The sequence below is a fragment of the Enoplosus armatus genome, chromosome 12 (assembly GCF_043641665.1).
Source record: "Enoplosus armatus isolate fEnoArm2 chromosome 12, fEnoArm2.hap1, whole genome shotgun sequence".
NCBI lineage: Eukaryota > Metazoa > Chordata > Actinopteri > Centrarchiformes > Enoplosidae > Enoplosus > Enoplosus armatus.
In genome coordinates, this window is record NC_092191.1 from 11,809,442 (window position 1) to 11,873,580 (window position 64,139).

Sequence of the window (64,139 nt, forward strand, 5' to 3'; positions counted from 1 at the left end):
ATTTGACTTCCTATCCTCAGCTCCATTATTTTCCAGTGATCCTGTCGAGGCAAATGTCATGCCAGGTATTTATTTAAAGCCTCTAGATGAGAAGCATGGTGAAACACTGAAGGAGGGAGACTGAGAGAGAGAGAGAAAGACAGAAACACAGGAAGACCGAGAGACAGCGAGAGATTAGAAGTCGGCCTGGCCTCGGTTCAGTTTGCTGAATGAGTGTTTTCCACGCCAGTCTGTCCCCCCTCCATCTTTCTCGAGTTTACAGCGGCACGGACAATATGTCTGAATGCGTCTGCACATGTGCTTCTTTGCCATGTCAGATATTTTCTCAGATGAGTGGAAGTGAATTATACATCGAGGCTGGCACAGTTAAACTGAGGCGTTGCTGCTTATGTAATAGCTGCTGTGGAACTCATTTGCTTTGCTGTATTTAGTAGCTCTGTGTGTGTGTGTGTGTGTGTGTGTGTGTGTGTGTGTGTGTGTGTGTGTGTGTGTGTGTGTGGGTGGCATTGTGTGCGTTTATATTCTGCTTTAGCTATGATCAGTGATTTCACACTAAAGCTGTGACACCTTTGTCCAGCCATTTCAGATGTTGTGGCCTACTATTTCTCACTGACGCCTGGTTGTAAGTAAACTGCTCTACAATCAAGAGGGCTGTCACTGCCCCCCCCCCCCCCAGTTCTCCCTCACATTGTGGGTCACATTGTCAGTCAAAGTGTTGTTGCTTTCAGTGTGAGATAACAGGCCCCTTCTTTCTGCTCTCTGCCCTCTGTTAAACTGAGACAATGGCCTCACACTGTTCCTAGAGCCAAAGCAGCAGGGGGGGAAGGAAGGAAAGTTTAGGAGGGAAAACTTGACTCTTCTCTCCACATTTGGGACAATGAGAAGTCAGTAAAGCCTGAGCACCTGGATTTTCCAAAATATACTCCAGTAAACATCATGTTAAAGACAAAATGTCCCACTCCTGCACTGATAAGAAATCAAAGCTGCCCCCAATTATTGTATTAAATCAAAGTCAAAGAGTTGAGGCTTAACTGGTCATTGATCCTAACAAACGGTAGTTCACTGACCAGACTAATCCCTGTTTCTCTACCACTGGTATTCTTGGTATTTCCAGTGTCTGCGGGTCTGACCACTGACCGCCGCTGGATAACTGTCAGTGGCTGGAAAACCTCCTGGAAAATCCAACATTTGTAGCGGACCAGGAATGTCAGCCATTTTCCCCTTTTTCACATACTGTTACCTCAATTTCCTCCCATGCCAGCTGACTGTAAACAGGCACTCTTTAGCTGTAGTGCTGTTTAGGGCTCAGCATGGAAACTCAGAAATGTGTCCATAGCATCCAGTATCAAAAACCAGCAGAGACTCCAGGAAGTCACTGTTCCAGGTCAAGAAATAGTCCAGGTACACAACCCCCCATAAAATCACAACTTGTCATGTTTACACTTGGGTTTTTGTACAGATGAAACAAATAATTTGTGACCTTTAGAGGTGCTGGTTGATTTTGTTACCTTTTGGCAGAGCCAGGCTAGCTGTTTCCCCCTGTTTCCAGTCTTTATGCTAAGCTAAGCTAACCTGGCTGCTGGCTGTAGCTTCCTATTTAGCATACAGACATAAGAGTGGTATCGATGACAAGAAAGTGAATAAGAGTATTTCCCACTGTATTGTATCTCACAAAATAAGGTATCATAAAAGTTTGATACCTTACTTTTTTGATCAGTGAATGATATTTCTCATGCTGGCTAACCTTTGATTTATCCATCAATGATTTATGACCACCTACCAATTCTGGACTTCTCAACTAGACTGTTGGCTGATTGGCTTGAACGTCCTGTTATACATCACTGGTTGCTGTAGCTATTTTCATATCACATCATTTTGAGACCCTGCCCTAGTGTTGATAAGACAAAAGAGTGACTTTCAGATGACATCTTTACTTGTAATGTATACAGTAATTACATGCAGCATGAAGCTTGACGTGGGCACGGCCATATGCTTGTTCATGTGGTAAAGATTTTACCTTCACATTTCTTTTTCCATCAGCCGATGATCTCTGTGGAGGAACTAAGAGGACAGCTCATAAATATAACTACACATTGTAAAAGTAACACACTGGACCCTTAAATAAACATGGGATTGACAGTTTGTGTCCCCAAATGACCATAGTGTTTTCACAAGGCTGTGTCGCTACTTTCATGTCATCCAATTTCAATAGATTGCTGGCTGCTCTCTCTGTCAACTCCCACGGGGAATTTCTCTGCAGTTGTATGTGTGTGTGATAGAGGAAAAGAAAAAAAAAGAAGTCTAGGCTTCGGTCAACTCGCTCTCCAGCAGCCTCTCACGTCTGAATTGAGGCCAGATGCTTTGAGATGCTAAAGAGACAACCTGTCCACTGTCAGTCCGTCACACACACAAACCTTACGCACTCATTCACCCATTCACTCGCTGTCTTTCTCTTTCTTCCTTCCTTCCTTCATTTCCACACCTCCTGTCTCTCTATCTCATTTCATGAAAAATGTGGGCCTCCGCTCGCATTGCAACGCCTCCAAACAGAGGGGGAAGCAAAAGTCTGCAACAGCAACAAGTTGGTTGTAAAAGAAGAGAAGGGGGGAAACTGGACTGTGGGAGGCCCTGTTGGCCATTACTCCTGCACAGACTCACTTTTTAGAAACCTTATTTCTCCATTTGTGTTTAATGAAGTCCAAAGCACCGCAGCAGCCTGGACGTAAGAACTCAAGCTACAATGTCAACCATGTTACTTTGCCAAAGAGGACAATATCTCCCTGGTTTGAGTGAAAAGGGACTTGGCACTGAGGCAATGGGTTAATGAGGACTGAGTAGGTTTGCCTGCATTCAGCAATCTCAAACACACACACACACACACACTGCGAGACTCTAAAGCAAGCCATGTGGGGGTAGGTGACAGTGAGCGACCACTCAGACAGACAGTCATTGTGTTGGAATGGAGGCATATTATAACCTCAGGTCTTCTGGCAAAACATTAAAAGACTTCTCTCATTTTACAGTGGAGTCGGCTGACTTCATCCCAATACCATTTTCTTGCGCGTTTGAAGTTTTATTGTGGAGTTTCATTGAGTAGATGCATGACAAATAAATGGTGGCGTAGATTAGGTGTGGACTGATTGCCTTGCTGAGGTATTGTGTGTGTCAGTGTGCTGCTGCCTTGCCTGTACTTGTGGATTTTCTTTTGTTAGCAGCCGTCGAGGATTATTGTGACTCACCTAGCCTGTTGATTTTCTCTCTGCCTCAGTCTCTCTGCCTGCCTGCCTGTCTGTCTCACTCTCTCCATCCACTGGGATCACTGGTCTCAGGATTAATCAAGGCCACCCAGGCTCTCTATACCAAAGTGGAATATTTCTGCTGGTCTGAACAAGCTCTCAACTTCACACCAGTCTGTCAATGTCCTACTTTATTTTGGAAACTCAAAGTGTTTGGGTACCACTGACTACTGTTTTTATGATTCAGTGAAACTCTACTAGGCAGTGACCACCCATCAAAGGAGGAGAAACATTATACAAAAGCATTTTTAATGAATGGTTCTTATTATCGCCTGCATTCTGATACTTTTGCCCTTGTGCGCACAGTGCCTGCTCTGATCTGACAATTTTATACTTTCCACCTGTTGCTCTCGTCTTCACACTGGCTTTGCCTTCGGTTAGTCACACTGTGGTGTGGCTGTTAAAGAAGGGGCATATGAAAATGTAGCTGCATAGACCAGTGAGCAGGGAGTCGTAGGAAAGGGGGGGGATGGAAAAGGAAGGAGTGACAGGAGAGCAGTGGAGCAATAATCCAGAACTGGAAGCAAGGAAGAGAGGAAAAGGATGTGGGTGAAAATAGTCAGCAACAGGAAAGAGGTATGAAAGTGAAGGAAGGAGGTGGAAGACCCTAAAAACATTTGCCAGGAAGATGTCACCTTTACCAATGGTCAAAGCTGCTCTAATCAATATTTTTATATTAACAATGGATCAAATCGCTTGTAGTGACAAACCCACAGAGAGTCATCACCGGACTCACCCGCAGTTCCCCTCAACTCTACTGAGCGTTTTAGCATCTTACAGGACATTGTTTTGGTTTTAACGCCCGCAACTTTAATGTTTTGATTCACTCTCACTGCTCTAATACTTTTCACCCGCAGCAGGCAGCTGTTTTCAGCCGAAAAAACTGTGAAAACCAACTGTACGCTGCCTGCTCAGCACCAAACAGGAGACGGACACTAGCTGGCGAACATAGTGAAGCATTTGGCAGCTAAGGAGCCAGACATTTCCCTCAGGAGTTGGTGGAGAGTTTTAGCTTCTCCAATTTTAGGATTTGCTGTTTTTCTCTTGTAAATTAAGTACCTATAAAGAAATTATCTATAGAATTAACAATTCATTGATAAATACTAAAATAATTTATAGAATAATTGATGAGATTAATCATCAAACACAGCTCTGCTTTTATTCATAACAGATATATGGGTATACATAGAGGTTTATATTTGCTACGATTAGGGAGTACACTGCTATAGAGAAATGCAAATCAGTTTGTCGGTATTTGTCGGGTTGCTCCTGTCCTGGTTGACAATGCAGGTCAAAAGTAAAGTTAAACACTGCAAACATTGTACTTGTTTGTATCTTCATGGTTCGAAGCCAAGCATAAGCACAACTATCCCCAACAAATCTTCTGCCTTTGCTCTACTTCAGATCTCTTGCTGCTGCAAAGGGTGACAACATGCACAGATAACCTCTCTGGTTTTACAGGACTGAGGATGCTTCAACTTGGTTTGTTTTCACAGCGATACTGTAACTCACATCAACTGAAACTCCTGCAAATGTGGCCTCATCCAAAAGGCCACAGTGTAGATTTCAGCTGTCATTTTTTTGCTCTTTGTCTCTTATCGTTACAGCATCTGAAAGAGGCACACATGTGGCAGGAAGATGATAAAAGAGAGAAAAGAAATCTGACACAAGTAATGTGTTCGCTGCTCAACAGTAGAGGAGATGGTTTGGATAGGAAATGATGTCTGCCTTCACATTTGATTTTCCTGTTAGGAGACCTTAAGGTGCTCAGACTTCAGTGTCTGTCTGCTGGCCACATAATGACCAAACAGGATTATAGATGCCCGGTGTTCCCAAGAGCTCAGGCCTCTTTGGAGCCTCTCTTTGGACTACCTGGTATTGGAATTCCTCTAAACCCCCAACCACCACCCCCACCCAGCCCGCCTTTGTGTTCTTGCCCCTAAACCCACTTCTTTTTCTTCTGCCTTATTCCTGCTTTTCCAACTCTGTCCTGAGCCCAGCAGAGTCTCCGGAACAGCTCGGAGGTTGCGTGTGATTGTGAGAGGCGATCTGCTGCTGCGGAATAATGGGCTTCCTCTCCTGGGTAATACTGGCGTTATTAACAGACTTATCATAACGGGATTATTTCCCCGTCACAGACCCCACTTCTGGATCTTGTTAGAGAGCTACCTGGGAACCTCTTTCTTCTGTCAGTCCTGCTCTTACTCATCCAGGGCCAGTTGGTGGCATGTGGAGGGTAAACTCTCGCAACGACTTGGTGTATTTAGAGTTCCTGTCAGAAGCAGTGAGGCTGCCTTTAAGCCATTCAGCATCATTTAATAGTTTTAGACTGTCAGGATGCGGTGTAAAGTGGCCCCAGGTTGACCCCATGATAGCTGGCTGCAACACTATTGGAGTTTATTTTTGAATGCCGAATCAAATGCCTCTCTGAAAGAAACGCCTCATGAAAGACTATCAGAATGATTTCAGGCACTTGAGATGTTTTCTATTTTTAGTGACGATGACTTGTTTTTCTCTGCCTGTTTTGTGCTGCTGACAGCAGAGGAGGATGCATGTAATGAGGAAGGTGGAGGAGGCGGCGAGGGCATTTGGAAGGATGGTAAAAGTTTTGGCTTTGTTGGAGGATTGCAGCCAAGAAGGGGAGGAGAGGAGGGCTTCAATAACTTTAAGAAACAACCAGTGGACAACATCAGAGGGGGGAATTAGCTTTTGGGATTTGTTGCCTGAGTAGCCAGAACAAAACCAGACCCTTGGAGGTCACAGGGGTGGGAGGACAGAATCAGACCAGCTCCCCTCCTCTCATCAGGGGGTCACAGGGTTAGGGGTTTGGGGGGGGTCACAGTTGACGGTCTCAGAGGGTTGTTAATTCTATTATCCCAGCCTGAGAGGTCCTCGTCAGGGCTGGGAGTGAAGAGGAGGTGGGGACGGCTGCATAAAAGATGAAAAGGAGGTTGTGAGGCGTGATTATTCTGGCATGGGAGGTGATCACATACCACACATATCTTTATCTCCTTGACTCATGTGTCTGTCTCCTCTCTTTAACTCCCCCTCATTCCCTGGCATGTACTCACAGACATGCACAGTTTTGTCAATATGGAGTCAACTGGCAGAAATTGAACCACCCTGCTGACTGATCATTACCAAGTAATTAGACCAAATCTAACTTAACAAAACCTACAATCCAAAAAGCGTCATTTGAAGCATGTTGACGCGTTAAGTCCAACTTTCCCAAACAGAGAATCCGAGAATCACAGCCACTATAGGTAGTTTTTCTTTCACTTTTCGTGTGAACAACTGAGTTCAACACCATGAACCCTTTGAGGAGAGACTGTCTGAAAGTTACCAATTGTCCCCATTTGTTCATTTGTCCTTGTGTAGCCATTTGGAACAGGTGTAAACACTTTTGCCTTTTAGATGTGGTCGGATGACACTTTGTACACTCATTTGATTCAAGCATACCCCAACCTATAACCTCCATCCTATTTTAACGTTTGAAAGGTGGTGGTGGTGGTGGGATACTGATGCCCATAGGCTGCCAGAAAAGAAGATATTGTTTTGCAGGATTGTGCTGTACTCCAATGTTGTTTGTTTGTGAACGTGAAAGACTTTGCAGCATTTCAGAGGAATCTAGCAATAAACTGCAATCTGATCTAATCGTTTGATTACATTGTGCCCCGATAAACAAAACAAAAACTCTTCTTGTTCGTCTACTTCTCGCTCCATCACTCCACTGTCTTTATTGGCATTATTTCCAAAACTTTATATCATCAGACTATTTTTTTTATTCAAGACTGACTTGAATGATGTGCTCCCTGTTGCTGTTCATGTACGTGCACGTCCCTTTGTGTGTGTGTGTGTGTGTGTGTGTGTGTGTGTGTGTGTGTGAGAGAGTGTCAGTCTGTATGATTGTGTTAGTCCTGGCAGACTGTGTGCAGCCATAGCTGGCGTGGATTATTCCACTTGGCCAGACAGATTTGGGTTTGGCACGGCAGGCTGAGGATATGTGTCCCCTCTCCGTCGCCCCGGGCAACTAACACTGATAATACTGTCTGCAAATGGAAGACTTAATCTGCTGCCACTTATTGTGTTAATAATATGTATCCATGTTTCTCGTCCTAAAAATAGTGCAGTGACCATGTGAGGCTATTATTCGTTTCTTCAAAGATTCTTTTGATAGGCGTGTGAGCATTGTGATTATGAACTTGTGAAGTGACAAGTTTTCAAACCCCTTTAGAAGTAATACACAGATGACTGCTCACCAGGTTCAGATGGGGACATTCAGGAAAATCACAGAGCAGCTGCAGATGGTGATGACCGTGACTCATTCCCTCTCCCTCTGTCTATTTCATCCTCAGTCTCAACTAAATCCATCCTCTTTTTTCTCTTCCTGCCTCGTTAATGACATTGACAATTAGCAGTGGCGTCACCAGAGATATAGAGTGTATTTAATGAGGGATGAGCCTTTACTGTTAGGTGGGGGGGACGTGCTCCCCTAGGAGAAATGTTTCAAATAAACAGCTCTAAAGAGGCTATAGCTAATGAGTTTTGCGAGTGGCTACAAGCCAAAAATCAATAAATAATTCGGCTATAAATAAGAAATTTGTTTTTAATTGTAATAAGTTTGTATGTATAGTAAGTCTGTCTCATTTCAGTATTGCAAATATTAAAGATGATGTATTCAGTCGTTTTAATATGGATAATGATGAGATGATTAGCCCTATAATTCAAAGCTGACACTGAAGCTATTTACCACAAAATGAGTCTCATTCACATGTTTTTAACACATGGATAAGATGCTAGGCACAAATCACATTAGCGACTGTCAGCACCCTGCAAGAACCGTGTTAATTATGTTTCTTGTTTAGTTAAAACGCATTACATCTACAGTAGGAGAAGCACAGGTGTAAATAATAACAGTATAAATGGCTTATTTCCATTTAGCTGCTTCCGTTTCAGGGTTCATGTATTCTGCATGCTGGCTCACAGTCTGTAAAAACGGTATCACTTATTATTATTTATTGCATTATTTATGTGCATTACTGTAGCAATTTAGAGGCAGCAGACATTTTGAGGAAAAGCACAGGTGTAACTGATAACGTTAACGATTGCCTGCTCCATTGGAATGTAACATCATTAACATTATTAGTTACACCTTGTTTGAGTCAGACTGTCCACTGTTATTGAGGTGTCAATTGTTTTTCTCACTGTCCGAGGTAGCTGTAGCCCTCTCTGGAAATATATGGAAAAAAATCAGGGAAAATACGACTTGGTAAACTCAATTCATAAACTTAACTGAGTAAAACCAGCTGCCGGTCAGTAATAGCTCAGAATTTAAACACTTGTGTCTTAAATTAAACTGCCTGCGCATTTCTTTTACTGCCTACTTAGAAAAAATCAATGAGAAAGCTCTGAGTTGATGACCTACAACACTGACGGTCGTTATTGGTGTCGCTGCACTCTGGTGAAATATTTGAAAGATATTTTGCTTGTAGGTGTCAGTTTTCATCACATCATCTGTTTATCTTTATGTGTGGCTGTGCAGCCCACAGATCCACACTGCTGTAGTGAAGTTTCCCCACAGTGTAGCTCTGTGCAGCAGTCTTTTCTGGGTCCTAGTGCCAGTGCTTTTTCTGTATTTTGTGACTCCTGAGTCAAACATTTGCATTATAAATCAGTCAGAAAAGTCAGAATAAATTATTTGGGAGAACTATATAAAATTTTAGCAGGCTAAAGGGCCTTAACTTGGCCGTGACGTCATTGGCAGTTTGAAGAAAGTATCATGTCCCATGAATATTGAATGGAAAACCTTGTATGCATGGATACAACTCTCCAACAGAGCATATGTAATAGTCACATCTGTTGCATCTACGGTATGAATTAAAAATATTGTCCTTGTTTTCTCTCTCTCATCAGGGTGTGTGGTGTGTCTGACGCCGTCGGGGTGCCATGGCTCTGGTTCAGGCACTACCTGTGACCGTGACTGACCACCCCAATCCAGGTCTCGACGTCCAGCAGTGCCGGCCGCTATCATCCCATTCCCCCTCAGGACCCTGCCCTCGCCCCTGTGGTCCCTGCAGCTCCGGGACAGCCATGGGTTCTGTCAGCAGTCTCATATCAGGCCGGACATACCAGGAGAGACACTGCCGGGCCGCCAGCGAATTCACCACCAAGTCACGCCGCTCCACGCCGGCTACCAGCTGCTTCCGGCTCCAGGATAACACCCTCCGCAGCGGGAGCTCCCTGGAGCAGCTGCTGGTTAACAGCAACCAAACTCATCCCCAGGCCCAGGTTCTGCCTCCACCGCTGCCCACCAAGAAGCAGCCCCGGCCTGGAAACACTGCTGGTGCAGGCGGTGGAGCGGTTTCTGGAGCTGTTACTGGAGCAGTGGGTGGTGGCACTAATGGGAACTTTGGGTGTGTGAGAAATGAGGTGGTGGTTGGCGACTGGAACGATAACCTGGTGCGAGCAGCTGCAAGTCCCTGCAGTGACTCGGAGGACCAAAGGGACAACAGGACTCTGAACGGCAACATTGGAGGCCCTCCTCCAAAACTCATCCCAGTGTCCGGACAGTTAGAGAAGGTAAGAGGAGATTGTAGAGCTAGACAGATATATTTAGCTTATTGAAGTGCTGTTGTGACCTGAAGATATTTATAGGAAAGTGTCTTCATTAATTACAACTCAATATCACATGCTGTGACGTTAAACATCATAGCAAGGACTTTTTTGTCCTTGGAATATACACTGTAATCCTGAAACACTTCAGCAGACGTGAGCATTTCTGTGCTGACATGTCTTACAGCAGATTACCTCAGCTGTCTAATTGGCTATTTATTTCCATCGATCCAGAGGGAAACTTAATCACTGGTCTGACAGGCTCAGATGGATCATTTGACAGCAACTCACCTTGCAGACACATCATGATCTATGTCAGAGCTCACTTACATTCAGTAACGTATTTAGTGAACCCTGAAGAAGATCGTTAAGAAACATGCTTACAGGACATGTGAGGAGCTTTTCACCTCCTCTGTCTTTGTCTCGTCTCTTCCTCCTCTCTTCTCCCTCCTCTTTGTTTCTCTGCCCTTTAATCAGGTTTTCCCTGTCCTCTCCTCTTTCACGTTCTCCCTCTCTTGCCTGTCTGATCTATCTTAGATGATAGGAAAATCATTAAGAAAATTGTTTAATGAAGCCCATGAATATCAATTAAACCAAATTAAACTAATCAGAGCCTGGAGGGGTGACCTGCCAGCACATCACTCACCCCTCTCTAATGAGTTTTATTCAACCGTTGCTAATTAGCTCAGCTTTTATCAATCACTAATGCTGTTTTTTAAAAATAATTTTGTACTTTCAGAACATGGAGAAAGTGTTGATCCGTCCTACAGCGTTCAAACCTGTCGTTCCCAAGAATCGTCACTCTGTGCAGTACTTGTCGCCACGGCCAGGGGGCAGCAATCTGTCGGAGAGCCAGGCCAGCCTCAACCTCCTGCTGCCCCTCGGAGGATCCAACAGCGCCAGCGGCACGAACGGCGTTGGAGGCAGTAGCAGTTCCAGCTCTGAGGGGAAACGCAACTCTTACTGCGGAGGCCGCAATGCTCGGAGCAGCCAGTCCTGCTCCATGTCAGATTCAGGGAGGAACTCCCTCTCCAGCCTCCCTACTCACAGCAGCACAGGCTACAGTCTGGCCCCCAGTGAGGGCTCCAGCTCCGGGTCTGGCTCCGGGGGCCAGCTGGAGCCCGTACCGGGCCTGGGCCGAAACACTTCAGGTGGAAGTGGGAGCCATGGCCACACTAACTCAGACAGTGGACGTTCTTCATCCAGCAAGAGCACAGGCTCGGGGTCTCTAAGCGGGCGCGGGCAGCCCCTGTCGGACAGCGGGTCCTGTGGCCACTCGCCACCACCCGTGGAGGGCTACGAGGTGGTGGTGAGGGAGCTGGAGGAAAAGCTGAGGGAACGAGACCTGGAGCTCCAGCAGCTGCGGGAAAATCTGGATGAGAATGAAGCTGCCATATGCCAGGTGAGACATAAAGACCTCACCACACTGACCAAACAAATAAATAAATAACTTGATATGATGTTAGCACAGATGAAATACTAACCTCTGACCTCTCATCCATGACTTTTGCTCTGAAAGGTGTATGAGGAGAAGCAGCGTCGCTGTGAAAGAGAGATGGAGGAGCTGAGACAAAGCTGTGCAACAAAGATGAAGCAGGCTTCGCAGAAGGCCCAGAGGGCACATCAGGTGCTACAGTTACAGGTATACTGAATATTTAAAAAGCTTTCACAACATTTACACAGACGGAGAGATTTGTTTGGGGAAAATGAAAATAAAACTATTGTTCTGGATAGCAGTTCAAGAGGGTTTTTCTGTTTGGAAGAAAAACATTTCCTGAAATTATTTTTAGTCAAGACGTACAGCAGCTTATTTTGACTTTTATTTTAGTTGTTTTAGCTTTAGTTGTAAGTCTTGAATCTAGATCGACATATCTGTTTTAGTATGCAACGCAGTTATAAAATATGGATCTCTGTGTGTCGTCAGGTATTTCAACTACAACAAGAGAAAAAGAAGCTGCAGGAGGACTTCTCCTCTCTGCTGCAGGACCGAGAGACGCTGGAGAGGAGGTGTGCCACTATCCAGAGGGAGCAGACCCAGCTGGGCCCACGCCTGGAGGAGACAAAATGGGAGGTGAGTCAGACACTGGAAAGGTGTTAGGGCATTGTGATTAAAGGTGCCAACTGTGAACTGCAGTGTCCCTGTTTGAGTCTGGCAGGGGCTCTTTGCTTCATGTTGTTCCCCATCTCTCTCTCTACTGTTGACTCACTAATAAAAGCATAAATTGACCCCAAAATATAGGTGTTAAGTCAGAAGTGACACCTAGTAGGCTTAAAGAACCTCATAAATGTATACGCTTGTTAAGTTTATCTTTAAGGAGCAAGCTAATCCAACTTGTTTCGTTTCCACCTCTCTCTCTAACTCGCTTGTCCCTTCAGGTGTGTCAGAAGTCAGGAGAGATCTCCCTCCTGAAGCAGCAGCTCAAGGAGATCCAGACGGAGCTCAGCCAGAAGGCCGGAGACATTGTGGTGCTGAAGGCCCAGCTGAGAGAAGCGCGTTCTGAACTGCAAGCCAGCCAGGCTCGATCCCAGGAGGCCCAGGCGGCCGTGCGGACGCGATCTCTGGAGCTCGAAGTCTGCGAGAACGAACTCCAGAGGCGCAAGAGTGAAGCTGAGCTGCTCCGGGAGAAAGTGGGCCGCTTGGAAGAGGAGTCGGCCCGCCTCCGTGACACTCTGTCCAATCACTGTGGACTCTCTCTACCTGGAAATGCAACCATGAAGGGGCAATGCATGAGCCTCTCCCTCCAACAGGGCAGAGGTGTGACAGGAAGGGGCGGTCCCAGTCCCTGCGTGTATCGCGATGGAGAGGAGACTCATCTGGTCTGGGGAGGGGAGAGTGATGAAGCCAAGGCTCAGAGGCAGAACGCAGAAACCGTGTTGGGACTCAGACAACAGGTACAAGTTTTCTTCTGCACTTTTTCCAGGCATAATGAAAATGAATCAGTACTGTACTTCAGTACAGTTTTGAGGTACTTGTACTTTACTCAAGTATTTTCATCTTATGCTACTTCAAACTCCACCACATTTCAGAGGAAAATATTGTACTTTTAACTATTTTATTTACTGCTTTGTAATTTAATCTATAACAATACATCATATCTGCCAAATAATAACTACAAGTGTGAAATAAATGTTGGGGAGTAAAAAGTGGCTCCACCTTGACTATTAATGACATAAGATGCTGCTTATATGTTAATGCATCAGTATTAACCTGAATAATATAATGCTTAACAATAACATTGACATTTTTTCTGCATATCTTTAAATTTGAAACTCAAAAGTACATTTTGCTGATAAAACTAAGATTTTGAATGTAGAACACTGTGGTATTACTTTTACTCAAGTAAAAAGGAGCTAAATACGTCTTCCAGCCGTGAAACACTGCAGTTTCTAACATTTCTTCTCTTTTTCTCAGGTGGACAGGCTGAAGGCTGAACTCATGTATGAGAGGAGGACTGGTGAGGAGCAACTTTCACGGTTTGACAATGAGAGGAGGGTGTGGCAGGAGGAGAAGGAAAAGGTAAAAAAGGAGGAAGGAGGGGATTTTTTTTGTCCAATTTCTCTGTGATTGACTTTCAATCTTTGTCAATCATTCAGTGTTGTACATGCCAGGATAGATAGGGCTTTTGAACACATTATTATAACACACACACACTATTGAAAGCCTTCCTACATATTTACTTACTTACTGTACTTCCCTCCACCCAGGTAATCCGCTACCAGAAACAGCTGCAGCAGAACTACATCCAGATGTACCGTCGAAACCGGGATCTTGAGCGAGTGATGAGGGAGCTGAGTCTGGAGCTGGAGAACAGGGACATGGAGGACTATGAGGTCCACAGTGGCAGCAACGACATACACTTTGAGGAAATCACCGCCACTGAGATCTAAAAACACACATACACAATTACAGTAATATGTGCACAGAAACATGGAAACACAACTCACAAAAGACTCTGAGGATGTGAACCAAACATTGAACTCCAGGCCAAATACTGCACTATCTTCCACACGGCTTTACCTGGACCACTGAGCGCGCACTCACCACTTGTCACTGTCAAAAGGGAGATCTCCCAAAGGTGCATTTTTACTTTCTGCTAACAGACATGTACTCCAATAAATCCTTATAAGGCGTCCCCTCCGGAGCTGTTAATAGGTTTTATTCCACTACAAAGCCAGCACAAAGACTTCTTTCCTTCTGCGGGAGCAAAAGCAGTGAAAAATGTGTTTCTTTCTCAGACCATGTTGAAATCAGGGTATCGAAAAAACAACGGGAACTTAAAGTCCCCCTCCACTTAAAAATATGTTTTTCTTCTTGTTCCTACAGTTGAATGTTTGAGCTTCACTGTGCAGGATGATGTGTGTGCAGAGTTTGACACTAGAAGGATGTTTTCACATTCATCTGCTGAAAGTGGAAAGTTTCTATGTGCTCATTGAAAATACCATTTTCAGGGGCGGGCCCACAAGCATTATTTGCAAATAGTTTGGAAGCCAATCCTGGTCCAATATTCAGCTTGTAAAAGTGTGATGTGGAAACAGCACGCAGACACTGTGAATGGACTTTATAGTGAAGTAGGAAACACCTGTTGTCCAGCAGTTCAACTTATATTTATAGATTCTGGATTTTTAACGAAGGAAAAGGAGTAGATGTCATTTCAAAGATTTTAACAAGATATATCAGATAGAACATATCAGATACAAATTATTATTCAAAGTAGAGCAATTTATATACATGGTAAAACATGTCGGGATCCTCAAAGCAAAAAATGTTATGACACTCACAGCAATCTGGTGAAGCGCAGTCACACCTTTATTGGAAGGTTAAACCGCTGGCCACCAGCATGCATGTAATGATGCATCATGACAAGCAGTCCCATCAACTACACCACCATTACTGGCTGTCAATGATGACCTCATCACCCGTCCAAACTGTGCTCATTGGCGACACAAACAACAAGCACCACGCTAGTCCGCCGAGTAACTGCTAAAGGGAAAATTAACACCAAATATTACAACATCTGCTTTTTGTATTTCATGGTGTTCATAGGATCAGCAGTTCTTTTCATTTTACAAATTATAAAAGGATAAGACGTATTTGAACAAGAACGTATTGTGACTGTTATCACACCAGAGAAATGCAGTATGCATTTGCATAAATGGATATTGCCGGCAATGAAAGAATCTGCTCACCAAGGAACACGGTATCATTTTGCACAACTTTCCAGCTCTCTTTTGTTTCGGGATACAACTGTCTTTCTTGTGAAGCAAATCATCAAACTCAAACAAACCAGTTTTGACATTTTGTTTCTTGGTTTGCTTACATGTGGACATCCTGTTCTGTCATTTCCCAAAACCACAGAGGACACAGAAACCAAACGTTCAAAGGAAATGCTTTATTTGAACGCTGCTCATGTTTTCTAGACCACCAACAGTCACGCTGTTGCGCTCGATCAATGTGTCAGCTCCTTTAGACAATGCAGCAAGCTCTGACATAAACACTTACATTTTATAATTATGTAGCACTAGGAAGCAGACCGTAGCATAGGAGATATCACCAGGATGCTGCTGATTCTCCTCTTTTTCTGCCTTTTGTCTCTATGTCTGCTCTCTCTTTCCATCTCTGTCTCTGCTTCTTACTCAACTATTTTTATAACAGCAAAAAGCACCTCAGCAGTCAGTATCAGGAAACTAAAAATGGAGCATATTCTTTCAGTTTGCTTGTGACGTCACTGAGAGATTTAAGCCGGTGTTTGAACTTTAGGCATGCTTATTCAGAGTTTGCGTTTATTCCCCTTCGTTCCCATTAGTGCTCTTTATTTAGCTTTTGGCAGCCCGAAGCCAAATAACACTTTTAAAGTCTTCCTAGCCTCCACTAGACTATAATCTTCACCGACTGCTATACAGGTAACGAGACTGGCATGTCTGCATGTCTTTGTTATATCAGATTTCAGAAGAGGCCTGTTCAGATTGCGGGCGACATGAGAATTTGCAGAAGCAGTAGCTCCAGCACTGAATGTCCTCAAGACAGGTCGGCTGTTAAAGCCCTAAATATAAACCAGTGAGGAGCATGTTAACATTTGAAGCTGCTCGGTTGCTCTGTTTTCTCACAGTATATGCAGGGCTGTGCATAACACTGTGCATGGCGGGTCTCTACGAAAAGAAAAGTAGCGGGCTGAGAACTTTTATTTTACAAAGAGTCTATATCAAGGAATAATAGCTAAAAGGAAATCTATATAATGGAGGAGATGTTGTATATTTTTTTATATATAGCACCTGAAGATATTTTGTTGTAGTACTGGTATAAGTGTGGGTTTAATATACAAAGTATAAAGACTTCTATATATATATATCAATCACATACCAATATTTCAAACGATGGATCAGTTATAAATGGAGGCGACAGTATAGAAAGAGTGCACCTAATACTGTAATGCATGACAAATATGTTTACATTATATAATCTGTGTGACACAAACATACACTCTAATGACCAAACTTTGATAAAACAGCTGGGAGCTTTTATTTTGGGCTCAGTTTTGACCTGTTGTCCCTCCATTTTGATTGATCTTTCATTTGATCGTCAGTATCAGAACATCACATGTCGTCATCGTTGGGTTTTGTGCACGTCATTAGCTTATAAATGCATGAGATAGGTCATTTTTGAGTGACTTCTTCGTAGAGTTGAGGTCGGAGCTGATGGAAACCAAGAAAGTGTTAAGTTTCCTATTGGAAATTCAATCGAACCCTTTCAGAAAATGTGATCAGTATATTTGATCGGTCTGTATTTTGCATGACATGACCACATTCACTGTGGTTTGAGAGGTTTTGTAGAATATTAAAAGTCTGCACTGAACATCAATTGTTAACATAAAGCCATGGGAAGCAACTTCGAATGGAACAAGTTGAGTTTGTCCAACCGTATTCAATTTGTTAACCAGACCTAGACTGTTACTCACTCACCACAGATGCAGCACAGGTACAGATTAACAACAAGCACAGGTGTTGCAAACCAAACTCACTGAAAAGTGTTCACCCCCCTCTTCCATTTTTTCCTCATATCTCAGCTCTCTTCATCTTTGCATAACCGTTTTCTGTGTAAATATGTAAAACACTAAATAGTATAACAGAGTGACATTGTCTTTTATTTAGACAAAATATCTATTTCAAATGTAGCCACTGTGACTAGACCAAAGCAACGTAACACATTTCTTTTTTGTGTGGCATTTTTCTCATCCTTTTGTGTGCATTTTTTTTTATGTTTACTTACGTTGTGTCTTCAGTAATTCATAAAATATGTAGTTGTCCATGTATATTTTTATGTGTACATTTCTTGTACAAATGACTGTGTTTTTAATTAAAGAACAAGTTGTCACACCTTAAAGTGAATGTTGATTCAACTGCTTTTTTTTTGTTTTTACCTGAAACACATCAAGGATGAGCAAAGTATTCTGAATGAGCATTTATTGCATTAAAGTCAGATATCTGAAGTACTTTGAAATAACTCAAAGGCATAGACACACTCAATTTCATCTTTAAATTTAATTGCATGTCTGAATTGAAACATTTCACCTTGAGCTTTTCTAGCCCTTATTAAAACCAAGTTTGTGTAACATTCATAAGTGTTTTCCCCACTTGCCGTCTGCAGAAGTAAGGCACTATGCACACTATATTCGAGTTACCTTGCTGCCCATATCTCTTCCACCCTACTTTGATTTAAACTGTGCCACTGGCCTTCATGTCCTGCATTTCTCATTGACATGTTTTTCCAACTCCTCCACATGTCTGCATAAGCTCAGTCCACAGCGTGGTGTAATTAAGCCTCTAAAGTGGCGGATTGCTCCAAAGCACAAGCACTTCTGCCAGAAAAACACAGCACAAAAATACTGAGCAGCAATTTGTAATAATCCTCCCAGACATCCACTAAACCCAAACTATCAGTTTTGACATAATACAGGGGTTTAATCTGGGTATAAATCTATAAATCTCATAACGCAGGCTGGGGTAATCTCCCTCTGGCAGGCCTGCGGGGCTGCTGGACTGAGATGCTCCAACTGAAAAGTGCAGACCACTGGCTCCACAATGAGACGGTGCTCAGAGGTCACGGCAAGGTTGCCACGTGTCGAACAGTGGCACAATTTCAACCAAGGAGGAGTTCATGAACCACACAATCTTATCATAAAACACATATTACTTGCCTACTTACTGTCCAGTTAATGTGCAATGTGTGCGTTCAGTAAAATGTTTGCTAAAAACACTGAGAATGTTATAAAAGTCGTATAGATGCAACATTTAGTATCTTACATTTCATCGTAGCAAAAGTGATTCATAACAATCTTTATCCTGATAAATAATCTACTTCATCAGTCTTAAAAACCTGCTTTAACATGTTCACCTTTCTCTTTGACATGCGTCCTGTGACTCACTATCATAACTCTGCCTTTCATAAGATGAATGCTTCTGTGCATCCATTCCTCTCCACTATGACCAGAGGTCTACCCGTCCCATATTTCCCCTTCTGGAGTGAATCCTGTAGTTTATTCACTCCCACAGGAGCTGCAGGTTTTGGTGTCCTTCACGCCCGAGCTGCGGTCTGGCTGTGAGGAACACAAAGGTTAGTCAGCAGGTCTCCTGGGGCTGGAGGGAGTGGTAGAGACCTTGGGGACCTTGACCACAAAAATCATCGGGTCTTTGGCCTTGTTGCTGAATGCACGACGAATTATGTCCACCGCATGCTGATGAGTCACTCCCTGCAGACTCTCGCCGTCCACAGACAACAGCTCATACCCCGCCTGCAAAAGCAAACACACATGAAAAAAAACACAGAATAAGATTTAACATTATTCATATTTCATGATTACATATATCTTTGTGGGTTTTCCTCCCTCTCTGTATCTCTTTTTTCTGTAGCTTCTGTCTCTTTCCAGATCAACATTATAGATGGTTTCCATAAATCTGCAGTGATTGTGTCCCTTAGCAGGAACCTGATTTATGCCAGAGAGAATTGGGGCTCTCCCGTTACTTTAATATATTCACACTGAAGGCCGTCACTAGTGCACATATAAAGTTTACCCTTCAGCATGAGGTTGTGGAAAAAACATACATATACTGAGACAACCACACACACACACACACACACACACACACACACACACACACACACACACAGTTTGGACAGTTTCCTGCAGGATGCGAGCAGCGAATGGTAAAACTTAAGAGCCCAGAGGAGAGGAACTTCCTCTGATGTCATCATTGTTTGCCGAGGATGCACCTGCCTCATGCGCTCAACCTCAGTGAAGGTTAGCAACACATAACACAGAAACACGCAAGGCCGATGGCCATTGTTGTATCTCCACCAATCACATCTTTTTCCCTTTCCCTTTTCCTTTCCAGTCATTAGACACACAAACAAATCCCTTCATTCTGTACCAGAGCCCAGTTTATCTATTATGTGCCAAACATATAGTATATAAGGTGGTTAGATCTGTGCTGCCCTGTGTTTGTCCTGACAGGTTTTCTTACAGCTCATCACTCAGTCTGGTGTTCACCAATAACCCCATAGCCTTCCGTGAGAACAGTATCAAAAGATTTAGATCCATTTAACCAAAGAGGAGATTAAAAGTGCTTTTTCATTTTTGAAAAGTAATTTATTTGAATTAAATAGATCACAACCTAATCTGCCCCATCCTCTTTACGGCCATTTATGGAGCGCATTTATGAGGTTTCCTCTTTTCCAGCCAATGGACGTTACGATCCAAAAATAACATGACCTGTAAAAATTACTACAGCTTGCATGGAAGGATCAGTGAATCGTTCATAATGTGGTTTACCAGGCCATTACAAAGACATTCAACTAGATTATTTAGCCAAAGAGAGGAGAAGTATTGGCTCAGTTTTTTATTCCTTATAAGTTAAATCTCTATAGATAAGTAGACATATACCATAGTATTAGTAAATCTACCAAAAAACATGTTCACCAAACTTTTGCTCAGGTTTTGCGATATCCCTGAAACATTTGCTGAAACCTCAATACAATCGAGGTGAATGGATGTGGATTGTCTGTGGTTTTTACATAATTAAAAACAGTGGTGCTTTGAAATAAAAACCTAAGATGCTCACAATGACAATAGACAGGAGACAGGAGAGTGACAAGTGTTGGGAACGACACGTTAACGCTGTAGGACAAATCAGCGCTTTCTCCATGTTCTACAGAGTCTACAGCAATGCTAACAGCAACAGCTAACATGCTGATGTTTAGTAGGTATAATGTTTACTATGTTCATCATCTTAGTTTTTAACATTTGGTACTAAACACAAAGTACGGCTGATGCTAATGGGAATGTCTTTGGCTTTGCAGGTATTTGGTCATAAAACAAAGTATTTTAGTTATTATAATTGTGACCTGATGATGGCGCTAAAGGAAAGTTAAAGGATCACCAAAGTTATTGCAATCCATCGAGCAGGACATGAATGTGTGTATTAAATTTCACGCCAATCCATCCAATATCCAATATTTCACTCAAAGCCACGAATTTCAATCTGCCGGTGGCGCTAGATTAAAAGTCAGGGGATCATCTAAGTCGTTAGAATTTATACTCTGGGGACCGTACATACTGTATCTGTTCAGTTGTCACATGTTGCACTATTTTCTACACCCTCTTACACAGCCAGATAAATGCAGGCACATGACTCACTCATGTCTAGATTTCTGCTGATAAAAGCAGGTGGCAGAGTCTGATGAACCGGAAAGACACACATTCTGCACTGATTACATGTTATCATGTGGGTCTAAGGAGACAGGATGCATGTTAACACGGAGCTGCCCTGGTCTCACTTCCCTCTGCAGAGTGGGGGAAGATAGCATTGAGCCAGGGAGCTGATATGGGCGAGCTGATATGCCTAGTCGTGAGGTGTAAGGTAGAGACAACAGATAGCAGTAGGGTGCTAGCAAGTAGCATTATATATAGCTGTGTCTGAGGCTACCAACCATGTTAGTATGTTGGTATGCCAGTCTGTTCTCAACTTTGGTCGAGACTGAAATATCTCTACCACTATTGGATGGATTACCATGAAATTTGGTAGAGACATTCATGGACCCCAGAAGATGAATCCTCCTGACTTCCTGGCTCCCCTGACTTTTCCTCTAGCACCACCAGTAGGTCAAACTTTTCACTTATCCTGTGTAATATCTCAACGTCTACTTGATAGACTGCCATGAAATTTGGTACAGACATTGATGGTTCCTTTCCTCTAGCGCCACCATGAGGTTGACATTTGTGGTTTTTACTTTTACTTTGGGTGCATCTGTGTGTGTGTGTGGTGCTTGTGTGAGTGTGTGTGCAGTGATGTGTGTGTCAGGGACTGTAAGAGGGAAGCTCTTTGAACTTGAAAGGCTGAGCAGATACTGGATCCCCCCTATGTTTGACACTGATCAGGCATTAGACGTGGGTAGCAGTTGTCAATTGATAGCTAGCTGTTAGGAAACACATGCAAATTAACCCACACATACATACATGCGTACATAGGTAGATGTGCATCATGTTTCAGACACTTTGAATCCCCTCTCAACACACACACTTGAAGTATCTTAATGCAAGTGTTGTTTGAGCGCTGTATCTTTGACTCTAGTCAAGACTTAGCCTGTGGTTAACTGTAGTGAATGAGTGTGTGTATCATGTGTGTTTAAGTGAACGAGGCCAAGATCACGTACGGCTGTTAAGTTACTGTGCAGTCAATATATTACCAATACATTAGCAGACCAGCACCTGTGTACCTCATCAATAATGGAGGTGATGGGCTACTTGAGATGGCTCTCCACTCCTCATTGCACAACTTCAAACTCTCCATCACAGGCACGCTTACTTATAGCAACAACAACTCATAACCACAGGACGGAGGTCTGACAGGTATGTAAGTACTCTCCAACCAGGATGTACATCTAAACAATGTTTACCACCTTTTCTCTCATTTTACTTCGGAATCATAATCATAATTTTTCATTCTTTTAGCCCTTTGCTATTCAATTGACACCCATTTTTGTAATATATTCAATGTGTGTCTTCCTGCTCACCCTCAAAGCCTCATTTGTAGATGCAGCTCCTCCTGGGAAGATTCTCTCAATCTTTATCATGGGCTGGACTCTAGACTCCATACCTCCAGAGATACTAATACCTGTAAACACACAAGGAAATAATGAAATAATAAACTGAGGGATTGCTTGACAGTAGCAGTTTCCTGTATTCTAACAAGTCTAATAGTGTATACACTCTCTTTGGTCTTTTTCAGCTATCATTAAAGCATTTAACTCTTCCAAATCCCTTTCAGTTTAGTAGTAAGTGATGGCCTGACCTCTACTGGTGATGTAATGGATATGGGAAAACATTAAAATAACCAGCTTTACAATAGTCATTTGGCAGTTTTTATTCTACTCACAAGCATAATAACTATTTTAGATTTTAAATTCCTGAAAATACATTTAGTTTAAACCTTAATCAAAGTGAAAAATACATGTGTTTCTGTTTTGGACCCACCCAGTGACTGCTTGGCCTTGGAAATGGTGAAAGTGGTGATTTCATACTCCTCAGGAGGCAGAGTTGCTCTTCTTTTCACACCATGACCATTTTGTGAATGTCCATTTAGCTGCTGACTGCTCCCTCTGCCTGTGGATGGACTCTTGTCTCTCTGGGGCTCGAACACATCAGCCAGAGGGGTTCTGCCTCGCCGCTGCGAAGGAACGCGTACGCTGACCTCTGTGTAGCCCTCCTGCCTGCTCAGTCTGCCATCTATGCTGTCAGGACTCACCTCCCTCCTCGCTCTCCCACGGCCGTTCCTCACAGGTGATCTCCCTCGTTCAGGAGCCACATCTCCTCGGTCAGACACCGACAACAAGGAGACCTCATCATGTTGCGACGCCTCGTCCTCTCTTATGTTTGGAGGGCGATGGGGTTGGCGCCCACGTTGGGTGCTGTGTGGGGATTCTGCGAGGAGGGAGCTGTGGGTGGGTGAGGGGCTCAGGGAGCGGGAGCGCACAGTGGAGGAGGTGTAGTTGTCCACAGGTACATCCAGCAGAGGGGTGAAGGCACGGGATGGAGGCAGATGGCCTGACTGATGGCCGAACAAACGTAATCTCTCCAACTCCTCAATCAACTGACGCTCCCGCATTGTGTCCTGGACAGGCTGCAGGTGGAAGCCACCCCTATAGTCTGGATAAACATAAAAACAGTAAGTTCAGCTTTAACCCTGCCAAAGTAGCAGTTTGCATATGAACACAAAGATCTGAAGAATATTCAGAGTCACAGATTTAAGAGTTAACAGAGTTAAAAGATTACGCCACAGATTCAGCGTTGCACTTCCGATGGACAGTTAACAGAAGAGGATCAAAATCAATGCTGCAGAGATGTTGTCTTTTTTATTCCTATTATTTATTACTCATTCTTCTTCCTTTTCAAAACCCACTTACCCACAGTTTGGGACAGATATTCGGGTGTGTTATGCTAGTAGCGGCTGATGTAGCCTTGAGTCGCTAGCCTCAAGCACAGATGAGGATAGGGCTACAGAGGTCTGGTAAGGTCACTGCTTTTTAACTCCACACCCCAAACTTTTTTTCATTTTCAAGCTTGTAGTCTTCAGACCCAACTGACGCTGACTCAAGTGACGTCACTTGAGGCAATTTGTCATACTTCACACAGCTCCCTGTGGAGCCACAAAAGGCTTTACACAACTTTTTCTACATGTGCAGTAATACTCCCCAACACCTGTAAACAGAAATCCTGAGGCTAAAATAAGGCCCATTGGAGCTACTGAGCTACCTTCTAGCATTGTCATCACAACTGCAATTTTCTACATATAAATGGTACATGTTCGGTATAGTTTTACTTCCTACTTTCCTTACTGTAGAAAGTAAACATTGATACCTATAAGGATTACATACTTGGAATACTGATGCCAAGAAAACTTCAGGACAAGCTTGTTCATTCAAGGATCTCAAGGATGTCCTTCGAATGGCAAACAGTGGGTGATGATTTTGCACTACACAGCCTGAATGTCAAAATATGTATTGGATTTCAATTTAATATTTGGACAAAGAAATGTTGGTATAAAAGAGCAAACAGTAATAAGCCTAAATTCTCAGGGACAACAGCAGCATAAAATAACAAAACTATACAACTTTATTGTAAAATAGGGATAAATTGTTGGGACAAATGGACAAAATAAGCACTCTCCTGACCACTAAAAGCTCTTGAGATAGTCAGGGGGTCAAGCATCTAACTCCTAAACAGGACAAAAAATTACAAATTCTGCATCTCTTGCTACACGATGTCGGTCATGTCAGCCTTCCAAAACTCTGACACCTCACTGAAGCCTGTCGGCTCCCTTCTGCTTTCATAATGTTGACCCCGTGACCCCTAACCTGTGACTTTAGAAAGTGAGAAGGCTGCAGTCAGTCTCAAGTGAGACTGTATTGATTGTGTCTCAATGACTCTTGAATGAAGAAAAGGCTAAAAGCATCTCTGTATTGTTGAAGTGTCACACTGGCCGACCAGGCACGTCTCAGTCCTTTCTGTTGGCCACAGAGATGTAACACAAGCCTCTGCTTCAGCGCAGGCACAGGAAACCCGAGACATTTTGTGCACGGCGATATGTGCGTGTGAGGCCGGGAGGTGAGTATGTGTGTATGACACTACAGATATGAGATGAGGCAGGAAAGAAGTGAGGTGAGGGAGGAAAAGTAAGAGCAGGAGGGAGGGGAAGGAGACAAAAGGTGAGAGGTCTAAGTCCCTTGTGTATCTCATATTCCTCTAGGATTAGTGAAAGGGCAGCAACCAGACAGGAGAGGAGAGGGAGTCAGAAGACAGAGCTGAGGTATAGAAAGAGAAGAGGTGAGAGGAAGAGGAAGGGAGAGATACAGCCCATGTACCTGGGATTGGGGTGATGAGGTGACGTCGAGGGGTTCCACTGCGAGGGGAGCGCAGAGCTGGAGAACGCACTAAGAAGAAATAAACAACTAAAGATATATCACTGATTTTACATTTCTTTGCTGTAATCATACCTGATTTTTCTACCTTCTAAATGTCTTACTATTTTGTTTCTTTCAGGCAAACAGGAAATTGTATATTCACATGAAGCTGTATGAATAAAAAAATGTTGAGTGATGAAAAGTGATGTGAATTACATTTGTCTGCTTACCAGAGCGACTCTTGAGAATATCGTACGCCTCCAGCTCAAAGGGCATGACCATGCTGTCAAACCGACCCAGCTCAGTCGTAGGTATCAGCATTCTGCAGAGGACATGATCAAAGTTGGTTAGATTTACTCACATACAGCATGTATCCTTATAAAAATCAGTATTATACTGTACACATACTCTGTGTTTCTCACCTTATTTCTCTGAGAAGTAGCAGTTTCTCTGGCCTGTCCAAGATTGCCAACAGGGGACGTACTAAATCCTCAATCACATTGTCGGACAAAAACTGAGGGAAAGATTAGATTTGTACACAAATTAGAGGAGAAGAATAAGAAGAACCAACTAGTGTAGTTGTGTCTATATAAACAGGTTGTTTTCTGACTTTTAAAGTTCCATTCCACCGACTTTACACATGAAGTTCAGTTTACTGCTCACAAGAAGTACTAAGAAGTACTGACTGTATAATGTCCTGTGTGGCTCTGGAGGGAATTATCACAGCTCAGACTTTTAACAGAAAGTCTGCATTACAAACTGAAGGTAGGGTGGCAGGGACTGTCTTATGAAAGACACTCTCCAGGTGCATTATAGGAAATGTAGGATCCACTGTTTTTTGAGCTTGACCCATACTTTAGACTTAGGACTCAGGATATCTCACCCTTTGCTGCATCAGTTTTTTTACCATTCTTTTTAAAATCTGTCTCTTGTGAGTCCCCCAACTTTACGGAAGTGTAATACTAAATCGATAGAGTGACACTTTAACTAAAGGTGTTAAAGCATAACTGCAGTGTTTCCTCAAAAGGCCTATGGACTAAATGTGCTTATTCATGGAAGGGTGCCTCCAGAAAACTGTACATTTTCATGATTGAGAGTTGTTGCATGTACATTAAATATTCACATTTTCGAGAATACCACTACACTTTGGTGTTTTCAGTGTTTGGTATTTAATTACTGCATTGACAGGTAAGTCATAAGGTACTCTAAGTAGACTCGATATCTTTTACAGTGGTGGCAAAGGGCCGGCCAAGGAGCTGATCCCCTGAAATTGGCCGATGAGTGTGAGATGGGGGGAGGGGATCAAATGATGGCTGATATTTGATCCTAATCATAAATGACAGGCCAAATCCGTCTTTTGTCACAGCCGCTGCCAGACACATCTATCACTAAAGGAGACCCAGGGAACAATGCTCCACACTTAAGCCTGTAAGTAGTCCTGCTGATTTTCATTCAGTGGGGAAAAAAACACACGCAGGAGAGTGCCACTGAGGTGTTAGAGATGGTAATTTCAGATCGGGAACTTACCCGCCGACAGTGTCTCATCACAGCTGCCACCTCATCCTGAATGAGCAGTTTCTTTGCCATGTTCTCCACATGCTGCAGGGTCTCTGGTCGGAGCAGCGGGCTGCTGTCTTTAACCCCAGCACGGGATTCCCTCGGGGAGGTCAAGAGCTGGAAGGGACGACCCCGCTCCTTATCTAATGCATTAAAGTGAAAACTGAAATAAACATGGTGCAAACGAGAATTTGCAGGTGGCATGAAATATTTTCATTTATTTCCAATGGAAATCAACCAGTTCAAGACTTTTCTTGGATTATTCATTACCTTATAATTACCTTAATACTAGTTTTTGAAAAGTGTGTAGTTAGTTTGCACATTTGCACATGCCAGCTCTGTGATGGACTGGAACCCTCAATCCAGAAATATAATCTGAAACAGGACACTATGCTTAGCCTGGTTCCAGACCTTTGAATCGCTGCACATATCTCCAATTTCTTCAATGATTCAAATATAATAAATGAAGTAAAACGAAAGGGCAATTCAGTCAAAACCTGAGGCTTTCATTTAGCTTTGTGGAATGCAGAATATGTGCCAGGGAAGAAAATAAATGTCCTGTGACCGCCCTCACCTTTGTCAGCATGGTGAGAGGGTGACTTGGAGCGGCTCTTCTCTTTACGCTCTTTCTTAAACAGCTGGTTGACGAAGGTTTTAGATCGCTGCAGGCTGGTTTTACCCTCTGCTGAGCTCTTCTGCTTCTGTTGCCTCTTTTTCTTTTGTCTGTCCTCTAAAGGTGGAAAAAGATAAGACAAGTGCTAAGTCAATCTAAATTAACATATGCAGTGCATATGCATATGCAGATAGATTTTCACAACCAAATGCTGTGAAATATGACTGATTTTAACAGATGCTCAGACTTTCACCTGCTAATTATGTAAACGAATAGAAATACTAACCAAGAGCAGGCAGTTACATGTTATCTTTGAAGCAGTTACATCTTGTTCAGTGTTGTTGAACCGTAGCAAGAATAGGACAATATGCATCTCTCTGTATAGTGTTGAAAACATAATTCATTAGGCTTTGCACTGCCCCATGCTTAACTGTAAACCAATAACAGTGTGTGATACACACTCTCTACTATGAGTACAGACTGTTCATTTCTCTTACAGTCAGCTCCTCTGTTCACAGCAGTAAATCTGCCACTGTGGAAAGTAACACAGTAATACTGATGAATTGCAGCTACACCAACCTGAACACACCCCCATCTATTGAGGACACTACAGCGAAGTGCTTCCGCTTACATAACAAATGTCCAATCAGCCCTGGGCTTCGCCCCAAGCCCCCACCAGGTCCTGGAGGTATGAATGAGCCGGATAAATTGAAAAGGAAAGGCTAATAACTCAACAGCCCCGCCAAGGTTTGGATGGATTTCACCATATGCTTGTTCTTATTCATTTCTCACAGAGGTACAACAAGTGAGAGGAAAGGGCTGTGATTAATCATGAGTCTGCACTAACTTTGTGCTCTTGGACAAATTCTTAAATCAGCCACGTGGAGTCTGGATGTTCTAGTTCACTTCCTGGAGTGATAGCGGGATGACGGGTCATTAAACTGACTGATGCCCTGCAGAAGGCTCTCTGGAGGGTTTGAGAGCGGATCTCATTACACAGTGAAGGCAGGTACTGTCACAAAAATCAGCTAAAGAACTGAACCTGATTGTGGCTGCAATACTCACTGGGCCACGATTCTGGAAAGAATCAAGAAAATATCTCAACTGAGATGGATGATACGGCCAACAACAACCACAACACAGAGTGGCAAAGAGCACGGTCCACTCATGGTCGCTGTGGTTCGCTGATCCTCATCAGTTCAAAATGTTTCCAATACTTTGATTTATGACCAAATGCCTTAAAAATTAAAGACAATCCCATCAGCTTCATCCGTGCTTTGTGTTTAGTGCTGCTTTGCCTTGATGAAAACACTGATGATATATAAACTGTACAGAAATAACATCCAGTATCATACATGTCATAATTAGCTAAAATGCCCGAAAACGTATTTTCTTTAAATCAATATTACACCTAAATCTATAAAGCTTTCTTATACCCACAGTTTCTTTCTTTCTTTCCTTACAATCCCAGTGAGCCTCTAGGTCTCACCTGATACAGTGATGTGGCTCTGGGAACGTCTGATTGGCTTGCGTGGTCTGCTGAGGGCCATCAGCGCCGCCGTCTTCGGTGAGTGTTTCACTACTTCCTGGTCCCCAGACGACAGCGTCCTCATGCGTCCACGCCCTCCTTCCCCAGCTCCTCCCATCTCCCTCGGTCCTTCCCCTTTCCCACGTATGACTGTGTCCTTAAGAAACATTGTAGCACCTACAGTCCGGCTGGTTTCTGTGGTGACCAGCCTATCTGGGTACGACCCATTAGGCGAGGGGTGATCCAGGTAGTTTGGAGGGTGGGGGTCAGTCTGTATGGCAGTGTCAGCAGTTCGCTCTGCGCTGCTTGGACGTCGGGAGCGGTCCTCTGTGGAGATGGCGACGTCTACCATCTCGGAGCCAAAAACAGGAGGGAAAAGGACCTGGGAGAGACCACTGAGGGAGCTGAGAGGGGTGCTGGAGGACAACGAGGAGGCAGAGGAGTTGGAGTCTGAACCCTGGGAGGACGGTGCAGGGCCCCCGTTGGCCACTGTAGAAAACAATCCACAATTAGAATGAAGTATGGGGATTAGTGTGTGTTTAAATTATTGTGAAAGTGCAACACCTAATGAAACCAATTGCACACACACACACACACACACACAAGCTGATTTGCACAGAAAGCTTCATTTCCTTATTTTACACAGTCTAAACCTGTCTGCCCTCGTGCCCTGCTAATCCTCTAAACTTTTAGAGACAGAACATGAACCAGGAGTTCTTCTGTCTTTTTTATCTGATAAAACTCCAAAATGACTCTTCGTCTTGACCCAGATATCAGGTCGTGCTCTGTTCCAGACGACTGAGCGGCCTTTGAGTACACTGAATTAATCCCCGGCTGTGTTCAGACATACTCATAACAAACTGAAAAACAAGGAATCTGAGTCCTGTGAAGAAATTGAATGACAGGGTTCTAGCATTTTCCAGCATTTGGCTTTGCAAACAGAAATGAGAATGTCCCATCTTCATTATTTCGACAATATTTATTCATCATATCTTGTCCACTTAAACACTATCTCTATCTTGTAAAGTCATATTTTGTGATAAAAACACTTGTAATAGTCAACATACATTTGTCGAGCCAGCCGTATTCTGCCACCATCTCCTTGTATGCAGGGTATCTCCCGGCTTCCTGTTGAAGTGCAGACACAAAATATTCAGCAAGAAAGCAAACAGTCAATGTAATCAACTCATTTGACTACACCTGATGCTTATGAAGTAGAATCTCAATGTTTCCTCATCTATTATCAGCTAAACAACTCAAGCTTTACGATAAGATTTGCTCATTTACATTTATACTGTAGATTTAACACCATGATGGTGCTAGAGGAAAAGTCAGGGGATCATCAAAGTCATTAGGATTCATCCTCTGGGAACCTCGACTGTTTGCACAGAATTTAAAGGCAATAGTTATTGAGATATTTAAGTCAGACCGACATTTCCATCCATAAAAACGGCAATATAGCCTAAAACTGTTGACTTCCTCTAGGCCTCTATTATTTCACTTAATATTTACGTTACTTCATATACTGTATATACTTTGTATTTATATACTTTGTTTCTTAAAATGAATCCTTGCAACAGATATCCATGATTTCAATTTAGCTGAGCAGGGTGCATGTGTTGTGGGTCAGAGTGGGCATGGGGGGTGCCATGAGAAACAAACTATCAAGGGGTACTGTGGGTTACAAAGGTTTGGAAACCACTGCTCTATGCAATGTTTTTTAATGGAAGGAGCCATTTTGTATCAAGAATTAGTGTCCGATACCCTCTCAAGTCTATTTTAAGGGATTGTCTCATCAATACACAGCTTATGGTCAAAGAGAAGACACTCAAGGTTACATCTTCAATTTTCACAGAATCCTTGGACGCCCGAGTGTGAGAGAGTTAAGTTACTAAAATCCACCCCGACTCCACTATGTGTGACTCTGACCCTCACATGGGTCTGATACAGGACAGAAGGAAGACATAAAATTAGGCTTTCTGTTGATTATAACCTGATCCCTGACTGCCTTTGAATAATGAACGCCGTCCCTGGCTGTTTTTCACACGTGGAACCTGAGATCAGAGGAGTAAAATGAGCACGCAGCAATGTTAGCGTGCTAAGAGAGCGCACATACACACAGTCAAACACACTGCACAACACACATAGGCCCATTCATACACACAAGTCCTTTATCTAAAAATGACACAGGTTAAGTGGCACGGCCTTGGACTCGTGCATGCGTACACGGACACACATAAGGAATTCAAGGGCTGTAAGCCAGCTGTCTGCTCTGCTGAGCTCCCCTCCTGAGAGGAGCTGGTGTTGTTTAACACCCTGTAACATTTATCATTGTGTCACGGCACTTAAAGCACCCAATCAATTGTGATGTTTAAACCTAAGCAAATGATAAACACTGTCGTACAACACCACACATCAGATGTGTAAAGGACCAAGGGGACACATTTCTGAAATCAGACTTAAACCTGCATTAACTGATGTTTTGGACAATGGAGGGCGACAAGCTATAAATACTTTGACATATTATCACCTTAGAAAGTTGATCTGGTTAACGTGTTGCTTATTTACACATCCAGCAGACATGGAGCAACTTCAGCATTCATTTGGAGTAGTGTTTCTGTCCACCAGATGAATCTAAGTCCAATATGCACTCTCCTTTTAGCTCTGTTTTGTTGTCCACCAAATCCTGAGGGAAATAGCTGACTCTTTAGCTACTAAATGCTCTGCTGTGTTCACCAGCTAGACGCTTACTGTGTCCAGAGATGATGAGAGTGAACCAAAACACTGAAGTTGCAGGTTGCAAAACTAAAACAATTAGCTTAAAGATGCTAAAACGCGCAGTTGAGCTGAGGGGAACTGCAGAGTTGGATGATAATTCTTTGTCTGTTCGTCATTACAAGCGACCCCTTACACATTACACAAACCAATTTGATCCATTATCAATACGTAAACTACTGATGAGTTCAGCTTTAAATGTATCTGTAAAATCGCCTCTCACTCTGATGGTCAGCATGACATGGGTGTGGCTCTTCAGGACCTCAACCGCATTGCTATGGGTGATGTCATCAAAGCTGACCCCGTTGGCTGCAAGAATTTGATCGCCCATTTTGATGCCATGCTGTTCTGCAAGCCCACCCGGGTCCAACCTGAGGAGAAAATGTATAACACACACAAACACACACCCACAGAAGATCTAAACATCTATTGAGTCTGAGCAGTTCAAAAGAAGTACATTTCCTCAATGAATGGATAAACTGTGGGCACTTGCAGTATGCTTCTTATATCAAGTAAAACACAACATTTTATACTCTGCATTTAATTACGATATGTTTATTTTACATGTAGTATTAGTTGTGTATGTTGTGTTAAATATTGTCATGTTTATCTTATTCACACTACAAGATCATCAAAGCAGTTTCTTAACTTTTGTTGTAATGGCAATGAAATCAACATAATTCAACAGCACAACCTTCTAACTGAAGCCTGGCTGCTTTGATCTAATGCAAAAACAGAAAGAAACAAAACTGCGGATGAGATTATCTTGTGATATTTAATTCCTGTGGGAAACTTTTGTTCTCATTTGCTACTCTTCTCCTCTTTCTTGCTCAAGGACACTTCAACTGGATGGAACCTGGGTTCCACCGCATGCACACACTGCACCACCCTGAATCATTTTGTTTATCTGGTTCTGATGGCCTCCTCAGGTGTAAAACAAGCACTAGCTAAACGCGTTTCAAACCACACTTTGTTCATACTTAGAAACATAAATTCCCAGTCCGAACTCTTTGCCCCCTCTGATGTTGAAGCCCAGACAGTAATCATCTGACGTGGTAAAGAGATGTATAATCCTGCGGAGAGCGCTGTCTGAACTGGCCTCTGACGGTGTGCGGCCGCTCTCCTCCACCACCATCCGCCGGTGAATCAGATCCACCCTACACACACACACACACACACACACACACGTAGCAAAAGAGGACATATATGCACACATGAAAATATTCACTGCTTTTCCTTTTTCCACTGAGCTCAGGCCTGTCAGTATCGGTTAATCAAATAGCCATAAAGGTCACAGCGGTAATCCATCCACTGCTGCCACATGAAACCCAGATACAGTATATCCCAAAAGAAAGATAACCAGTGTGAGCTGCAGTCAAGTGACAAGACTTCACAAAACAAGAGCCATGCAAAGGTCAGCGGCAGTAATAACAAGGTTGTAGTCTGTATATACAGTCATAATATACAGTTACTGTTTGGTAAAGTGGTTAAATTAACTACATTGTGTCAATATTTAATTGTAGATTAGATGTAGGATATCATTTTTGGCAGCCTTGCTCACATTAACACAACCTGTTCTAGGCAGCACCTCTGAGCTGTTTGGCCTCACCATGTGGTCTTCTCCTTGGAGTAGCGGATGCCGGGGATCTTGCCCACCCGTCTCACCACCATTCTCAGCCTGTTGTTGCCCGTCAGCACCTTCACAGCGCTGCTCATGGTGATGCTCTCCAGGCTGACCCCATTCACCTCCACCAGCTTATCACCCACAGTCAGCCCAGCCTGCGCTGCAGACACAGGTGGAACTCAGCATGATGCACAAGAGTAAAATGTCACACGGAAACACAAGACCACATGCCCAGATGTAAGCAAACAGAAGAAATAATCTCAGGAAACACATTCACAGAGACAGACACATGCTTCCTCAGAGCTAACCTGCAGAGCTGTCGTCATCCACCTTGCTGACGAATATGCCGAGTCCGTGTTCAGAGCCACCACGGACACTGAAACCCAGACGCCCATCTGGACTCTTGTCTACTGTCACTGTGTGAATGTCTTCACTATCATCCCCTCCTGCAAACACAACACACACATGTACCTGCCACAAAGGTCTGCACAGTCCCACTGCCAATTATTGACAAGGATTGTAGCAGTCAGGAGAAAATAAGGTTTGAAAACCAAATAATTATTGATTGACGGTAGAAATTTTGTTCAACAAATCCAATTCCTCAATTACTGTAGAATGTTTTTCACGATTCACTGAGATATTCATGTATACCTTTGTGGTATCTACTAGGGCTGAAACTAACGATTAGTTTCATTATTGATTAATCTGCCAATAATTTTAGCAATTAATTGATGAATTGTGTGTCTATAAAATGTCAGAATATAGTGAAAAATGTCCACCAAAAGTTCCCAGAGCCAAAAGTGATGTTACCATGGTAACAGAGAACCGTTATCATGTCCTGAACTCACCATCAACAGGTGAGTTGATGAGAATGACCCTGCCCATTGGTGAGGAGGACCTGCGTCTGTGGCGGTGCTGTTTCTTCAGCATGTAGCGGGTGGTGCTGTGGGAACCCCCAGTCTGGCCTCCATTGTTGAAGTGGGGGTGCCCCCCTCCATTTGTCATCTCCCTCCAGTCAGAGGGGTGAGAGGAGCGAGCCATGCTATGTGTCTGGCAATTCTTCCCTTAGTCATCCAGACAGGAGGATATGTGGGCTCTGCAGTCAGGATGGAGGAGGTGCAGCCTAGTATTTGGGGAAAGGAGATGGGGGACAAGTGTGGTGGAGAACTGGACTTTTTTGCACCTGCTGGTCCAAAGTGGATGACAAAACACTGGAGTTGGTCCCCACTGGAGCAGGCCACTTACAAAGCATACATCCCTGATCTTCATTGAAACCAGTTTCAGACCATAAATAAAACTGAATAAAATAATCCAAGATCCAAAAGAGAAAATGTGACAAAGAAAAACTCCTAGATAAAACAGCTAAACAAAAAAAGTGCTAATTTAAAAAGGATGGCAAAAGGTAGTGCTCCATTATTGGACTGTGGAATCCTAATTTCCTTTGTAGTTTTGTGTTTGTTAAGGAAGTTGGTATAATCCACTAGTTTCCTGCAGCCTCTGAATCCATCTCCATGGAGCCCATGGTGCCTGTTTCCTCCTGCTTCAGCTGAGAGGCTGCGGGCCTGTCTGCAGAGGAGTCAGCGGTGCATGGTGATTCCCCTCGGGTCATGTTTAATTAAATGGATATCTGCTGTGAGAAGAATATGCTGTGATCAGTAATGCGGGCTCAGAAGTTCCAGATGGGATAATAAAACTCCCTCATTTTAATACAGTTATAATCTATAATCTGGAAAAAAAATAGATGATAAGTAATGTACTCTCACTGAAGTTCACGTGTTTTTCCATCAATCAGCACCATGGATAGCGACAAAGAGAGCGTATACATAAACAAGTGGTCTAGTTTTGACAGTTAATTATCATCGATTCACTCACGTTAACGAACCAAACTTCTGGACTTCTTGTTGACACTGTTTCCGAGCGGTGTCGGTAAACTTTAACACATCTTGTTTCAGTCTAAACTTGTCCCTGATGATACCTTGAACCAGGAAACGTTAAAAAAAAACCGCGTGTGAAACAATTGTAACATCATGACATTGGGTTCAAACTAAAGTGAGCAAAGTGTGACAGCGTTACCTGCTGACTCCATGTTGTGCCGGATGAGCTCGGACAGACGCTCACTGGTCCGCCCAGCTGACGCATTATTGGACATCCGGAGTATTAGTGCCACCTCACTTGTTCTCCAGGTGACCACTATTGTCTTAGGAGGTGTAAGCCTTTTATATAAGCCCCTGCAGCTGTGCAGCCATTAGCGCTGGACTAGTAGTAGCTACACAAATTGCACTAATATTACAGTGGCACTAACTCTTCTCTCAAGTCAATTTCAGTTTGTCCTCAGGTAAACCTTGTTATTAGTGTGTTAATGAAGCCCATATTTTTCAGTAAAACTGCAGAGAGGTGCATGCAGAAAAACTGAAATGTGTGGATTCCCCTGGCTGCCTTCACCATGCCTGTGAGATGAGTAAACAACCCCACCCGGTGGCCAGCGGTGTCATATCACAACATCTATGCAGATCATGTCTGCAAATCTGACTGAATCTCCAGGGCATTGATCGGTCATATTAATAACAGTCAATTAACTGTAGCTGAACAGGAACGGGACACCTTGACCTTGAACATGTGGTTTTTGTAGGAGCTTTTTGCAGGATCTTTTGTTGGTTTGTGTAAAAAAAAAAAATAAAAATATATATATATATATATATATAGGACTTTGTTCTCCAGTGATTAAAGCTGACATTTAGGTCATCACAGGAATCATAAAGATATGTTTTAGTTTAATATAATCATTATTATTTTTAACAACTTTCTTTACAAAAGCAATGTACATCAATGAGACATCACAGCTTGAACAAAAGGAGAGAGGAATGCCATATCATAACAGTTTTCAAAATAGACACTATAAATACAACCACAATACATATGACAAACATAATAATTAAAGAAAAAATGCCATTGTGATTTCATATAATGTTTGGCAGCATAGTTTCCATGCTTTTCAGACACTCTCGATCTGTTTTTTTAACTGGTCGCTTCCTATCATAAAAAAACATATATATAAAAAAACAAAAACGTTCCGTGCTGTGATCTAAATTACAAATATAATTATTCAAGGGTTTTGTCTTATTTAAGACATTTGAATTACTTTTTCTGATAACTTTTAGAAATTGTTTTTAGTATGAAACATCCAAGAGCCAGTCAGCTGCTTTTTAACCAATCATGTGCTGTCTACCTCTCACGCCCAGGGGCTTCCAGCAACTCATGTCCTCCATGACGAACACCGCCCACAGTGTCTCATTGCACGGTGCTGAATTCAAGGGCCTCTATGAAGCTCTGAATTTTGGTATTCAACTCCGAGGTTGATGATTTGTTTTTGAGAAAATTGCAACACAGATTATCGACATTGTTAGAACCATCACCTTATCATTGTAGACATAGCTTCGGCGGTATATATATTAAACAATTAGGGTATAACAGAAGATAATGTATACTTTTCCTATTTACCTCCCCGTCATTTGTGATATAGCTGTGTTTTACGATACTTCTGTGAGTCAGCGAAGGCAGCACAGGTCAACCCGGTGGTGCTGTGATATTGAGAGGTCATACATTTTCAAAAAACAAAGAAAGCAAACCAGGTACGTTTCAGTGCTGACTGAATTCACATCTCTAAAGAATTTAAATCACAATTTGATTAAGTTAACTTTTACTCCGTCTCGATATGTGCCCTTGCAGCGCTAACGAAATTGCTAGCATATTAGTTAGCTTGTAAACTACCTGGCTAGCTAGCTGGTTGACGTTAGTTTACCAAAAGAGCACTGAAGTGGTTTGTTTTGATGGCGCGGAAAAGCTGTTTATTGTCCTGTCTAGCTTAGCACTTGGGGTTGTGGGAATTTAATGTCCTGCTTTAGTATTTATGTACTCCAGTGGGTCTCAATGGTATTATCAGCTACTTTGCTAACTTGTTAGCTGCGTTCGTTAGTCGGCTTGCTGACAGGAACCGGCGTGTCGTGACTTCCCCAATCCCATCTGTCACCGTGTGTGTGTCACTCTATTTCTTTGATCAGTCACTTATAATGTGACCCGGTTTGCTGTCTCAGTAGTTAGACGTTTTGACTTTCAGACTAAAGTGTATTTGAAAGGAGCAGCAATCAGAACTTGTTTGTGTGTTCAGCATCTCGCCCTTGTAAGTCCTGGAGGTATTTTCTTTTTATCCACGTGCGCTCTGCAGACATCACTAGAGGTGGTTATAGCTTTGGTATGACCTGAGCATTGGATGGACTATCTACACTGTAGGAGTGCTGCTCAAATATGCACATACATGACACATACCTGAAATGGTTTAGCGTTTGTACACACCCACAGAAGTGTCTCCTCTGCACTTACTGAATATGTACTAAGATAAAGAGCTGAAGCTATTAGTCGATAATCGATTAGTCAGTTGCAACTATTTTGATAATTGATTGATTCATGTCTCATGTTAACTTGTTCGAGCTCCTCAAATATGAGGGTTTGCTGCTTTTCGTTGTCTTAAGTGACAGTAAACTGAATATATTGGAGATTTGGACTGTTAATCGGACAAAAAGCTATTTCAAGAAATCACTGTGGAGAAAGGAAATTGCAATTTTCTGACATTTTATAGACGAGTCGATAACGGAAGTCGTCGTTAGTTGTAACCCTAAATGTAAAGTGCTGACCTACATTTCAAGCAGAGTTTGTTTTTCAGTAGAGTTCCTTTTATCTTGTACTCACAGCCACAACTGATACAAGAAGAAGAGAACCTGCTAATGGAAACTAAACCTGGTCGACTAGTCTGTTTGGGGTTGTTTTCTCAGAGATAACAGTGTGTAGCTGTACTGGGTTGTATGCTGTTCATTCATGGGGGGGGGGGGCTTCATCTCAATGCAGCTCTGTACTGCAACAGAGCTATTAATGGAGCAGGTGGAGGCTTAACTGTGCAACCAAGGTTTTTTTTAATTATAATAATTTCATCTGTACGGCTGGCTATCAGCAATATTTATTTGATATCCAAAAGAGTATTGAAAACATTCCCAGGGAATGTCTGGTGAGATTTGTCGGGTTGCTTACTTGTTCTTTGACCAGACAGTTCGCTGCTTACTTGTTCTTTGACCAGACAGTTCGCTATTGAAATAATAATTTTGACATTTTTAGGCAAAGTTCTTTTGTTTAAACATCATTCAACATTTGAGAACCTTGTTTTGTTGAAAAGCATGTACAGTATATGTTTCTCAAAATAAAGAGTAAACAGTTTGTTTTTGGTACCTGCACCAAAATGACACACTTGTATTTACATGTGAATCCGGTATATTGTAACATAGTATGAATACTAATTAACATGTCTGCTATTAATCAAAGAAAATCAGGATGTCTGGAGAGCTGTCCCTCAATATAAACATCAAGGAGGCAAGATGGGACCAAGGCACGTTTATGGGGCGTGCCAAGCACTTCTTCATGGTCACAGATCCCAGGAATGTCCTGCTGTCGTCTGAGACTCTGGAAGAGGCCCGAGTGATCGTGGAGAACTACAGGTAGAGAGTCAGGAGAGGAGGAGGAGGAGGAGGAGGAGGAGGAGTATAAATGATAACACTGGGGAACACAGTTTTTGTTGAGTTAGGTCTGACAGCTGTTTTTAACTAATTTTTGGGTGCGGAATCCAAAACTGATCTCAGTTTTTCTCTATCACGTCAAGTTTTTGAACTATAGGATCCCCGTTTCTTAAAAAATATGAAAAATACTGTACTTAACAGATATGTGTGTGATAGTACTGACCTATTGGGAGCTGCACATACCTCTCACCGCACTGTCTCAATTGTGACTGCACAAACAAGTTGCCACGTAGCTGTAGATGAGTCCAATCGTAATCAGCTGGCAAGTCTTACTACAGCTAATCAGTGGAATTTTGCTTATCTGGAGGGTAAGCTGTGGAGAAAAAACTTGACGTGCTAGAAAAAAACTGACTGCAATTTTGGAGTCAGCATGCCAATTTTAGTTTTAATCAGCATAAAAATCTAACTCAACAGAAATTCTTTTTCAAATTGTTCCCCAGTGTAATGTTAGAGAGGTTGTGGTGGTGCGAGGCATGAATAGAAATAAGAACTGATGTGATGAGGTAATGATGTGGCTAGTTGCACCATTTTCACTGAAAAGGAGATGCCAATGAGAGTTTATCATATTCTGTGCAGATAAATTAGTTGCAGATACTGTATAAGTAAGAATATCTGGGATGAGGTTAATGCATTTTTTGTTAATTGTATGTGGCACATGCAAAAACAAAATATGATGTGTTTGTGTGTCTGCTGCTGCTTTAAATGATGTGGAAAACACTACATCACTTCTCTGTTCTGGCGTTTTCAGAGCCGGGGTCACGAAGCCTGGCCTGACGGAGGATGAGCTCTGGAGAGCCAAGTACGTGTACGACTCTGCCTTCCACCCCGACACAGGGGAGAAGATGTTTGTGATTGGCCGGATGTCTGCTCAGGTGCCAATGAACATGTCCATCACAGGCTGCATGCTCACCTTCTACAGGTACAGCAGAGGTTTCAGTACATGATTCAGTGTATTGTGAACATCAACCTGAAATGGTATAAAAGAGAAAATAGAAGAAATAGAAATATGTAATCTGCCAGTATTCTGAATGAATATGATAGTCTCCATGTGACTTTAAATGCAACCTTAATACAGCATACAGCACTGCATAAAAATAGGGTTTTAATCCCTGCACAGAGTGAAAATCCTCTTAAAGAATAAAAAAATATTACTCTCACTACTGAATACTGATAAATCATTGGGCAGCTGAGAGGACAGTGAAGTCATGTGATAAAGTTGTGCTGAAACAAAAAAGTGGTTAACAACTAAAATTTAATTGATTTCAATTCACTATTTTGATAACCAATGTAATAGTTTGAGATATTTAAAAGTAAAAGTTAGCTGGTCACAGATTTTAAAAAGTGTTTGATATCAAATAAATAAATAAATAATTATTCAGTCTCATTCAGTCTGAAGCTCTGAAACAGCCAATCACAAATAAAAATTTCACAACAATACAAATTTGCACAACAGGCTTTGGAAAAGTAACATTTTCTAATGAAATTAAATGGATAAAATGATCTGCAATAAACGCTGTTATTACAAAAGTAAGCGGACTGAAATAACATCACATGATATTGAGCTGAGTTATAGAAATGTATTAGCTTATTTTGCAATTTTATGTATATATATTTTGTCTGTATTTATTATTTCATAATGCATAAATGTATGTACGTAATGTATTTTTGATACATATGTATATGTATATATATTTTATTTCTTTGGGACTGTTGTCTCGAGACCAGACTTAAGTGATCAGAGGTCTACCACAGTGTCATGTTTGCATACTACCACTGGGGGGCGCCAATGTCTATGAATTCAAATTCTACACATAGTGTCTTTAAATAGTAAAAATAGGCACAACAAACAAATAAAGATCAGTTAAGACATCAGATTATTTATCAAAGGAAAGAATATGAAAATGACTGTTAGGTTCATCTGTACTGCGAAAAATACCAAAAAATACAAAAAATACCAAATCATGGTTTTACTTAAAAACACTGTTTAAATATGGGACAAAGGCATAAAGTGACAAAGTATAAATTCAGTATGTTTCACTGGTTTACAGTAACATAGATAGAGGGTGTAAGGGTAAAGAGTGTTTTACAAAGCCCTCTGAGACAAACCTGTGATTTTGGGCTAAATAAATAGACTTGTGACTTGACTCTACTTGTCAACAAGATGATCGACAGGAAAAGAAAACGGAGAATACCTCTAGCCACATGTGTTTTTGTGGTTTACAATGCTCCACTATAGAAACAGATGTCTTAATCTTTCACTTATGCATACCACCTTTGATCAAAACTAAACTGCTGGGTTGACTGATACTTTAACAGTCAGTTTTGGTAGAATTGCTTTTATGCTCTAGTTTTTACATTGTCACAAAACTGTTTCACTGCAGTACCAAACATTGTAGTTTGTACTGTACACTCTGTGAAAACTCACTTCCTCAAACACACTGTTGTTCCTCCCTCATTTTTACAGGACAACTCCGGCAGTGGTGTTCTGGCAGTGGGTTAACCAGTCCTTCAATGCTGTTGTCAACTACACCAACCGCAGTGGAGATGCCCCCATGACCGTGAAGTAGGGAGGACTTCTCACTTCACTTCCACTGTAGATCATTCCTGTCCTCCCTCTAAACTAGTGTCTGTAAGGACGCTGTGGGAGCTGCTGTCCTCTCCCCTTCCCTGGCAGCGGTATTACGTTCCACTGTTAAGCATGTTCAGCCCCATGTCACCATGCACTCATGCTGACATAGGTCATGTGCTCCCGGTTGATGTCAGGTCAACGTGCATTTGCATACTCTTTTCATTGTGCCACAAAATGAATCCGTCGAATGCTGCAGAAAAGCATCAAATGCATGCATTTATGAAGAATAGGACGGTTGCCCACAGAAAATGTAAATGCATATTCATGGGTTGAGCACGTCGTTGAGGATGAATGTTACAGTGTCTTCTTCAGCCTTATCATTATTTGTGAAGATGTTCTTGTTTTTACTTTTGCATATTCATACATAGCATGAATTTGCACTCTTACTGAGGCAACTCTACCTTGAAATGTTTCACTTCAGTGTACTTGATAGATTCTCAGCCGCAGTCTTCATATAGCACAAGTTGACTATTTATGATGTGTGAAAATGTTTAAAAAGGAAGTGGGTAAATTAATGTGTGAAATGTGTCTATCTGTCTCTTCGCAGTCAGCTGGGTGCAGCATATGTCAGTGCTACTACTGGAGCTGTAGTCACTGCTCTGGGACTCAAATCTCTAGCTTCGGTAAGGCCTGTGGTTCATGTGAATAAACAGATGAAGTAAAACAAAGTAACTCCGATACAGACACACTGCATATGTATTTGTATGTTTGTGCAGAGATTTGATGCTGGTTGTCTAAGTATGTCTCTGATTCTGCCCCATCTTCACAGCGTCTTCCTCCAATTGTCAGCCGGTTTGTCCCCTTTGCTGCTGTTGCTGCTGCTAACTGTATCAACATTCCCTTCATGAGACAGAGGTGAGATCTTTAAAGTGAAAGCCAGTGACATCTGCTTTGTTCACTCAGGAGCCTTTAGGAACTGTGATGACTGCTGACAACCACGCTACATGACTTTTTGTTCCCTTCCTCCAGAGAGTTGAAGTACGGTATCCCCGTGACGGATGAGAATGGAAACAGGTTAGGAGAGTCTGTCAATGCTGCCAAGCAGGCCATCGTGCAGGTGGTTGTGTCGAGGATCGGCATGGCAGTTCCAGCAATGGGTAATGTCTGTTGGTTTGTTAAAGTGGCTGTAATCTGTATTTTTATTACAGTGTATCAATGACAATGTGAAAACAATGTGAAAGTGGTCGCCCGTGGTGATGAAACTACAGTGAATTATCACCTGAATCTGCCTCTGCTTTAGAGAGGTGTATAGTGAGTTTCAGCTCATTGTTTAGCTGTTTTGGTTCACACTCACCGGTCTCATGGTAAAATCCTACTGTACACCAGCTGCTCAGAACCACAACAAAAAACTTGTTGTACAGCCGTTGTCATCCCACCCAATCAGCCATGGAAAAAACAAGGTGAAAACTGATCATCAGCTTGACTCATCCTGAACATTTAACAGTCAATGGCTTGAGTAATAAAATAGTTTCTCACTCTGATAGACGCATACTAAAGTGTGACATTTTCTATTTGCTTTTGTTGTTCACAAAGCAGAACACTTCACCTGACTTATTTTTATTTTTTCACAGCCATCCCCCCTGTTATAATGAATGCTCTGGAGAAGAGAGCTTTCATGAAGGTAAGCAGACTGCATGCATGACATGCACTGTCATGCTGTTGCTTTTTTAGTTACTGGGTGTGCTGGTGTTTTTGTGAGGCTGAAAAGAGTCCTTTCGCATTCCACATTTTACACATACATTGAATGCTTATGTCCGAGGACGGTCCCTACAGACAAACCTGTCAAATTTCTGATTTGTCTGCCTGATTCACTGCAGTTCTGCCTTCTCTGATTTTTTTTTTTTTTCTCCCTGTAGCGGTTCCCAATTCTAAACGCTCCAGTCCAGGTGGGGCTCGTCGGTCTGTGGTAAGTAAATTACACATTTTAGTATTTATGGTGGATTTCTTTTATTGGACTCTTCTAAGTACCTGTACTGAAAAAGGAACGAGTAACATCGCCTAAAACATCCTTCTGTGTTTGGTTTCAGCCTGGTGTTTGCAACTCCACTGTGCTGCGCCCTCTTCCCACAGAAAAGGTACCACCAGCCACATCACTCTCCTCACAGAGGGGGTGTTACATTTGTTATCTAACATATAGCAGCATTTTTAATCATGTTCAACCATCTCTTCATAGCTCTATGAGTGTGAGCGGGCTGGAACCAAGTCTGCAGGAGAGTATACGACAGGCCAGTCCTCACACCACCACCGTCTACTTCAACAAGGGCCTGTAGGACCAGCCAGCACATCTCCACACACACACACACGCACATCTCCACACACACACACACACACACACACACACACACACACACACACACACACACACACACATATTTTATCTGTTGTCCTGTGGGCACAAGTGGGAGGTTTAAACAACATTTATTTATGCATTTTTGTAATGTGTACTGCTGCATTGGTTTTTGTTTTTTTATTTGACTGCATGGAGCTGCTCCAAGTGTAAAATTGGAGGGTGTTGACTGTTTGGCAGTTTGAAAAAGAGGATTCACTAAGGGAAAACAAAACACTTTGAGAAGGAAGATCACTGACAGTGACAGCACATAGATGGCACTCCTTAGAAAAGAAAAACTGACTCCTGATTTTTCTTTTAATTGTGTTGTGGTGTGTTTTTTTTTTTTTTTTGTCTTCCTTCGGTAAAACTGCCTACAGGGTGGCAGTTCATGAAGTTACTGATTTGTGTTTCACTCACCAATATTTTATGTTGCATTCAGGTTCATTGCAAGTTGTAAGTCCTCTGATAAATTATATGTAACTCCAGTTTAAAATGAAGGCCTGCGCTTGTAAGTCGTGCGTGTAATTGCTTCTGAATGTAACATAATTGTTTTTGCCTTGCGTCCCCACTCACTTAGATTTCCTCTTTCTTGCCTAGTCATCGTTGTATTATTCTGTTTTGAGAAGTGTTATTTTATGCTACTACACATGTACACAGTATGTTAAGATTCTTGCCATTAATTAATTTCCACCTTGTAGTTGTACTGGAAAAACCAGTGTGTTGATTAGCTCTAAATAGTCCAACCCTTGATGAATAACTTTCTCATGAGTTGTACTCTTTGTTAACTGGTGCAGCTTCTTACTCTCTTCAACTCTCCTTTAAGTGTACTTATGTCCCTTCATAGACTTGGATCAGGTAATGAGGTACTAGGTACATGTGGCAAAGAAAATATACTGCAAAAGCTCACAAAGCACAGCCATACAGTACAGTGTGGTTTCTATCAACATGAATATTTGCTGTTGCCATGACAGTGGCAGCCTGTTCTGTTCAAGGCCTTTTATTCATTTGAGATCACTTTATGAACTAGTGCAGTTGCTATCTTTAGTGGCATATTAATGAATTGTTTGATTGTTGTAGGTGATTGTGCTTGTTTGGTGGTTGTGTCAGGTGGAGGAACATACTGTGTTGTGTCTACATGTCGTTGCTAAGAGGAAATGCTGCGATCTGACCTGAAATTCCCTCTTGAGTTTGGCCATTTGTGTGTTTTAAATACAGCGATGTGCAGAGGGTGGACAACAGTGTTTTGCTGTGAAAGCTTTGTAACTCGAATTTTGTTGGTTTTAATGTCCACACTTGAACTGGAGGATTGTATGGTCAGCTTGAAATAAGTCACAGCTGTCTAATTTCAGTTCCTTAAAGCTGGAGATACAGGGTTTTTATGTGCAACAGCTTGCTAGCCTCCTGCAAAACTGTTGTCTACACTAGAGCCGTCGATGTTCTATTGTACCAAATGAAAGTAGCTAATGTTGCGTGACAAAGTCAAAATACTAAATGCTTATTTGTAGGTCAGGGTAGTGGGTAACTGTGTGCACAGTCTTTGTTGTTGCTTCGTTTAAGTGGACAGTTTGCCTGAGTTTGAGCTTCTCTGATCAAATTCATTCACATTGTCGGCCAAGCTCTCCCAAGCACACGACTGTCCAGTGTGGTTAGTTAGTTATGATGTTGTACATGAGGAAATATCAGCTGAATTTATCCCAGTGTCGTTTGTCTGGATTATGCAAGAATGAGTATATTTTTCTTGGATATATTTATAAATATATATATATATATATATATGATGCACAATATATAAAGCACATATGCATGAAGAATTTTAAGAGAGTTTAACTGAAAGGTGTGCCTCTGTTAGTGAATCCACCAGATGGCCCCACCTATGCATCAGAAAACAATGTCAGCTGCTCGTGTTACAGGAGTTCAGAGGTGTGTAATTTGTTGCAAATTGCTTTAGGGCTAATGAGTTCTCAGATTAGAGGAGCGTTCCTCTCATCGGACTTAACTTGATACAGTGAACACAGTCACAGATTACGACTCAATGCTTGTGTAAAGTGATGTTTTGTTTGTTATACCCAATGGTAAGAGTGCACAGGTTCATACTTGATTCATCTCCATCAAGCATCTGTAGCACATGGGAGAAGTTTGCCTTCAGGGCTTTCTGCCACAAAGATCTTCTGCCAGAAAGCCTAACCAAGTGGTTTAGCTGCCTAAACCTAAACAACGTCACCCTGTGTTAGAAAGGCTTTCTGAAAAACAACTTGTTCAGGAAAAGAGGGTTAGCTTCACACGGGACACAAACGGCAATCTCGTGGTTGAAGGTCCTGTGTCTAACCCACTCTTCAAACTCCTCCCATGTACGTCACTTGAGTTTATGTTTCTGAAATTTGAAGGTCAATCATTCATTTAAGGTAAATTAATTTGTGAAGCGACTGTAGCAACTGCACTACAATTGCATTTTTATGAAGCAACTTCTGTACAGACAGAAACACACAATGATTGTTTTTATATGTGATCTTTAGAATTGAAGGATTTCATTCCAAAGTGCTCTCCAGATCATGTTGCCACCTGAAATTTGCTACATCTTATAAACATACGTGAGCCTCTCCTGAAAGAGAGAGTCTTGGTATGACTCCTCACTTCTGTATGTGAATGTGGATGTCTCTATTATGCTTAAATGTTGGAAATCTCATTTTGGAATGAAACTCTACTTTGAACTTCTCTATTACTCCCTCATTGTCATTCATATTTTCATATAAACATTTCACCCTCTGAGCAACAATCAAACTATTTCTCAATCCAGACATTTCATTTCTGTTATCAGTGCTGATGGTAGTTATCGTGTGTTGTGTTTGGGGTGTTTTCCTGCTGAGGGTGAAACTGCACTACATAACCTTTGCTGTGCTGCTGTAGTTGGATTTGTGTTGCTATTTAAAATGAGCTTTTTAAAGCATATATATTGAAGAATGTATTTGTTTGTCATGCTGGATGATGTTGAATGAACTATGTTATACTAATGTTACTGCTAATTCGTAATTCATTCATTTTCTGGCAGCTTTCATTGCTCATAACCAAGTAGATTAGTTTCTGCTTTTTTCCTTTGTGTTTTTCTGCTCTTTGAATTATGGCGCAAAAGTGTAAAGAACAAAACTGGAGGGTTTTAGTCGGCATTCAGACACATTTGTTAACATGTATCTCAGCCTGTGACGGTACTGTACCACCATAACATGCTGCACCCATACTGTAGATCTAGCCAAAGATGAGACGGGTATGACTGTACAGGATAGAGGAGGAGAAGTGTGTAGCTTTTAAAGTTTTCGTTTCAGCTTTATCGTATGGACCTTTTTTGCCAGGCTTTTCTCATGCAAAAACATGTTGTAGTTGTTTTTTTTTTTTGCAGAAGTGGTCCTCGACCTTGTCAGTGCAACACTCAAAAACACACCAAATGTTTCATGAACGTCACAGAGCATCGTCATTAACACACAATTGATAGATATAGATAAAAACACACATTTTAGTTCAGTTAAAGGTCATATTTTTGTTAAAGGTTTTATTGACATTACAATAGAATCTCATAATAAACTTGACTTTTCTCCACATAGCACCAGTGAATATTGGCACACTGGTTGAGAACCCACTCATTTTTAACTTTGGTTGAGCATGCCATGAAAAAAGAAAAAAGTCAAATCTTTGCATACTGAAGGCACAAATGTAAAGACAATCTCTGTTATTGTTACACTCCATGAATGTTTTGGTTATGTCATGTACATACAACTTAAATACATGCTGTCCTGTCAGTATTGGTGCAGTGTTTTCTCCCTCTATTTTGTATTGTGTTGAAATATATTTCCTTGATGTGAAATGTATTTTACTCAGAGCAATAGAATAAAATATGTAATATTAATGTCCAAACCTGTTTAGTTTGATATTTTTAAATAATTTTCTATATATATATATAATATCCTCCTCATGCTCTTGACCAAAGGCCAAAAAATAATTTTAGTATAATTAAATTTTAGTAGAACAACCAGTTCTGATCTGATGAGGCTTGTTTGCTCAACAGCCAGGACGGTAAGAGGCAATCAGATAAAACTAAGATTAAACTGAGAATGTCATCTGAATTGTTACATGTTATGTTTTGGACGCACAAAGTTAGCAACCCAGCTTGGAAATACAAACATGACTGTGTATTATATATCTAAGTCTAGCGATAGTGGATGTCTTGGTTTAGACGTCTGAGGATGAAATAGTTCACAGGATTAGTGATTTAAACGTGATAACTGGTGAATTTTTATTCATGTTTGGACTCATCTCCGACTTTAAACAGAAAATGACAACTCACCCTTCAGTTTTCTGTCATAGTATCTGTATATTTTGTTTCTGTAGCTATAATCAATTTAATGTTTAAATAATGATCAGATTTATTTAGTAGGAAAACTATAAGTATACCTACCTTCCATGAATCAGACACAAACTAGTAGAAATGAGAATAATTATTTGTGCATAATAATCCGTTCTGTAATCCATCCAAATCACTTGGAGTGCAAATTGTTACCATCTGATATAAATGCATGAAATATGTGAGGGATAATATCTAACACGTTTTATGTTGCATTATTAGAACAAGAAAATATCGGCGTCACAGGTGTCTGGTTCAACAGTTCGGTTGCTAAAAATGAATCCACACCAATCAGAATTGAGAATTTTCAGTGGTCATGGTATAAAGGCGCATAGTTTTAGATTTGAGGTTTGTTTATCTGGTTATTTTGCTGCTCATGCTGAGAATCAACCACCAACATGTGTAAGCTGTTGTGGTCAAGTGTTCGATAAGAAAATTAAACACACTGGAGCATAGTGAAGATGTGGTGATGAGGTCTTCTTTATTAATTTTATTTTCTGCATATTCACATGTACATGTACACACAATTTCTCTCTCACACACACACACAAACATGCCAGCAACACCTGCTTCGGGCACCACAAACACTCCTCGATAAGGCGACAGTGGCTGAAGCGGTCTGTGTTTGAGCATCAAACCTGCTCCTCTCAATGTTGAGTTTAGAGTCAAGTTGTCATTGTAACACACACACACACATACACACTCGTCTGCCATGTTGGAGGTACATTTAGGTGCCTGACCAGGAGCAGCAAACAAAGACATCACATAGGAACATTATTAAAAACTGTACTGCTAACAGAGTTAATAGAATAATTAATCAACTGTGCCTTTAAATGATGTAGTTCTCTAAAGGACAGATTTCAAGTGACCTTAAATTTAAAGGTTGATGTACCTGAATGAAAATGCTGCCTTTAAGTCCCTTAGTACCTGTTTTTAATACCCGTCTCAAAATAAATTAGCTTTTAAGTGTCTGCAGAGGTAAAGAGGAATAATCAGTGACAAATCCTGTGATAATATCGGCTCCGTCCTGCATTTCACAGCTCCACTTTCTAACCAACAGTAAATTAATGTGCAAGAGACGGACAATAGTGTGATATTAGACACCACAAACAGACTTAAATGTCATTGTAATGTCAGTATTTCAGTGATGGACGGACTTTGACGGCAACTCAACGTGTCGAGTTAAAAATGCTAATTATGTCTTAATTCTAGTTTTGATCTAAATACAGTGTACTTTGTCTATTGGAATTTGTTTTAGGGAAAAAAAACAAACAACTTATTTCACTGGCACAATTTTCTTGACAGCCTCTAAAACATCTGCGGTCTCCACCTTATCGCCAAACTCCTTCTCACGGTGTTCCAGGAGAATCCCCTGCAAACACAACACGCGGTTAAAATACAGACGTGTTTAATAAAGCTTTCATACAGGCCAGATGTTTTGCTAGGCTACCTGGTCGCCCGCTCCGATGACAAACACTCCCCCCAAGATGAAGCCCTCGCCGTTCATGTTGCCCTGGTAACCGGACCTCCAGGCCCGCATGAAGTTCTGCCACACTCCGAGGCGGATGAACCCCAGACCCCCCATCTTCCTCTGCAGCGGGCCGTAGAAGTGTTTCTACAATCACACAGTTTAGTTTTAGTCCTAATCAAGAGAAATGTGTCATGCAGGAAAGAATTAGGTGGATGTCCTCATGCTTTTTCATTTCACGTAATGATTTTCTGCAATACGATGGATTTATTTTATTAATGCTTCAACTGCCAAAATTGCTTTATCACCTCATTTGCCAAATCTCAAGTTGCCCCTCGGCAGATGAACACAGTAATGCAGAAGGATCACTTAAAATCTAGATCAAGATGTGTGACTCATTTTCATTTTCCAGCAATAACTAATTAAGAACTGATTAACAGCCTATTCCCCGTCAAAGGACCATTAAAAAATGATGAAAAGTTAGTTAGTAAGTTAGTTAACAAGACTCTAATAGCCCTATATATAGTCCACTAGGAGACTAGGAGATACACACAGCTGAAACGATAGTTAATCAATTAATTGTTTAATAGATTGAGCTTCCCGAATGTGAATTATTTCTGTTTGCCTGTATGTTTTCTATCATAGAAGACAAAAGGAAAACAGAGAGAAACAAAGTATTTCTTATCAGTTATTTTAAAGTATGTATTATTGTCAGGTTTTGGGACAGGTTGTCATTATCAGTGTGTGCTGCCGGGGTGCCAGTCTTTAAAAGATACCAAAAAAAAAAAGAGGAGTTATTAAGGAGTAAGACATGTTTTTATTACAATGTAGTTCAGATTGACTGGCATGAGGGTGAGATCTGGAGGATCTGATGTTATCTGCCACTGCTAACCTGTTCATCTATGTAGATGTCCCCAGCGAAGTGCGGTCTGAAGTCCTGGATCTCTGTGCCGACGTTCTCCTTCACCACAGCGATCAGAGGGACCCCGAGCTCTTCCAGCTGGGGCTTCAGAGAGGACAGCTCAGAGGCCTCCTACAGAGAGAGAGAGAGAGAGAGAGAGAGCTAGATTACATCGTCAGGGAAAATATTATCCACACACACTGTTTAAATTTCAACTCATCATCAGTCATGTGTCACCTCTCTGCACAAAAATCATCCAGGTCGTCGTACGGCCATGACCACAGCCCCACTTGTGTCCCACAGGGTCTTTGCTTTGATGGTCTTGTCATCTGCAGACAAAACAAGAAGGCTGCAATCTGACATGTTCCTGATAAAAGAGAGTCACAAGGACTTCATGGGTTTTACTGCTGCAAGAGTTCAATAAAGCCATCGTGGAAGATAAAAGATGCAGCCTTGCAGGAGAAAAGCTAAATGTTCATGGTCATATGGAACATCTGCATGTTGAATATGCTTAAGAATAACACAGTAACTCAACCTTCAGCTTTGAGCAAAGACCTTTACAGTGATCTAATCTGTAATACCAGCAGATTTGAGAAAGCAGCTTAAATGCCACACAAAACCTCATTCACTGCATATACAATGCATACAAACATGCAACAGTAAGGAAAATGGCTGAGTCTTGTGCTGATGTAATGTTGATTCTCCTCCTAATGGGTTTAACAACAGCCGGTGTTAAGACGAACAGGCTTATTGGTGGGTGACATTATTAAACAGCCAATCAGAGAGCCTGCCTACCATCTGTGGTGGAGCGCAGGTCAGCATCTTCAAGGTGCTCCAGCGATGCCTGGGCAGCTTTAGGCAGACACAGATTGGTGTTGGCCAGGAAGATCCCTGCTAGAGCAGCTCCGACAGCACCCAGACCGAAAGACCACATCCCCATCCCGAACAGCTCCCCCTCCAGCCCGGACCCAGAGGACAACACTGCAGCACAAAAACAGAGAAATGTGTCACGAGATGATGATCATAATGCAAAAGAAACATGATTTACTTTGACAAAACAGTTTTTGCAGTTTTCTTTTCATGGCCTATGGCCTCAGAGCTGCCAGATGTGCAGACTAGTTTATATTTGCACGTTTCACTGCAAACCACGTTCTCTCTTACACAAAGACCTCAAATCTCCCCGAGGCTGAGAGACCAACAAGACCCAGCCTGCAGATTTTGTCTTGTGTTTGAGTGTAGTGCTGTATCAGTCTGTCAGTGTGGTGCTTTTAACCAGCATAGCCTCTTCTCAAAACCTCATTCATGAGATTAAATAACTCACATACTTACTGAGGAGATGAGATGCTACTCAACATGACGAGATAACCGAAGTGTGTAGACGTTATTTTTTTTACTGCAGCTGGTGAGTTTCTTGATGAGTCACGCTGGGACTGCTAACATTTGTTTGTGTAGTTTATTGTGCTTTTCAATTTTTATTTTAATTGTTTTTTCTTTAGGAAATTCTGCAGTGTAATGTAGGGCGGCAACAAACTATTTTCTTGATTAATTTTTCAAAGGTCAGAAGATGGTGAAAAATGTCCATCCAAATTTCCCAGAGCTCAAGGTGATGTCTTCAAATGTCTTTTTTGTCCAACAATTACTCCTAAATCCAAAGATATTCAGTTTACTGCCAGCACATATTCACAACTGAGAGGCAGAAGCAGTGAATGTTTGGCATTAAAAGATTAAAATATTATCAAAAATAGTTGCAAATCAATTTTCTGTAATTGTTTTAGCTTCAGTACATTGTACTGTTTTATGTAAGTAGTGAAGCTATTTGTCTATCAACAGTGGATGAAACTACAGTCCTGAGTTCATCTTAAAATTAAAAACTTAAATCATAACTCTTATGAAAACATTTTACAGTGCATGAAAGATAAAATCATTATCAAATGACTCATTTATTTTGTCTACTTTCATAACACTAGATTTGTTTCAGCACAAAGTGGGCACTAAATGTGTTGACTGGCAGTCAAATATGTCCTTGCCTGAAGCGGGCTTGTTTGGGTCAGGACTGGCTTTGGCTTCACTTTGGTGAAACAGAGCAGTCTGGAGTCTTAGAAACTGGGGCCTGGCTGCGGTGGAGGGCTGACCGCTCATGGTTGTGCTCCCCAGAGAGAGGGCAGAGCAGCGCAGGGACAGTCTCCACCTCAAAGCTGTCGGACACCTGGACAGAGCCAGCATCGGGGCAGCGGAAAAAGTCTGACCCTCTGACTACAAACACCCTCAAGATTTCACTGAAAGACAGAAACACAAGTCTTTTCTATGAAAGTTAAATCACTTGTGCGAAGCCAAATTACAATCCACCTCTACTGCAAGCCCTACTTTCAAGGAGTTTGCATTTGATTTCACAGATTTAAGAGAAAAAAATACCATGGCATCTTTCTTCATGTCTAGACTGCTCAGATAAAGCTTTATACCTACCTTTAAACCAGTTAGCCAGGTTTTATTTATGTTTACAAGAGGAATTTACTACCCACCCTGCAGAGTGTGCGATATCAAAATGAAAACACGATCAACGCACAAAGTAAAAAATGTGTGGTTCTTAATTTAATCATCTTACTGGGGTGTGACAGTTCTCCATTTTAGAAACAAACTTCCTTTTCTTGCACCCTAAATTTGCGGTTTAAACACATCAACACAGATTACACTGAAAACACAAACATATAGTTTACAATATGCTACACAAAGACATTCATGCACTGAGAGTTAAAAATGACCAGTATTGCAGGTATTACACAAAACAAACTGACTATGTTTAAGAAGGATCAAATGCATCTTATGTCTATAACCAATTGAAAAGTAAAAATGTCTTATACTAACTTGTCTCCATTTGCAAAATGCGAAGAAATACTTTTTCTCCCGGGACTTAACTCATCCAGTCTCAAACAGTAAATCATCCAAATGCATTTGTGCTCTGACACTTTATAACTGGGGAGGACAAAGGGCTGAAAAAAAATGATAACAGCAGCAGCCAATAGAGACAGACGCCCATGCCTGCAACTCAAGGAAGAGTCTAAGTTCCTTGAATGAGTCTGCAGAGCGAGCAGTGAGAGAGCTGCCAACACTGGTACTGCCAAACATGACGTGGTGTTGCCCAATACTTTGTAAACAATGAACACATCCAATAAATCAAGAGTTGTATCATATTAGTGAGATGCCCGGACGATGCTAGGATGATCACATAGTGTCTAGTGGTAGAAAGTAACTAAGCACTTTTACTTAATGCTGTACTTAAATAAAGTTTTGAGGTACTTTTATGCTATATTTTTCCCTTCTTTTTCACATTTCGGGGGAAATGTTGTACTTTTTATTCCACTACGTTTATTTGACAGCTATAGTTAATAGTTACTTTAAAGATTAAGATTTTTCATACAAAATGTATGTATACACAATCAGTTGTAATAATCCAATAATATCATATATATGATAATAGAACAATATGAAGAGGGACATTCTACATAATGAACTTTACTAAATAAACGTTTTTTTTTACCAGCTGTTAAAACCCTAATTTTAAATTCTGGTTTTGCCTGGATGGATAGGGAACTCACAACACTTCAACACAGCATCAGTCCTGATCCAGTTCTTACTTTGCTTGCTGTTTATCAATAGCTGAACAAAGCTGCAAGGTTAATTAATATTGTCCAACATACCTAACTTGATTAGTCATTACTGTGCTGTTGTTGCTGTGTGTAGTTGTGTGATACCTTATTTTTTGTTTATTTTGGCTTCATATAGGCTAACAGTTACATTAAAAATAATAACACATTCATTTTGAATGCAGGATTTTTACTTTTAACTTATTTTTTTTTACCATGAGACATTGCTACTTTTATTCTAAGTAAAGGATCTGAATGTCGCTACTGACACTTCACCTAGTTAGATGTAAAGATGAGGTGGCAGAAACAGCTTAGTTAAACCAGTAACCGCCCTTTCAGCCCGCAGCAAATAATGAAGATAATGACCTTGTTACTGTCCATGTTTGACATTACCAAATGGTTCTATAGGCTGCATTTAAAATCGTAACGTTAACCGAGTAGGAATATGATATTTAAACGTTTTCGAGATATTAATGAGGATTACATAACAAACAATAATACTATTTCGTATAAAGTTGCTGTAGCTAGCCACAGACGGCACAGAGACAGTGACAATAGTGTCGTAGCAATCGATAAATTAGCAGTTAGCTCGGCTAACGGTTTAACTAGTCTTTAGTTTATTGCGTCTGGGCCTGGAGCTAGCAGGGTTTGCTGAAGCAGGTGCACCTGTTTAGACGCTGCCACTATTATATAAAGTTAATGCAGACCTTTTGTAATAAAGGTACACTCACCAAAATCAATGAAGCGACAAACAGCGCCGCTCTGGTCAAGCGTTTTGTAAACAGATCTCGGCGCAGGCGTACTAAACGATTTAGGGAGCAGGAAAACTAATCGAAGAAGATAGCTGGCTAAGAAATATTTGAACTTTGACAATAATGTTTGAAGACAAGGCAAAACAAGATACATGGACATGTAAGTAGGCAGATAATCTTTTTGTAAGCATTGGTTTATTATTGGTATAGCATTTTTATCACTCCAACGTTTCAATCTCCCTCGTGTCAGGACAAGACTGTCTTGTTAAAAGTGTCGGTTTTGTGTGCAAGCATCAGAGCTGTCCTCTCAGCAGAGTTTAGAAACAAATCTTCATTAAAACACACAAAGGACCATCACACAACCAAGACCAGAAATGCAGACAGTGGGTCAATAAACAGTTAAAGTGGCACATTTGAACCACATTGAGTTGTGACATTGCATAACATATCAGCAAAACGTGAATAAAGAAAGGCATCAGATTTACAAATGGAGCAAATGCAATGCGAGTACAGCATGTTAGAAGCCTAACATGAAACAAAAATCTTCTGGGTAAGAAGAATGACATACAAATGGAAAACATGCTGCAGCCATTATTACATAATGTCACACTAACAAACAGTCCATTCATTCGCATTCCGAGGTCTATCTTGCCATGTCGTCTCGCATTGTGCGGGCTGTTCTGAGTACTGCCAGTGTATTCACTTTATCCCCAAACTCTTTCTCGCGGTGCTCCAGTAGAATACCCTGGGAAAAAACATTACATCATTAAAAGCCATGAAAACATCCAGGTACGCTTGTCAGAAAATATTTATTCTGGCAGTTGCAGCCTACCTGATCTCCAGGCCCAATGACGAAGACTCCACCCAGGACAAGTCCTTCGCCTCTTAGGTTTCCTCCGAATCCCCTTCGGTAGGCCCGCCAGAGGTTCCTCCACACGCCAACACGCAGAAACATGGAGAGAAACATCCACCTCTCTTGAGGGCCGTAGAAATTTCTCTATGAGAATTATATAAAAGCAGCTTATTGTCTTAAATTCTGTAACCATCCATGTTTCACCTACTATCTTAAAGCCATGTGTAGTGGATGGTTTAGCAAAAGCAGACCTTCTGATCCACATAGACCTTCCCAGAGAAGTATTTCTTGAAGCAGTCCAGCTCCTTGCCAAGGTTTTCTTTGACCACAGCAAACAGCGGGACTTCAAGGTCCTGCAGCTGGGACTTCAGAGAGGACAGCTCTGCAGCCTCCTGGGGAGGGAGGGACAGAGAGAAACAAGTAGCATGAATGAAAGTTAACTAGTTAGGCAGAGTTCTCATTACTAATACACATACAGGCATGTCATTTCATACCTCTCTGCACAATAATCATCCAGGTCGCCGAACAACCATGACCACGGCTCCAGTCTTCTCCCACAGAGTTTTGGCCTTGTGTCGCTCATGGACTGAAAGAGACAGAGGAGCATTATTGAATCTAAATGTCACTGCATGTCTGCAAGTTAATAGATTTGGCTTGTTTCTATTTTCTGACTCACCGCCTCCAGTGGTCTTCAGTTCTGTGTCCTCCAGCACTTCTAGGTTGGCCCATGCTGGTTTTGTCTGGAACCAGTCTGTGATGGAGCTGATGAACTCTGCAACAAACAGGCTCATGGCCTTCAGGAGCGTAGTCACAGTCGCCATGACCCTACACTCGCTCCACAGGCCACCTACAGAGAAAACATGCAAAAAGATTAACTTTCTAATATATCTCTGCTTCAACTTTGAAAAAGATTAAGATGTTTTTACCTCATCAGTTAGCTCACTTTAGCATTAGCTCTATCTTTATTTGACTTTGTGCATGAGAAACTTTGTTAATTTCTTTATCTAATCGTTGCACTAGATGATCAACGTATTTGTCTTAGGTTTCTTAAGAACCCCAAACAAAGATTTTCTAGAAATTTCTTGTTATTGTTCAGAAAGCAGGAATGTACTGTTCCATGTGACCGCTCGACACTTCAGGATTTGATTGGATTAACAACATGCATGGATTCCACATATTAACAAAAGAAAATTACCAATAAGATGAAATAGTCAACATTACAATGGCTTAACATTTAACTTAACATTTAGTAATGTACAATATGTCAACAAAAAATGTAAAAAGGTGATACTCACCAGACTGTGCCTCGCTGCTAATGAGGAGGAATCTGATGTTTTCAACCCCTTAAGCCCTCTAAACTCAGATCAGTCCAATCACAGTGAAAGCCTTGCTTATGTGAACGTAACACGAGAGGAATTCCTCAAAGACTGGTGTGAAACAAGGCTCACGTTGAGCTGAGTCCTCAGTACCAGGCTCAGCATGGTGCAGAGCAGTGTAACTGTTTATTTTAGTATTTATTTAATCAGTTATGCTGCCTTGATTATGATCAAGCTGTTAATATCCACAAATATAGATACCCACATACACGACCCTTCAGTCTTATAAGTATCAGGATAAGATCTAAGTTAATGAACTCCATCTGAATTTGCTGAAATATACTCGTGTCAGTGGAGAGCTCAAAGATTTTGCCTTTCATTGTCTCTTCAGGTCAGACCCAAAGGGCTGCAGAGGCCCCGAGATCACATGCCAGCTGTCATGGCTCAGAGCAAGAGCGCCCCCTGCAGGAGGTTAGTGACATTACAGCGCTGACTCACCAAGCCTGCCCAGTGGCAGACTTCAGGGCTGCAACTAACAATTCTCAATTATTGATTAATCTGACAATTATTTTCTCAATTAATCCATTCATTGTTTTGACTCCAAATTGTCAGAAAATAGTAAAAAAAAAAAGATGAATTGATTATCAAAATAGTTGCTGACTGAACTATATCTGAGGTTGATCTCATTATATCGACAACAACTTCTTACTTAATAATGCAATTCAATACAACAGGCCTAAAATAAATCCTATTTTTGTGAAGTTTGTAATGTTCAGTTTTGCTTGAGATTCTTAGAGAGAAGTTGATTCAACTCTGTGGTGTTGAGGCCATATGTAGTTGATTAGTGGATGTTTTGTTTCCTTTTATTGAGAGCTGCTTCTACTAGTTTTGATTTACACACATAAGGGGAGAAGAATATTAGAAAAGTTTGTATTAGAGTCTCTCTAAAAGCTAAAGGAGAGCACTTCATCCATAATCTAAAAAGATAGATTGTAACACCATAAGAGACTTTTTTTTCAGGCTCACAATTCTTGATATAGATCATATCCATCTTCAAAAATATTGTGTCTCTATTTTATGACCCTTTTTAACAACCGCCACAAGTGGAGATAGCAGCTCTATAAGAGGAACCATTGACAGAGTGTGGTGTAGTAAAGGGGGTTCAAGGTGTGTGGAGTGTGTGTGAAGGGGGTCAGTGTTTTATCACTTATTAATTACACATTTCTACAAGGTATCATTGACAGACATGTGAAGTGAACACATTGTCTTGCTCCTGCGTAAAGTCTGTGATGAAAGTGCATTGCTAGAATGGTATTGTGGTTATATTTCACTGTTTGGTGGCAGCTTCACAGAGGAATGTGCTGAGGGTCCAAAATGGGCTGGAATAGAGACGGGATAGGATGACACTCCACGAGCCCAGCTGCTGCTCTCCCTCTGGCTGTTCTGCTCGGCCATATGCTGGACTGTGTGTCTGTCTGGATGCTTGTTTTCATTTCAGGTCATCTGCTAAAAAATATAATGGATTTTTTAACCAAATCATATGGCAATTATATGAGAAAGTGAGGCGTACGTGTCAGATAATCAGCCATTTGTGGTAAAAATATGCAAAGATGAGTCAATGTACTATAAACATTTCACATACCACAATGCTCAAAACTCTCATCTGTAAGGTTCAAGTGAGGTCTTTGGTTGCTCAGACTGTTTTGTCGCTTATTTGCCCATTGAACACACACACACACACACACACACACACACACACACACACACACACGCAAACATACACAAAAACACAGAACAATCTCTTCTTGGACCGATGCTGCTCCAGTGGGGAGTGTGCGGGACCAACAGCGAATCACAGCTGAGGATTTGCACCCCACCTCCTGTGTGGTGTTCTCGCTCCCAGGCATTGGTTGACATGTCAAATTGTTACTGTGCGAGTGAAGCCAATCAGAGAGCAAAGTGGGTAGTAGTAAAAGAAGGACAGGGAGCACGATAGTAATTACTGTCCTAGTTCATTTGAGAAGAGAGTTCTGCTTCTGGATCTGTTTCAAGTCGTGCACGGTCGTTTGATGGCAGAGACACACTTCCATTGCTTTGTTTTGAGTGAACTTTAAAATCTTGTGTGTGAAGAAAATTGGCAATATTCATATTTCTCTAAAGCCTGATAATACTGTAAACAGTTTTCAGGCCAAAACTTCAGATAAATAAACATAAGAAGCCATAAAAATGAACACAGTAAGAAATAACCATTAACAATGAGAACCTGCTAAGGCTGTAAAAGTCTGTAAAAACACTAATAAAAAGAAATATCTATAAAAATACAGTAAACTCATTCTGGTGATAGACTGTTTGGATTATCTCCTGTTTATTGCTACATAATTCTTTATATAACAAGTTGTCCACACTAATCACTCCGCAACCTCTCAACCATGTAATGAAAAGTTCATGACTGGCGAGATCCAACTTATTCTGACCGCCATCCAGATGAAACTGGACAAGCTGAGAGCACGTAGAGACGAGCTGCTGCAGGTAAACTGCGTGTCCTTGAACCTGGGGAAAGACAAACAGGTGTTAACAGCCCCCGAGGCGGCCAGGGTTCATTTATCTCATCCTGTTCTGTCAAGTTTGAGTCCGATTGACTTTCAAACCCCAAAGTGACCCTGAAGCCCTGACCCCGGCTTTTAAATTGAAACGCAGTAGGGGTAAATATGACACACATTTCATGTAGCCAATCAGACGGAAGGAGGAGACACTGTCACGTGGCTTCATTTTGTCAAACTGATTTGGGATTGGTTCAGCCACATACGGTGGTGTTTTTTTCTTTATTATGTCAGATATTACAGTATTTCAATAATGAAAAAACAATGTGTGCTTTTTTCACTTAGTTTAATTCAATGGCACGTCATTAAAAATGTAAATAATGTGTTAAAAGAAACAAAGCTTTCATGCCCTCTGACATACTCGAGGAAGAAAGTACAAGTGGCCACACCAGAATTTTGGGATCTTATTCTATGGGATGTGAGTGTGAGGCTACTGGAAACCAAAATCAACAAGAAGTAACCTGCACACTGACTCCAATCCAAAAATGAATTTTAATACACCGATTGACCTGACAGAGACCCAGCTGGGATTGAAACATTGTTTATTTAAATTTATGGTATGGAGTAGTGTGAGGGTACCTTTTGTTGATGGGCGCTGTTTAGTAAAAGGAGCCATGGATGTTTGTCTCAGGTGAAGACACTTACGTTGACACAAGGGTCCTTGCATCCGGTAAATTATAATAAAAGAAAAACCTGTGTTCCGGTTTCTTTTTCAACAGCTGTCCACGTGTTTGGCTGTCTATGAAGGTTCTTCTTATTGAATCCATAAATAAGAAGTTAAATCTATCAAGATAGACGATAAATAAAATAAATACCAGGTATGGATCATAGGTATAAAACTGCATTTGATTAAAATCAAACTAAATATATACCTGGTGATAAAAATGGAATTTAAAAATGTATTGTTAAGAAGAATTACCAATTTGATATAGGTAAAAGCTTATTTGCTTGGAAAATTTGTGGTTTCCCATGAACCTCAGTGACCCCTAAATTGATTTAAAGAGTTTGATTCAGGTCATCCATAAAAAGACAGCTAAATAGGAAGAACTGATTTAGATAAATATGACTATAGACTCGCAGAATGATTCAACACTTCAAATAAGACATGAGGCTGTTGTAAAGAGATGTAGTCAAACAGGACAAAAGTAAGTTAAAGTTAAAGTTCGCAGTAGTTGTAGGAAATGTGGCCTGACCTTGTGTATCGTGATTTCATTGTTTTTCTTGACAGACCTCCATGTACATGATAACAAGTGCACACATAGGTCAGATATTTAACCTTTACCCTGTTTTTTAAACTGTTTCACTCATGTAGAACACAGAAAAAGCAGAAGTCAATAAATTTCACTTTGAGGGTCTGTAACCCTCAAAGTGTATATGTGTTATATTATTTTGTTAATTCGCTTGCATTAATTTGAAAATGGATTTAAGAAATGCGTACAGTCCCCAGCACACATTCATCCTCTTCATGCTGACACGTTGTCTGATAGCCGTTATCTTTCAACTTAACCAGAATGATCTTGTTGGTGTTGAAAAAAAAAATCTCTTTTCCTGGTCAGTCATTAACGCATGTTTGGAAGAAAACCACACAAACTCAGAGAGAAGTCAGTTTCTGTCTTCTTCAGGTAGCACTCACATGTGCACACGTAGCAAGTGTGGTGTCTTGAGTGTTTTCATCCTGGCACACAGACTGTAGTCAGGCCAAAATAAACAAGGGGTGTATCATCCAGAGGTTGCGCACTGTGTCACCAGACTGGCTCTCTGCTCTCTTTGACATCAGACAGGGTCTTCATGTCTTCACTAGTTTGATCTAGTTCATGTCTGTTACATTTAACTGTCACAGACCTCTGACCTCTGTCTCCCTGTAGACAGTAGCTGTGTACCGACTCCACACTACATGCCAAATCTAAGCAGGTTGTTAAGTGACAAAATATAGCATGACACGGTATGCATACTAACAAAGCCTTGATCTTTGAGTGTGCCGTTATTGTCCCACAATGCAATGCACAAAGGAAATGGAGGAGCCTCTCACATCTGCAAAAAATTTAACCAAATTGTGGATGGTTGTATAACAGAACTTGTGAACAACTTAGAAAACAAAAAAAATGATGTGGATTTGGTTTAATTGGCTGTGGCAGTCCAAAGTAGCAGTTTGATTAATGTACAGGGACAGGCCTACTGGCAGAGGGTTGGGGGGGTTAAACATTTTATCTGGGTGGGCTGTGTGGGGATTTCCTCTAAAAAGTGCTGAGCTTGAATAGTCATGGGGATGAATTGTCTTATTTGTTGGTAGTGAAAGAATAATACTTTTACTAATGATACTTTTTTTAACCCCTCAACAGCTTTTATATCACACTCAGCACGCAGCTCCAGCTACGAATTAATATTAAGTGGCATTTATTTTTATGTTAACACAGCTGTTTCTAATTTTCAGTCATTCCTTTTAACAACACAAGCACTAAATTACTGCATAACGCCTGTGAAGCCATAATGTCCTGTGTACATGTATGACCACAAATGTCATGCAATTGCAGTGACTACTGTAGTTTTACAAAATACAGAAGCTAGTACATGGTATCTCAAAATTTAACCCATTTCACGACATTCTGTAAAATTGGGAAGAAAAAAGTGTAATTGGCTCTATGGTTAATGTAGATTGTGCTTTTTGTTGTTGTGGTTAAATCTGCTTTAAATGAGGCTTAAAGCAGTAAGGAAGAGTGGTATTTTATTCTCTACTGAGAGCTAGTTAAAATTCTCCTCTCATTTCATGGGGCCAACTCAACACCAACTGAAATTAGAGCCAGATGAGAGAGATGGAGAGAAAGGGTTTGTCGCTCTGCACTGGTTACGCTACAATAAAGAGAGATTTCTTTATCTCTCTGTCTGCAGAGCTTGTATACAGCATGAAAAGGGAACAGAGTCTGTGTCTGTGTGCGGCTGACACTCCCATTGTTTCTCCAGGTGTATGTTTGTGCATGCACATACAGTATGTTTGTGTGTGTCTGCTTGCACAAACAGTCCTATACAGTCTCTGATTTTCTGCAAAAACACAGGCACAGTGAGTCGCCTGAAAGGCCATGAGATATCTGAGAGACACATCTTCATTATTTGATCTTCTCTCAGGAAATGGCTCGATATTTTCTGCAGTTATGTATAAACAAAAGCCTCAGGCTGCGACTTTGATGGTAAAGAGCATTTAGACAACAGGTGACTGTCTGCTCTAAACTCAATTATTGGCAGTGATGGAAAGTAACTAATTACATAGTACTGTAGTGAAGTACAAATTTGAAAAACTTTGATTTTTATTTTTTATGCTACTTTAAACTTGTACTCCACGACATTTCAGAGGGAAATGTTGTACTTGTTACGCTACTACATTTATTTTAAAGTTACAGCTGCTAGTTCCTTTGCAGATAGAAGATTTCACAGACAAAACACAGTGGTTGACTTGATTTACTCAAGTACTGTACGATGCTGTTTTAAGGTACTTAAGGTACTTAGTATTTCCATCTACATAATACTTCTACTACATTTCAGTGGCAAATATTGTACATTTTACTCCACTAGATTTTTTTTAAATTTAAAATTCACTTACACCTTAATGCATCAATAATAATAATCTAATACATGTATATATATATATATATATATAACACTCTCTGACTGGGGTCATTTTGAACAAGGGTACTTTGATACTTTAAGTACATTTTGTTGATAAAACTTTTGTACTTTTACTTGCATATAATTTCGAATTTAAATTGTGGTATTTCTACTTACTTGCTTTTAGTAAGATGTCTAAACATCCTCTGACACTGACAAAACACATGATTAGTTTATAAATTATGGTGCGTTGTTAGATGTAACTGTACTACACTATAAAATAAGCTCTACAACATTAGATAAACAATACAATTCTAAAGGCAGTATATTTTATTGTTATGTTGCTTCTTTTACTTGAATTAAGGATCTGAATATTTCCTCCACCACTGATTAATACCAGGGACAATAACACCTCACTCTCAGGCAGAGATTTATTTGTTATTTTGTTTTTATGGGTTTTGTTTGTGTGCCAGAGCATCTACAAACACACACAAATGAAAAATCTTAATCTGCAAAGTAACTAGTAACTATAGCTGTAAACTTAAATGTAGTGGAGTACGAGTATAAAGAAGTATAAAATGGATATACTTAAGTACAGTACAAGTACTTGACTAAATGTACTTTCCACCACTGCAATTTACTACTACTAAGAAAAGCAGCAAACTCTCACATTTGAGAATCAAATGTTTGCCTTTTTTGCTTGAAAAATGATTGAATCCATGAAATAATAGTTGCAGATTCATTTTTTTTTCAATCAAATAATGAATTAATAGTTGCAGCTCTACATATTTTACATTTTTTATGTCATTGTTTTGGCTCCTTTCATTTACGTTGTGTTCTTTCACCACTACTGAACAAACTAACTTTGCTCAGAACATGATGTAAACAGGGGAATTGCATCATTTTCGCAGTTGACAACAGCTACCTTTCTTTCTCTCCCTCTGTCCATAGGTTGCCCCAACCTGGCTGAGTCCCAGCAGACAGAGCTGTCCCATCAGTGTGACGGGGGGTAGACCCCCTATTCAAGATGTTCCTGTTCCGACCCACGAAACATAGCACCCAAAAGCAGAGCTGTCAAAGCAGAGGTGAC

At 41.3% G+C, this 64,139-nt stretch overlaps 4 protein-coding genes and 1 pseudogene across 6 annotated transcripts; 2 read left to right on the forward strand and 3 right to left on the reverse strand.

The window, feature by feature from the left end:
- Positions 1–9,242: 9,242 nt before the first annotated feature.
- lzts2a (leucine zipper, putative tumor suppressor 2a) lies at positions 9,243–13,796 on the forward strand. The gene is made up of 7 exons (XM_070916365.1): positions 9,243–9,875; positions 10,648–11,310; positions 11,428–11,550; positions 11,833–11,979; positions 12,285–12,800; positions 13,321–13,425; positions 13,614–13,796. The coding sequence occupies exons 1-7, from the start codon at positions 9,243–9,245 to the stop codon at positions 13,794–13,796; spliced, it is 2,370 nt and encodes a 789-aa protein (XP_070772466.1).
- Positions 13,797–18,517: 4,721 nt separating this feature from the next.
- On the reverse strand, positions 18,518–33,996 carry pdzd7a (PDZ domain containing 7a). The gene is made up of 15 exons (XM_070916318.1): positions 33,804–33,996; positions 33,264–33,401; positions 32,941–33,115; positions 32,312–32,488; positions 31,555–31,702; positions 29,624–29,684; positions 28,518–29,045; positions 26,990–27,145; positions 26,386–26,558; positions 25,281–25,372; positions 25,089–25,180; positions 24,820–24,888; positions 22,433–23,104; positions 21,973–22,073; positions 18,518–18,694 (listed from the first exon to the last, which is right to left on the reverse strand). The coding sequence occupies exons 1-15, from the start codon at positions 33,994–33,996 to the stop codon at positions 18,518–18,520; spliced, it is 2,952 nt and encodes a 983-aa protein (XP_070772419.1).
- A 2,514-nt stretch (positions 33,997–36,510) lies between these two features.
- On the forward strand, positions 36,511–43,598 carry sfxn3 (sideroflexin 3). Its single transcript, XM_070915955.1, has 11 exons — positions 36,511–36,584; positions 38,323–38,495; positions 39,322–39,492; positions 41,038–41,136; positions 41,750–41,825; positions 41,972–42,057; positions 42,172–42,299; positions 42,774–42,823; positions 43,059–43,108; positions 43,230–43,277; positions 43,376–43,598. Exons 2-11 carry the CDS (start codon positions 38,332–38,334, stop codon positions 43,470–43,472), a joined length of 969 nt encoding a protein of 322 aa, XP_070772056.1. The 5' UTR covers positions 36,511–36,584; positions 38,323–38,331; the 3' UTR covers positions 43,473–43,598.
- A 4,785-nt stretch (positions 43,599–48,383) lies between these two features.
- selenou1a (selenoprotein U 1a) lies at positions 48,384–54,692 on the reverse strand. Of its 3 annotated transcripts, XM_070915716.1 has the most exons (7): positions 53,153–53,212; positions 52,318–52,566; positions 51,086–51,271; positions 50,528–50,619; positions 50,282–50,422; positions 49,372–49,536; positions 48,384–49,293 (listed from the first exon to the last, which is right to left on the reverse strand). In XM_070915716.1, exons 2-7 carry the CDS (start codon positions 52,511–52,513, stop codon positions 49,198–49,200), a joined length of 876 nt encoding a protein of 291 aa, XP_070771817.1. In that variant the 5' UTR covers positions 52,514–52,566; positions 53,153–53,212; the 3' UTR covers positions 48,384–49,197. The 3 variants fall into 3 exon arrangements, with proteins under 3 accessions (XP_070771817.1, XP_070771819.1, XP_070771818.1); XM_070915718.1 differs by lacking the exons at positions 52,318–52,566; positions 53,153–53,212 and adding an exon at positions 54,663–54,692; XM_070915717.1 differs by lacking the exon at positions 52,318–52,566 and having other exon boundaries at positions 53,153–53,204.
- A 621-nt stretch (positions 54,693–55,313) lies between these two features.
- On the reverse strand, positions 55,314–56,357 carry LOC139294587 (peroxiredoxin-like 2A; annotated as a pseudogene).
- Positions 56,358–64,139: the final 7,782 nt, after the last annotated feature.

Excerpts from the sequence above, each read along its gene's own strand:
- sfxn3 (XM_070915955.1), top strand. The coding sequence starts at position 38,332 with ATGTCTGGAGAGCTGTCCCTCAATATAAACATCAAGGAGGCAAGATGG. Across the intron at positions 38,496-39,321 it reads GTGATCGTGGAGAACTACAG|AGCCGGGGTCACGAAGCCTG; the intron begins GTAGAGAGTCAG and ends TGGCGTTTTCAG. Across the intron at positions 42,058-42,171 it reads ATTCCCTTCATGAGACAGAG|AGAGTTGAAGTACGGTATCC; the intron begins GTGAGATCTTTA and ends CCCTTCCTCCAG.
- lzts2a (XM_070916365.1), top strand. The coding sequence starts at position 9,243 with ATGGCTCTGGTTCAGGCACTACCTGTGACCGTGACTGACCACCCCAAT. Across the intron at positions 9,876-10,647 it reads TGTCCGGACAGTTAGAGAAG|AACATGGAGAAAGTGTTGAT; the intron begins GTAAGAGGAGAT and ends TTGTACTTTCAG. Across the intron at positions 12,801-13,320 it reads TGTTGGGACTCAGACAACAG|GTGGACAGGCTGAAGGCTGA; the intron begins GTACAAGTTTTC and ends TCTTTTTCTCAG.
- pdzd7a (XM_070916318.1), bottom strand. The coding sequence starts at position 33,996 with ATGGCTCGCTCCTCTCACCCCTCTGACTGGAGGGAGATGACAAATGGA. Across the intron at positions 29,046-29,623 it reads ATACGGCTGGCTCGACAAAT|TGGCCAACGGGGGCCCTGCA; the intron begins GTATGTTGACTA and ends TGTTTTCTACAG. Across the intron at positions 25,181-25,280 it reads CTACTTCTCAGAGAAATAAG|AATGCTGATACCTACGACTG; the intron begins GTGAGAAACACA and ends TGTCCTCTGCAG.